The 71,833-nt window shown below is 36.9% G+C and overlaps 5 protein-coding genes, 2 long non-coding RNA genes and 1 pseudogene across 8 annotated transcripts; 4 read left to right on the forward strand and 4 right to left on the reverse strand.

Annotated features, from left to right (window-relative positions):
• Positions 1 to 8,993: 8,993 nt before the first annotated feature.
• Positions 8,994 to 10,382, forward strand: LOC121757061. Its single transcript, XR_006041156.1, has 2 exons — positions 8,994 to 10,041; positions 10,151 to 10,382. It is a non-coding gene; the product is annotated as an uncharacterized LOC121757061 (long non-coding RNA).
• A 20,024-nt stretch (positions 10,383 to 30,406) lies between these two features.
• Positions 30,407 to 31,509, reverse strand: LOC121758443. The gene is made up of 2 exons (XR_006041460.1): positions 31,188 to 31,509; positions 30,407 to 30,725 (listed from the first exon to the last, which is right to left on the reverse strand). It is a non-coding gene; the product is annotated as an uncharacterized LOC121758443 (long non-coding RNA).
• A 786-nt stretch (positions 31,510 to 32,295) lies between these two features.
• Positions 32,296 to 39,677, reverse strand: LOC121757087 (K(+) efflux antiporter 3, chloroplastic-like). Its single transcript, XM_042152572.1, has 19 exons — positions 39,458 to 39,677; positions 38,606 to 38,986; positions 38,043 to 38,144; positions 37,768 to 37,848; positions 37,151 to 37,252; positions 36,877 to 36,954; positions 36,303 to 36,371; positions 36,132 to 36,182; positions 35,551 to 35,664; positions 35,369 to 35,470; positions 35,165 to 35,299; positions 34,813 to 34,994; positions 34,599 to 34,734; positions 34,432 to 34,503; positions 34,235 to 34,333; positions 33,773 to 33,934; positions 33,374 to 33,463; positions 33,133 to 33,294; positions 32,296 to 32,698 (listed from the first exon to the last, which is right to left on the reverse strand). The coding sequence occupies exons 1-19, from the start codon at positions 39,503 to 39,505 to the stop codon at positions 32,459 to 32,461; spliced, it is 2,406 nt and encodes an 801-aa protein (XP_042008506.1). The 5' UTR covers positions 39,506 to 39,677; the 3' UTR covers positions 32,296 to 32,458.
• A 1,225-nt stretch (positions 39,678 to 40,902) lies between these two features.
• LOC121759459 (peptide methionine sulfoxide reductase B5-like) lies at positions 40,903 to 42,813 on the reverse strand. The gene is made up of 3 exons (XM_042155038.1): positions 42,445 to 42,813; positions 41,298 to 41,454; positions 40,903 to 41,221 (listed from the first exon to the last, which is right to left on the reverse strand). The coding sequence occupies exons 1-3, from the start codon at positions 42,738 to 42,740 to the stop codon at positions 41,054 to 41,056; spliced, it is 621 nt and encodes a 206-aa protein (XP_042010972.1). The 5' UTR covers positions 42,741 to 42,813; the 3' UTR covers positions 40,903 to 41,053.
• A 3,365-nt stretch (positions 42,814 to 46,178) lies between these two features.
• On the forward strand, positions 46,179 to 49,163 carry LOC121758981 (glutamyl-tRNA reductase 1, chloroplastic-like). The gene is made up of 3 exons (XM_042154461.1): positions 46,179 to 46,552; positions 47,091 to 47,332; positions 47,624 to 49,163. The coding sequence occupies exons 1-3, from the start codon at positions 46,267 to 46,269 to the stop codon at positions 48,764 to 48,766; spliced, it is 1,671 nt and encodes a 556-aa protein (XP_042010395.1). The 5' UTR covers positions 46,179 to 46,266; the 3' UTR covers positions 48,767 to 49,163.
• Positions 49,164 to 51,661: 2,498 nt separating this feature from the next.
• Positions 51,662 to 54,609, forward strand: LOC121757062 (protein RMD5 homolog). Its single transcript, XM_042152540.1, has 2 exons — positions 51,662 to 51,752; positions 52,989 to 54,609. Exon 2 carries the CDS (start codon positions 52,995 to 52,997, stop codon positions 54,147 to 54,149), a length of 1,155 nt encoding a protein of 384 aa, XP_042008474.1. The 5' UTR covers positions 51,662 to 51,752; positions 52,989 to 52,994; the 3' UTR covers positions 54,150 to 54,609.
• Positions 54,610 to 58,031: 3,422 nt separating this feature from the next.
• Positions 58,032 to 61,029, reverse strand: LOC121758759 (annotated as a pseudogene).
• Positions 61,030 to 62,441: 1,412 nt separating this feature from the next.
• Positions 62,442 to 66,217, forward strand: LOC121758760 (phosphoglycerate mutase-like protein 1). 2 transcript variants are annotated; one of them, XM_042154155.1, is made up of 10 exons: positions 62,442 to 62,655; positions 63,286 to 63,375; positions 63,444 to 63,551; positions 63,651 to 63,730; positions 64,181 to 64,343; positions 64,487 to 64,561; positions 64,690 to 64,778; positions 65,404 to 65,523; positions 65,685 to 65,729; positions 65,812 to 66,217. In XM_042154155.1, the coding sequence occupies exons 3-10, from the start codon at positions 63,501 to 63,503 to the stop codon at positions 65,918 to 65,920; spliced, it is 732 nt and encodes a 243-aa protein (XP_042010089.1). In that variant the 5' UTR covers positions 62,442 to 62,655; positions 63,286 to 63,375; positions 63,444 to 63,500; the 3' UTR covers positions 65,921 to 66,217. The 2 variants fall into 2 exon arrangements, with proteins under 2 accessions (XP_042010089.1, XP_042010088.1); XM_042154154.1 differs by having other exon boundaries at positions 63,286 to 63,347.
• Positions 66,218 to 71,833: the final 5,616 nt, after the last annotated feature.

Consider the following 71,833-nt stretch of genomic DNA (forward strand, 5'->3'; position numbering starts at 1 on the left):
TTGCTTCTAGTCTGCCTAAATTTACATAATGTTTAAGTTGATTTAGGAGGATATTAGGCTATATTTTCTTAGCTACTTTTATTCCCAAATTTTTGACCATTTCAAAAATTTTCCCTTTGGAGCCAATTTTGAGCCTTTTTAAACCTATTCTTTGGAAACCAAATAAATGGGGACAATTTCTTGGGTTAGTATAGTTTTTATTATCTTTTGTAAAGGAATTGGAGTGATAAGGAGGAAAGTTATAAAAAGTAGTGTGCCTAAATATAGAAAAGTGCAAGTTATGAAATAGAAAAATTCAAAATGTGTGCTTTATCTAGAAAGGTTGCTTATGAATAGAAAAAGAAAAGAAAAGTTGTGAAAGGTTGTGAAAAGAAAAGAAAAATCAAAGGATTGGAAAGTGAGTTGAAGGAGAAAAATAAAGTGTTAGAAGTGTTTTGAGTTTTTAGAAAAGTGGAGTTATTTTTACTCTACTTTTATTTTTACTCAGCGGCCGCCATACCTATAGCGGCCCGTTCCGGGAAAATTGTGCATAAACTGAAGACACGCCCAGCGACCGCTGGGCAATGCATGGCGACCGCCACCCAAGTGTCAGAAGCCTTGGATCAATGCATGGCGACCGCTGGCCAAGGTGGAGCGGTCCGCCACAAAAACGCGGCGAGCAGATTTGCCCTAATTTCTCTCCAGGATTTACCATATTTTGCAACCCTTTTCCTTATTTGAGAAGTGGCAATTTCTCCCCTATAAATAGCCCCTCAAGCTTCATCATTAGGATCCTCTTTTTGCAACATATTTTTCAGAGATTAAAAGTTAGAGTGCTTCATTGTGCAAGGAGTTGGAGAAGGATTCAAGAACATCAAACCTTCAAGGATTCAACCTTTGAGTTTTATTTGGTTTAGTTTTATGTTCCAATTGTTTTTCCTTCAATCTATGTTTTTAGATTATTCTATCATGTGTAACTAAATTCATAGGATTCCAGGGATGTGTTAGTAACAACTTTGGTTATACAATTCATTTTCTATTTAATATCTGTTTTGTTCTTACTTTGTTTCTTCCTTAAGTTGTTAGATAATGTTTCACGTTTGAGTGACACATTCTGTGATGAATTAATATAACTTGCTACATAATCGTGAGAGGAGGTTGGCGAGTTAGGTCCACTTAATAGACACTACAATTAGCTTCCTTTAAAACGACATGTTAATTGAGAGTGAGGACTTTTTAAGGGTCTTAGGAGCTTTTAGGAGTTACGTATTTAGGATTGACAACCCTAATGTTTGTAACCAACGTTTGCATCGCATGAGCATAAACTAGGTGACTCGTTCTACCAAAGTAAGAACTGTGCTAGGGTATTGTAGTTGGAATTTCTATAATCATAATTGTGAACGCACATCCCTGGAATTCCCTTATCTCTATACTTTTATCTCCATGATTTATTTGCAATTAATTGTTTATTGCTTTTAAACTTTTCTTTGTTGTCAAAAATCTTCAAATCTTTCTATTTTTCTAAATAGTAATTGAGTTTTAGTAGAGGGTAGTCAGTCTGTGATTGTTTTTCCCATGATCAAAATCCGATACTGACCTTTAGCTATACTATTCCTACTTTGTATACTTGCAGGTATTTATAGTGCTAATAAAAAGTGCATCAACTCTCAAACTCCATCACGCGTGCTCTTAATTCTGACTCTAGGGAACTCACACCCTATCACTTACGCTCCATTCCTAAGGTGTGTAAACTTCCGGCCCTATTCATCTAGCGGAGGTGGTGAAGGTGGTGGACCGGTGGTCGATGACCCCCAACTATATCTTGTTCTCTTTTGATATTGTTTTGTTCCTCAACATCCGCTAAAAAGTCAGCATTGGATCGGTCCAACACATCCTCGAGTGGAGTGTCAATGGAAGATGAAGTTTTGCATCTTGTATATCCTCCACGAGCCATTTTGTAACGGGCCCTCCGTCGGCAAGGCTGAAGGAGCGTGAGGTGTTGCAGGAAGAAGGACTCGACGCCGACACCAGCGTGCCGGCGGAAGAGCAGCGGGCAGAGCCGGCGCGGCGGGACAGATCGGAGCGGCGGCAGTCGAAGAGGCCGTCGCGTTATGGAGATTTTGTTTCACGTTAAGTGAAAGATATTATTTATTTTGAGTCATTTAATTATTTTAATTGCTTAAGAATATTATAGTTTTATTAATTTATTCGTTGAGCGCTCGTTAAGCTCCTTTCCGAGTTTTCTTCGTTGATTCTTTCCCGGATCGTAGGTCGAATCAACCCTAGGATCCTTAGATATAATTGCGTGTGTATTTTATTTCCCATCTCAAGAAATAAAATATTTTCACACAACTTTTCCTTTTCATAGTGCACAACCACGAACCCTAAATTTCGACGCCGGATTGATCGACGGGCAACAGATCCCGCGACGTTCGACGCGAGTTCTATCGAGAACTAGACATAATCAAAATATAAGGACATCGAGAATTATTAATTATGACTGAAAATATAGATTCAGTATTAAAATTAAGTTAGTTGTGAAATATTTGAGAGACAAGTTAATATCTGGTATTCTTTTAGGATATGTAAAAGTATGTGTTAAATTTAAATTAATTACTTATTTTGATTAAATCTCTATATGTATAATCCTGTATGTGTAAAATTATTAGGCTTAAGAAGAAAATAGTACTCTAGTTTCCATTTGCAAATTTCAGATCAGGCCCAACAAAAAAAGAAAGCCCAACCAAAAACACACATAAGCTTACAAAAATAGAGAGTTGGCCCATATTATACAATCTACATTAATTCATTATTCCATCACGAAAAAAAATCTATTTAGTCAAATGATGAATTCTAAATTTGTTTTCTAACTGGGCTACAATTTAGGTCTTATTTATTTACATCATTATTTCTTCCCCAAAATAAAATTCAACCAAAACTATTTTAAATTAATATTTTTTCTATTTTAAATTAGTTAGTTTATGTATAAAAAAAATTAATACGGACTCTTATTTTTCCAACAAAAACTAAGTTTTGGGGTAGTTCCCAACCAAAACTATTTAATTTCAGTATTTTTTTTTCTAGACGTTCTCCCCCTGGCATTTAATTAATTTTGTTATGCACGTTGAATTTGTAAGGCATATTTTCATTATGGAGTAGTATTACAATTACTTATATTTACTAATAATGAACGCACATGTATTGACATTTTTTACCTCATTTTTGTGTCTTAATAATAAAGAATTAATTTTAGGAGAAATCTTTGAGACAAGATTCGTAATAGCATCAGTAATAAGTACCAAAAGCGTTGTTAAATATAAGTAATTGTAATACTACTTCATAATTGTAATATGCCTTACACATTAGTACTTGGTAAATAAATTAAAATGCAGATACAAATAGTAGTATATATAATATTTATTCTCCATTATTTGTTACAAAATGAAGCATCAAAACAAAGTACAATAATATGCATGCATATAAGCATGGTTAGTGCTTGTTTAGATGTATATTTTAATTATTATGTCGTGCAATTTAGCACCCCTTAAGTAGTAACGGTGACGATGCTCAACACCTGGAAAACTAAAACAAAAATGGGACCGAGCAGACCGTTAAAGAGGGTGTTCACAAGCGTGGGAGCACCGGTAAGGATGCCGTCGACGGTGCTGAGGATGGGGCAGATTGTGGAATTGAGAGGAAGGTTTACGACAACGTTACATGTTAGGACACTGGTGATGGGAAGGCGTAGCGGTAAAATTGGGAAAATGATGTTAAAAACTCCTGCGCTGTTGGTGACTCCCTGGACGAGCGTCTCCGCCCCGGTCAACAGATTGGTGCAGTTCAGGTTGACCGTGACTCCCGGGAGCCTTGGCGACCCGCTGGCACAGTTTCCAGTGGGTGTGCAACATACTACGCCTCTGAAGAGGCCGGTGCCCACAATCGGCACTTGGCCGTAGGCAAGAGGAGGAGTCAAGAGGAGGAGAGCCGCCACAATCACAATCAAGGCCGGGGATTGCTTGTAACCCATTGCTAGCTGCTAGATGATTTCTTTTTTTTTTGTTCTATTTGATTTGCTGTGATTTAATCTATGGGAATGCACAACTATTTATAGTGTTATTTGCTTCCCTTTTTGAAACTCGTATTGAATAGTAGTAATACTATATTTGGAGTTGAATATAGTGTTATTTGAATATAGATTTTGAAACTCGTATTGAATAGTGTTAGTTGCTCCCCTTTTTCATGCATTATTAAGAGTTGAATTTGGAATTAACTCGCATTGAATAGTAGTACTACAATTATTCATATTTACAGATAATGAATGCATGCATGCTTTCATATATATATATATATATAGGGATGTATATACTAACTTCAGTACGTTTGTAAATAGTTCTAAGCTCCAATATTTCTTCGCTGCTCCAAATTCAATCCAATATTTTTCGCTGCTCCTTAGAATACAAATATATACAGTATTACATTTCGTAAATTTTAAAATATAGTAATATCATTAAAAACATTAAATATTATAGTACTATATAAGTAGTTATATATATAAATATAAAATATTTGTAAAATTTAGTGAATGATAAAATTTAGAGTAAAGGCCAAAATTGGTCCTGAACATATGTACATTTTATCATTTTGGTCATAAACATTATCTTTTGAATTTTTTGGGATTTTCAACGAAATTGATTCCCTACTAGGCTTGTCGAAAGAATGTTTCTGAGTAAGAAGTTGGAGATTGAGTTATAAGATGCATTAAAAATGACATATTCCATAGAAAAAGATATAACATTTAATTATTGATGAACTAATAATGTCAACGCAGTTTGGCGATAATATTTCGTGTCATCTACTTCATCAGTTGGCAAGAGGAGTTAAGACAATCACAATCACAATCAAGGCAGGGGATTGCTTGTAACCCATTGCTAGCCTACCACCAAAATATTTGATTTGCTCTACTACTATTTATAATGCTATTTGCTCCCCTTTTTTGCATTATTTAGAGTTGAATCTGTATCTAGTTCTAAGCTTTACAATTGTCCATTTAATATGTAGCTAGCTAGCATTTAAATTTTTTAGCATTTCAAATTGTATCAACTGCATTTTGTCAACAAAAAGAATTTATTGCCTACCGTAGTGCTATGTATTCACGCAATACGTATTTTTAGTAAATTACTAGAGTATGAACTATTTCCTTTTTCGTTCGTCCCTAAAGAGTATGAACTTTCTAATTTTGAAAAAATCAAACAACATACTACTCTCACACATCATTTTATTTACAACTTATACCAATGTTGACCTCACTCTCCACTAACATTATATCAACTACTCTTTCTCTCTCTCTTATTTTTCTCCTTATTTATTAAAGTATGTGCCGAACCCAAAGTTCATACTATTTGGGGACGGATGTAGTATAAAATAATACTATACTATAAAAACATTAAATCTTATACTAATTACTACATAGTATATAATTAGTTATATAAGGGAGTAATCAATTGCTAACTCACCATTTAATTGCTAACTACAACTAATTTAAGACCATAGAATTTTAGAAATCTTGTGGTCTAAAATTTGTCACGTGTAATTTTCTTTTTTATTAATTAAATCGAAAAAGATAAAAAAAACTACAAAATTAGGGTTTTCGATTAAAATGTCAATATAGTGTTTCGAAAATATCAACACAATGCTTTGAGAATGTCAACACAATGTTTTGAGTGAACACGGGGTTTTTATTTAAAAGGCCTGAGTCACTAAATTTCCTTTAATTTCATAAAATTGATTGCGCAATCACATAAACATAGATACCATATCTGAACGTATGTGAACCGGGAATGTGGCCACATTCCACGACGGTCACTGGACCGGCCAACTCGTAAGTTAGCTCACGATCCCCATATGTGTACACTAGTCCGAGTAGGGTTTGCGGCCGTACTGGGACCCGAATTCGATTTAACATGATTGGCATAGCCAAGTAGATAGGTATTCATAAAAGATCAAAACATGGCATGACAAACATGTATAGAAAATTTCACATATTCATGTTAAAGTCACATTTTGAAAAGAATGCCCACCTGATATGTTTATTCTTCAATTTAATTACTCGTGTTGGCATCGCTCTGCCCTTGGGCAAAATTCCCTTTGAAAATAAATAGCGTAGCACGCTAATTAATATTTGAACTATTTCTCCTTAGAAGGAATGCATGCACCCTATGGCATAGCACCTATATCTTTAGTCTCGTCTCTTAGGATCTCTAGTCCTTTCTCAAGCTTCACTAAGTTGTAGGATTTATTTATCCACTTTAACTAAATCCAGAGAAATTCTATTATCTTTAAAATAAATACTTGGGCACCTATTTAATAAAGTATGGATTCTTGGAAAATCTCTTTCTAAATCTTTTCTTTGAATTTTTCTTAAGGCCGCCCATGGCGTCGCGGGTCGACGCCGATCGACCCTTCACGTCTTACTTTAACATTTTTTCATCTTTTGAAACTTAGTAACTTATCCGGGGATTAAATCAATCAACTTTCGAGCTCCAAGCTCGCCCCCCTAATTAATTCCAGCCCAAACTAAATTAGTAGGCCCAAACTTATTCCACCAATTAAATCCATCAAAGCATAAACGATCTTGGCCCAACTAAATAGAGGGGGCAGCCCACTTGTTTATTATTTTACTATCATGGCTCAACAATTAAAATCTCATCTCATTTCTTTTATCAATTTGCATCGGCCCATTACTTTATTAACTCAATTTGGCCCCAAGGCTTAAACAACTAATGTGGCCCAACCAAATAATTAAAGTGGCCCTCCACAATTTCTCCACATATACTCCCTTCTCGGTCAACCGTCTTTCCCACACTCCACTTTTATTTCCAACTAGTATTAACACACGTACTATGCACGGGACATAAAAGTTTTAAATTATAAATACAAAATAAATGAATATATAAAACCATAAACCATGTATGGCTATATCTTTCACCCAACTATTACATTAGTACTCACAAAAAAATGGTCATTTTCATTTATGGAAAGTTATCCCAATTTATTACCCATATACACCAAGTTATTTATAACTTATACCACCATTAAAACATTACTTTAACTACTCTTCCCCTCCCTCATACTTTACAAATTTTATCTTAATTTCCATAGCATATTATATGCCTATATTTTTATTGAACGAAGAGAGTAATGTACATAAATATAATATATTAAGAAGCATAAAAGAGAAATAGGAATCAAAGTTATAAAGAACAAAATCTTATCTCATAAAAGAAATCAAAATCAAATAAATTGTACTTTTTCATACTACCTTTAGTGTCCACAATCTTATCTCATGACGCAAATTATTTTGTCACAATATCATCCTATGAATATCTTCACCCAAACACTATCATTTTACTTAATTAATATTTTAACATTTCTTGAATATATGTACTATGCAAGTTTAGAGAATTTGTTTTTCTTTCATCCAAAATAGAATTATAATAAAATTTTATATAGTTATACTATCTTAATAATAACTTATAAAAAAATTAAATGTCTCAATAAAAAAAATACTTAAATCGCAACAAATATTATAATAGTAAGTACCAAATTGATCTTTAACACTATAGGTTTTAATGACTTAGCATAACTTATGTATGGCCAAAGACTAAATACATAGTAATTATTTATAATAGATAAAATAAAATCAACTCAATTAGAATTATGTATACTAAATTTAACTGTAGAATTATGTATACTAAATTTTGTATTATCCGATAATCACATTTTAGTTGACTAATTAAAATATATGAACTGAAAACTTTAATTGAGTAATTATAGGATGAAAATTGTAAACATTACATATTTGTGTTGTCGTTTAGCTTGTGAATTAATTCAGAAAAAAATATTACAATAAAGGATTAAATTGCAATTTTAACCTAAATAAATGGAAGGCAAACTAAACTATATAGCACAATTCCAATTTTAATCCAAATATAAGGCTAATTAACATATACTACTACTTTTAATAACTAAATTGTAAAAAAAATGAAAAATATGTATGAAGTATATACTAAATCCAATAAATTAATAGTCCAAATTAAATCTAACTTTTAAGACACAATAATACCTAATTTAGGACTATATTCAATGAAAAAGAAAATCAATCAATGAAGTATAAAATTTTCCAAAAATCCAACTCAATAAAAACCTAAATAAACCCTACCAACCCTACGATAAAAGTTGCGCATCCCTATTCTCCATCTCTCTCCCAATCACGCCTCTCTCTTCCTCTCCTGCGCCTCCACACTATCTCTCAATCAGCCTCGCCACCTCCCTCTCTCTGCCAATCGACGCCGCCACGCACACTGTCGTGCTCGCCGGGTTTCCTTCCATCCTGCTTAACTGTCTGTTTGGTCGGCCATGGTGTCGCCGGATGGCTCTTGCAGAGTTGCAGTTCCTGCACCGCCGCCACTGCCTCCGTCTCTTCCGTCGGATGGTTCTCTTCCGGCCGCCGCTGCTACCTACGTCCCTTCCGCCGTCGCCGCTGCCTCCGTCCCTTCTGCCGCCGCTGCCTTCACTTTCCGGCCATGCATCTCCGGCGCTGGCCTTATCCCCGATGAAGTATCTTTTTCATGTTTCAGAATATAGAATTTAAAACCAGTATTAAGTTATTCAAAGTTTCAGAAATATATAAATTGAAAGATTCTACATAGATTTTTGCTAATTTGATATGTTTGTTCCTTTGCCAAAGCCATTGTCGGAGTTCTCGCCGGAGCCATCACCGGATTCTAAGCAGAACCACCCCCTATTTTGCAATCAGAAAATTAGAAAATTAATTCACGATACATAAATGTAGATTCAACTAATGTCAGGCTCTATTTAAAAGTGTTTCAAAACTTTCTCAAGAAGCTAGAATTTTATTAAACAATACTCAAAATAAAATAAAGAAATAAAAGTCGCTTCATCTCTCCATTTACCTCCAAAAAGAGTATCATTATCTTTTCACGAAACGGGGACTTTAGATTAGCATAGATGATAGATTTGCAGATCCCTAATCTGGAATCAAGAAGCGGCTGCGGTTCTCCCCCTTCACTCTCCTTCTTCGCCGCCGGCCAGGTTTTCCGGCGTCCTCGCTCCCTCCGTCGAATTTCCTCACATCCATGGGAAACTCTCTCTCAAATGTCATATCTGTAAATCCTAGATCGGGGAATCGAGAAGCAGCGACTCCGTCCTCGTCTCCGGCTGCCCGACGAACAGATCCACCGCCGCCTGTCGCCGTTCTCCGCTGCCTCCTTCGCGAGGCAGCCACGACACTCACCGGCGACTCTCGCCGGCTCCCTCCGTCCAGCGCCGGTTCGTCGACACGCGGCGCTTCCATCTCTCTCTCTTGCTTCGCACACCACTCTCTCTTCGACCGGTTCCGTCACTGTTTCACGGAGTCCGCACGGTGGCTCCATTCGTTGCCGGCAGCCTCTCGTTTAAGCTAAGTCTAATTTCTCATTTTTCCTTGGTTATTAGTGTTAAGCTTCTCATCTTGGGTTTTGAGTTTCCAAGATGAAGTCTTAGTATGCATAGCTCACTGGATTGAGCAACATCTTTGGTATTTTGTAAATTATGATGAGGTTATACCTGGTTGATTCTGATTGTTACTGCCGTTGTTGATGCTCATCCTATGTGCTACTTACTTAGGCCATTGCTGTGAGGATCCTAATGAGCTTCTATGTTCTTGGCTATCTACTTGGTCTATATGATGCGATGGTGTGGTGTTGTGGTGACAGTGAAGAAAAGGGGCTGCCTTTGTTGTTACTCTCTGATTTTGCTACTGTGATGGGAGAAACTTAAGTATATAAACAAAGAGTAGTGTCCTTAGAAGGGATTCATGGCTGCTACTACAGCTTGGCTTTACATTGCAGCAAATCTCCTATTTGATCCATTTTTGCAGCACTTAAATTCAAATTGCTTTGGTGTTCTTTGATGGTACTTGGCATTTAAACCTTTTGTTTGTTCTTGCATAGAGTACAAAGAGAGTGCAGTGGTTGCCTTGAGGGAAAGGTCTTGTTCCTTTGGGTAAGTTCCTGGTCTACCATACTAAAGAGGGGTTGTCTCATTTCCTCTAATAAGAGCTTTCTTTAATTCCCTTGTTCCTTGGCCATTAAAACTTGTTTTTATCTTGCAGGAGGGAAAAGCAACTTGGCTGCCACATTGCTGTTCGAGGCATGGGCTCGTTGCCCTGGCCCGACGGGCTAATCGGACACGAGCCGTGATTTGGGCTTGAGTAACAAAGGCCCAAAGTGCAAGCAATAAGGATTTTTAATTTCTTAAACTCCTTGGCCCATTCAAGAGTATTTGTAATAGTAATATCCCCTATTTCTTAAAACTTGTTTTAGTTGATTCGATTATTACTCTAACTCTAGTTTTGCGAACTAACAACGTTAAGTACCAACAAAGGGGCAACGAGTTCCATTTAATTCAACGAAACAAGAGAGCGATAAATCTTTAGTTCGACATTAAACCTAACGAAAGAAGGTAATAAAGGGACGGGTGTTACAAAATAGTTACATTTGTAGTTGGCATGAGTTTCAATAAGAAATTTGTAAGTAAGAAAGAGATAGAGAAAAAGTAGATAAAGGAAGAGAAATAGGATGAAAAAGTAGACAAAGTATTAGAGAGGAGAATAAGAGGGATAAACACGAGACCAAAACTTTTCATTTTTAAAAATGAGACTATTTTTTATGGACATCCTAAAATGACGATTATTTTTCGTCAACGAATGGAGTATAACATTTAAGACTTTAAGTATTGATGTACTAATAATGTCAATGTAGTTTAGCGAGAATATCATATGTCATCTGAATTATCCTTGGATTGTTGATATTATAGATAATACTCCATCCGTCCCACAAAAATATGCATTCATTGCTTTTTAATTTGTCCTATAAAAATATGCACTTTCTAATTTTGGAATTATTTCCTCTCTGTTGAGATGAGACTCATTCTCCACTAACCTTACTTTAATTACTTTTTCTTTCTACTTCTTTCATACTTTATCAATTGTGCATTAAAACTCGTACCCATTCAAAAGTGTATATTATTGTGGTACGGAAAGATCATGTAAATTCACCTACGGTCATATGCCATGAATAACATTAAGAAATAGACCTGTAAAATGAAGGTATTTCTTTTTATTAATAATATAATGTATATATAAATCTTTTATATGATTCACTCAAGGCATGTATGATGTTAATTCCTCAAACTAAGCATATTATTCCTGAACGGTGGAAATAATTAACTTATGAGATTGACAAGAATGGAACAAACTTTATATTTCTTCAGTTTTCCCTTTTTAATTAATTAACTTTTCCTTTTCAGAAAAAATCTACTGTATTACTAAAGTTTTAACTTCTAACTGGCTACAAGCTTTATTTATTTACTACTACATTATTTCTTCGCCTAAAAGAAATTCTAACCCAACACTAATTTGTTAGGACCAATATCTTCGGTCCATTAACTAAAGTTATCATATTCATTTAAATTAATATTATTTTAATTTTATTTGTAATTATTTTCTGATTATATGGTTTATTTTTAAATAAGTAAATAAATGTTTTTAGTATTCCAACAAAAACTAAATATTAGCACATTTTTTTTGCAAAATTACTTCCTCCAGTCGCAATTGTCTCATATTACCCTTAACTTCTTCTTATTATAAAACAATAGTATAACAGTATGATCCTTATTCTAACTCGAATCATTTTTTTACATTTTTTTTGAAAAAAATGAGAGTAGAGTCAAAGTAAGACAATTAAATAGTGACGAATGGAGTATTTAGTTTCCATATATTTTTCTAAGATGTTGTGATTATAAGAATCTTGATTTTCTTATGTTTGCTTTATGCAGGTGTTGTGGATAGATATGACCAAAAAGACATCGAGCACGCAGTTCCAGTTGTGGATAAGTCGAATTCTATCATGTTGCTAGCGATGAAGACGACGATATCAACTTATTGTCGTATGGCATACCTACTATACCCGATGAACACAATTAAACACGAGACACAAATACTTATTTCATATTACCTTTCCCAAGCAATCAATCGCAATTTACCTAAGGTTAGATACAATCATCATTCGTAATTTACCTAATGATATATACGATCCTTCGACTTAATGCTCACCATATATTACCATACCTTACATTCATCCCATATCACCTCAAAGAAAAAAGAATGTCTAAGAACATTTTCAATGCAACTAAAGACGCAAATTTGCGTTTCTAATTATATCACCAACGCTTCAAAAGGCATCATAATTCTTGATGTCCCAGCTGAAATTAAGGGACACAAATAGAAACGTCCTAGAAAAGCAAAATATTTAAGTTAATTTGTCCTAAACTTAGGGATGCTTCCTTTATGAACTTAAATTATGATTATTTTTCAAAATTTTCTAACGCAAGTGAATTGCGTCTCTATTTATGTGTCCTTGTTGCTTCTGCATATATCTATTTATTGCGGGTTTGGTAAATGGAGAAGAGTTTTTATTATGATTTGTAATATACAGGAACAAAACTTAAAATGAGACCGAGGAACGGGCTAAGGAGGATGCCCACGAAAGTGAGAGCGGCCTTAAGTGCGACGGTAGGGTTGTTGAAGGTGGGGCAAACTGTGGAATTTTGCGCACAAGGATTTCATAGGATCCATCAGAGCCGGTGACGGCCTCAGTGAGCATCAGCGCCGAGCCCAAGAGAGTGGTGCAGTTTAGGTTCACCGTGACTCCCGGGATCCCTACCGACCCATTGGCGCAGTTTCCAGCCTGTTGGGTTGCGATGCCGCTGATCTCACACACGTAATCGAGAAAATAAAGCACGCAAACGATATAACGTGGTTCGGTGATAAACCACCTACGTCCACGGAGAAGATGACCGGAATCTTATTGATGAACTCTTTACAATTACAATGAACTCACACTCACACTCTACCGCTCACAACCGCTCGCTATCTTGAGAATTAATCTCTCTGGGTGTGTGTGTATATGGTGTAATTCTGCTACTTCACTACTGAGCTCTATCGAGCTATTTATACAAGATGCAATCAAGAAATAAAATCCAACTAACTCTATTTCCCAAAGTTAGTTATAACCGCTTCTCGGCTCAAAACCGAACTCCCTTCTCGGCTCAAAACCGAACTCCCTTCTCGGCTCAAAACCGAACTCCCTTCTCGGCTCAAAAACCGAACTCCCTTTCTCGGCTAGCTCAAAGCCGAGCTTCATTTCTTGATCTCTTCTTTGAGCTGCAGAGGCTCCACCACTCGATCAAATCAGTAGTTTGCATGGACACACTTTCACAAATCTCCACCTTGTCCTTGCAAAACTCCATCAATATCTAGATTCCCTTCTCAATCCTGTTCCATACTTCAACATTCCACAATTTCCACCAACTTCAAGCAATGCTTGAACTTCAAAGTTGGCAGTGACTTGGTTAACATGTCTGAGGCATTTTCTTCAGTGGGAACCTTCACCACATTGATCTTCCCACTTTGAATTTCGTCTCTGATGAAGTGCCTCCTTACATCGATATGTTTAGATCTCTCATGGAACATTTGGTGCTTGGCTAAGCATAGGGCTGAATTGCTGTCACAATTAATCATTACTGCTCCCAGCTCTATCCCCAGATCTTGTAAGATTCCTTGTAGCCATTTTCCCTCCTTTGTGGCCTCTGTTAGTGCAATATATTCTGCCTCAGTTGTGGACAATGCGACCACCGGTTGTAGATTCGACTTCCAACTAATGGCTGTACCAAACAAAGTGAATATGTAGCCGCTTTGGGACTTCCTATTATCCAAGTTGGCCGCATAATCAGAATCACAGTAGCCTACAAGAACCTCATCTTTCTTAGACCATGCTTTTCCACCAAATCTCAAACCAATCATAACAGATCCTCCCAAATATTTCAAGATCCATTTCAGAGCCATCCAGTGTTCTCTACCCGGATCAGCCATGTACCTGCTAGCCACGCTTATAGCATGAGCCACATCCGGCCTTGTACATATCATCAAGTACATTATGTTTCCCACTATATTCGCATATGGTATCGCACTCATTTCCCTTCTGATTTCATCGGTTTTAGGCGCCTGTTCTTTGCTCAACTTAAAATGGCCTGCTAATGGAGTAGAGACTGCCTTTGCATTTGTCACCTGATATTTCCTTATCACTTTCTTGATGTACTCAGCTTGCACAAGCCTCAGTTCCTTCTTCTTCCTATTTCTGACAATGTCCATGCCTAGGATTCGTTTTGCCTCCCCAAGATCCTTCATCTCAAACTTTTGTAGCTCATCTTTTACAATCTGCAATTCACTCAAGCTTGATCCAGCTAGTAGAATATCATCTACATACAGTAACAGGTAGGCTATTATCAAATCTCCACTTCTCTTGACATATACACAGCTATCAAAGCTGGATCTCTCAAACTCCATCAGCTCCATTTGCTCATGGAACTTCTTGTTCCACTGCCTACTGCTCTGCTTGAGCCCGTATAGGCTTTTCTTAAGTAAGCAAACCTTCTTTTCTTCTCCAGGCCTTTCAAAACCCTTAGGCTGCATCATATAGATCGTCTCCTCTAGATCCCCATGTAAAAAAGCTATTTTTACATCGAGTTGATGCAGCTCCCAATCAAAATGAGCTGTCAAGGCCAATAAGATCCGAATGGAGGTGTGTTTTACCACTGGAGAGAACACCTCAGTGTAGTCAATACCTTCTACTTGTGTGAATCCTCTAGCTACCAACCTTGCCTTAAAACGTATGCTTTCAACTTCCCCAACTTCAACCTTCTTCTTAAATAGCCACTTGCAACTTATGAGTTTCTGAGTCCCTGGGTCATTCACCAAAATCCAAGTCCCATTTCTCAACAAGGACTCTATTTCTTCTTCCATGGCTCTGATCCACTTCTGACTTTCCTTGCAATTTATGGCTTCTTCATAGGTTGAAGGCTCTGAGAACATGAGCACCTCTGCTACACAAAGAGCAAAGAAGCTCATATCATAATCTGAAAACCTGCTGGGCAAGCCTGCATTCCTCCTTGGATTTCTTCTGTTTCCTTGATTTGATGGATCTCCACCTCTTGTGTTTTCATCTGACTGAGAACTGGAAGCTCCACCTTCTTCTTGGTGTTCAGAGATTTCAACATCCTCATCAGCATCAGACCAAGCAGATTTCTCATCAAACTCAAACTCTTGTATGCTAGAGCTACTGTCACCACCAGGGGGTGCTCTACTTTTCTTGAATGGCATTTCTCCTTCATCGAACACTACATCTCTACTCACAATGATATTCTGACCCCCTTCATCCATATTCCATAACCTATACCCCTTCACTCCATCTTGGTATCCCAACATCACACATTTTCTTGCTCTTGGTTCCAACTTATTCTGCTTGATATGTGCATAAGCCGCACACCCAAAAATCTTCAAGCCTGAGTAGTCTCCCAAAGTTCCATACCATCTCTGATCAGGAGTCTCATTAGAAATTGATGAAGAGGGGCATTTGTTAATCAGATCAGCTGCAGTAGAAACAGCCTCTGCCCAAAATTTCTTTGGCATTCCAGAGTAGAACAACATGCATCTCACTCTTTCTAGCAACGTCCTGTTCATCCTCTCTGCCAGCCCGTTCTGTTGAGGGTTCCTTGGCACGGTCCTATGCCTTCTTATCCCTTTCATTTTACAGAAGCTATCAAACTCAGTAGATAAGAACTCCATCCCATTATCAGTTCTTAAGTACTTCAGCACTGACCCTCTCTCATTTTCATATCTAGTATGCCATTCTCTAAACCTCTCAAATGCTTGAGACTTCTCTTTGAGGATGTAAACCCATACCTTTCTTGAATAGTCATCTATAATAGATATGAAATACTTACCTCCACCTATGGATTCTGCTGGAGAAGGCCCCCATAAGTCACTGTGAGCATATACAAAGGGAGCTGTTGTAGTGTGCTTTCCACCAGAGAATGGTAGCCTTTTTGCCTTTCCAAGAATACAAGACTCACATTTGTTGAGCCTCTCTGATGTCCCCAGCCTCATTACACCCAGCTTAGCAAGCTCCTTGATGCTTTTTTCCCCCACATGCCCAAGTCTAGCATGCCACAGATCCAGGCTCTCTGACTGAGTAACATTTGCTGCATTGATCACGGTTTCACCCACCAAGTAATACAGGCTATTCTTTCTTTTGGCCTCCATGACTATTCTGGGACCCTTTGTCACCCTGAGCACTCCGTTACTGGACTCAAACCTGTAGCCCTTGGACTCCAGCAGCCCTAAAGAAATCAAGTTTCTCTTGATCTGAGGTATGAACCTCACTTCTGTGAGAGTTTTTACACTACCATCACTCACCTTCAGCTTGATTTCTCCAATCCCTCTAACATCACATGTCTGATCATTCCCCAACATTACTGATCCTGTGTGTGCTGTCAACTTTTGAAACCAGGATCTGTGGGAGCATATATGAAAGGAGCAACCCGAGTCCATGATCCAACATTCTTCAATTCTTGCCCCTGAGAGTATATTCAAGGCCTCATTGGCCTCCACTTCCTGAGCAAGATCTGCAGTATTTGAGCCTGCATTGATCGCTTGTTCTTGCTTCCTTTTCCAAGCAAAACATGCCTTCTTCAAGTGACCCGGCTTTCTGCAATAATAGCAGCTTCTAGTCTCCCTCTCTCCCTCAGCCTTATCTTTGTTTTGTTTCTTCTTGTTGAAAACTTTCTTGTTCTGACCCTTCTTCAAGAAAAGACTCTCAGCCACTGGATCATTTTGTCTAGTAGAAGTGGAATAATCATTCTTCTGCGATTCCTTCATTTTCAGAGCAGAATGAATTTCTTCATATGTAACCTTGGACTCTCTTCCAAGTAACACCGCATCCTTGAAGTGTTCAAAACTCTTAGGAAGCGAATTCAGCAGCATCAAGGCTTTATCTTCATCCTTGATCATTTCATCGATATTTTCCAAATCATCTACACACTTACCAAATTCTTCAAGTTGCTCTGTAATTCCTCTCGCATCTGAGAATCTGAATGCAAGGAGCTTCTGCTTTAGGTGTAAACGATTTGTAATGGACTTGGTCATGTACAATGACTCAAGTTTTGTCCATACTCCCGCAGCTGTCTCCTCTTTGGAGACTTCCCTCAGAACCCTATCTGACAAATTCAAGATTAGGGTGCTGTAGGCTCTATACTGCATATCCTGAAGCTTTCCTTTCTCTTTTTCATCGACCTCCGCTTCTTTCTCGGCATCGACTTCATTCTTCAAGATATTCCATAGGCCCTGCTGCATCAAGATGGCCTTTATCTTCAACCTCCACAGCCCAAAGTCATTTTTCCCGGTGAACTTCTCCACCTCAAACTTAGCTGTAGACATTTCTCAAACAGACGGTGGGCAATCGCCAAGATCAGCTCAAGTACCGGAATTCTTGGACCCTAACTATCCCAGAAAGCAATCAAGAACTCCTTTGGGAAATTCCCACAGACGGCGCCACCTGTTGGGTTGCGATGCCGCTGATCTCACACACGTAATCGAGAAAATAAAGCACGCAAACGATATAACGTGGTTCGGTGATAAACCACCTACGTCCACGGAGAAGATGACCGGAATCTTATTGATGAACTCTTTACAATTACAATGAACTCACACTCACACTCTACCGCTCACAACCGCTCGCTATCTTAAGAATTAATCTCTCTGGGTGTGTGTGTATATGGTGTAATTCTGCTACTTCACTACTGAGCTCTATCGAGCTATTTATACAAGATGCAATCAAGAAATAAAATCCAACTAACTCTATTTCCCAAAGTTAGTTATAACCGCTTCTCGGCTCAAAACCGAACTCCCTTCTCGGCTCAAAACCGAACTCCCTTCTCGGCTCAAAACCGAACTCCCTTCTCGGCTCAAAAACCGAACTCCCTTTCTCGGCTAGCTCAAAGCCGAGCTTCATTTCTTGATCTCTTCTTTGAGCTGCAGAGGCTCCACCACTCGATCAAATCAGTAGTTTGCATGGACACACTTTCACAGGTGTGCAGCAGATTTTTCCGGTGATGTTGGCCGCATCGATGATGGGCACAAGGCTGTAGGCAAGAGGAGGAGAGCCACCACAATCACAATCAATCTATTTTGATACGATGTGTTTCAATCTATATGAGTACACTACTATTTATAGTGTAATTTGCTCCTTTTTTACATGTATGCGTTGAATTTGAAAGTCATTATTGAATACTACTACTCCCTCCGTCCATAATTAAATATTTCATTTTTACCGGCATTAGTTTTAAAAAATTGCTTGACTTTATAGAGTAAAGTGGATAAAAAAAAGTTAGTGGAATGTGAGATCAACTTTTATATATTCCCTCCGTCCCATGTTACTCGCACTTTTCATTTTATGCTGTAAATTTGGGGTTGATTTTTTAGTGTAATTAAATTAGAATTTTAAATGTAATGAGACATCACTTAATAAAGGAGCTCTTAACTTAAACTAATATCTTAATTAAATACATTAATCATAACTTAAACTATAAATAGTGTAAGTAGTTTGTGACGAGCCGAAATGGAACAGTGCAAGTAACATGGGACTGGGGGAGTATTAGTTTTATATTAATAAAATGTAAGTTGAATGAGTTAGTGGACTACTGTAGGGTCCACTTACCAAATATAGTAAAAGTGAAACAAGACATTTACTGGTGGACGGACGAAAAATGGAAAATAAGACATTTAATGGAGGACGGATGGATAGAGTATAATTATTCATATTTAAAGTACTATATGCATGCTTAGATATTCTTACCTGAGTTTGTACTTTTAGCATTTCAAAGTTCATTTTGTCAAACGTAATACCTGAAGAAGTTATTGCCAATAGTAATGCTAAAAACCTACGGAGTAGTACTATATTTACGCAGAATTTAATCCAATAATTCTTTCATAAGTCTTGCTGCTAATAACAATATTAAACCTTATACTACGTAATTAGTAATATCTACATAAATATAAAAATATTAGTAAAATTTAGTGAATATTAAAATTTAATTAATATCATGAACATAATAGGTGTGGTTTGGAATTCCAACTATTGACAATTTCGACGACATTGATTCCTACACAGCTTGTCGAAAGCATGTTTCTGGGTATAAGTTGGAGATTGAATTGCAACAAGTTGGAGATTGAATTGCAACATGGCATATTAAAAATGACATACTCATAGAAAAATATACTCCTCATGTTCCTTAAAAATAGAATTTGTTTCCTTTTTGGTATGTTTCCTTAATATAGAGATTCTCCGTTTTTAAAAATGAAACCCAAAATCTACTAATACTAATTCCACTACTTTTTCTTATTATCTTTCTCACTTTCCCCATTTTTTCTCTTCATCTCTCTTACTTTACCAATTTTATATTAAAACACGTGTCGTTTCCAAAGTTTATAATTTTAGGAAACGGATGGAGTAGTATTTAATTATTGATGAACTAATAATGTCAACAGTGTTTGGAGAAAATATTATGTGTCATCTACATTATCCTTGGAATGCTGATGGGTAAATTTACTGACGATCATTAATTCATATGCCATCAATTATATTAATAAAGAAATTTGTTTTATTCATAAAAAAAGAAATAAATTTGTTGTGTGTGTGAGTTGACTATGTGGTAGATTGGTAATGCCTGAAGCCAAATGTCTTGGGTTTGAGTCCTACATGACGTGGATTTGAGGAAATTGAGAACTATTATTACAAAGAATATAATCAAGTATTGTAATTAAGTTAGTTGAGCAATATTCGAGAGATTAGTTAATATCGTATTTTTAGTTAAGAATTGTAGAAGTGTGGGTTCCTCAAAAACATCCATCAAAATTTGAAGGCAAATTCAAAACCCATATACGATATTCACCAATTGAGACAGGAATCATATTATTTCTCATCTATTTTACTTTCTAAAATATATATTGATAGTGAAATAGAAAGAGTTCATGTTAAAATAAAACTCTAAAAACAATAAAATGATGTTTGACACCTTAAACGATGAGAAGGCCAAATTCCTTCGTATATAATGGGTTTGACTCGTCAGCCCATTTTGCAAACCTAATACGAATTTCAAGTATTCAGTTATTTAGTTTAGGGTTTAGTTATATGGGTTTCTATTTTCAATACAATTATGGAGTATGGCATTTTGCATAGTCTAAATGTTATTGTGCCCATCAAATTAACACTTGAACCTTTTCATTTTATGCAAGATGTGACTTCGGAAATAAATGATGGTTTATTTCAGACTCAATAATAGAGTATTTATTAGCAACTTTTTACATTTTCCTCCTGTCAGTGATCATGATTTGATTTCCTAGGTCAATTTTATCTCTTGAGAATTACTACAAATTTGTCATATTTCACTTTGTGGACTTCACATTCCACTAACTTGTTCTCCCTCACATTTTATTATAAAATTAATATTTAAAAGGGACGGAGGGAGTACGTCGAGGAGAAATATCCGACATGAGCTTTGTAATATCATTATCATCAATCAAGATATATAGTACTCCATAAGACAATTATTTGCGGTTAGAGAAATAGGTTTTGGAAATCACCCCAATATTTAGTTTTTGTTGGAATAATAAAAGTTAACTGTTTTGTTAGCAAAAACGTTGCTAAATATACTTACACACAGTAACACTTATTTGTAATCTTTTATATGAAGTGGGGTATGGTTAATGAATGTTGCATGCAGTACGAAAATCAGAATGCATATAGAAATAGTAGTAATATTAATTCTCCATGATTTATTACACGAGGACTTAATTTATGTATACAAAATGAAGCATCAAAACAAAGTACAGTATAATGATATGCATGCATATAAGCATGGTTAGAGCTTGTTTAAATGTTACATTTTATTAGCTTGAGCGTAAATGGAAAAGAGTTTTAATTTAATTATTACTAATATAATATGTAGCATCGATCACCACTTAAAATATGGTGCTCGAGTTGCTAAAGAGTACCACAGTTGTGTTGATAACGGAGTTCGCCAGATATAGGTCGGTGCTGACAGGTTGAGGCACGCCGATAAGGGTGCCGGTGGCCGTGTTGAGGGTGGGGCAGTTTGTGGAATTGAGAGGAAGGTTAACTGAGGCGACACATGGTATTGGTTGTGTCAAGGATAAAGGTGCATGCAAATTAATTATAATATTCGAAAGGACGCTAAATTGTCCGGCTTCGTCGGTGGTGTCCTGGTTGGAAATCACCTGCCCGTTCGGGGAAGTTATGCAGTTCAGGTTCACAGGTACTCCCTGAACCCCTGCCGACCCAGAGGGGCAGTTTCCGTTGGATGTGCAGCAGATTCTGCCAGTGACGTTGACCGTTTGGCCGTAGGCAAGGGGAATCGCCACGGCCAAGAGGAGGAGAGCCGCCACAATCACAATCAAGGCCGGGGATATCGATTGCTTATAAGCCATTGCTACCTCTTTCTTAATTTGCTATGTTTCTATTTTGATTTGGTGTGTTTCAATATATGGGAATGCACTGCTATTTATAGCCCCATTTCCTCCCTTTTTGCACTATTCACATCTAAGTGTTGCATTCCAAAGTCGTATTTTCATTATTGAATACTTCACTATTTACAAACGTAAACCTAACGTTGTTAAATTTTCTGTTCTAGCATTTAACTTTAGCATTTAAATGCATTTTGTCAACAAAAACAAGTTATTGCCAACAGTGCTAAAAACCTAATATATTTTCATGCAATAGACTTTGCCAAATAATCTTTCATAAGTCTTGCTGCTCCTTAGAATACAAATATATATTTCTCATATGTATGTTTTATTTTTACATACCAAGAATACATTTAATTAGCACTAGACGGCCAGCATACATGGAGTATATTTTATGCAGGTGTTGTGGATACATATGATAAACAAGAGACGCAAATACATATTTCATATATTTACCTAATGTTATATAATACTCAACCTATATTAGCAGAATTTACATATACTCGTATATCCTCTTTAAACAAATAATTGATCCGGACTCTACATAACTGTGTATGACCAATCAAATTCGAACTCGTCATATTTATATTTAGGATAATTGGTGGGTAATATTACTAAATGTCATGAACATTAGTGTCATTTGGGATTTCGCAAGATTGATGATTTCAACGAAATCGATTCCAACTTTGCTCGTCGAAAGTATGTGGAGATTCAATTGCGACGTGACATATTTTTTTGCCAACAATATAATAAAGTATACCTATGGAAAAATATGCTCCTATATATACTACTAGTAACATTTAATTATTTATGGACTAATAATGTCAACGGAGTTTGGCAAGAATATTACGTGCCATCTACATTATTCATGGATTGTTGATGGGAAAATTTACCGACTATCATATGCCATGCATCAAATATAAAGAATTAGACTTGTAATTTCATCATCATTGCCAAAAAAAACTCTGTTTATTAATAATATTCATAAGAATGCTAAGGATTGTTTGATTCATAAGTTGAAGAGCAATATTGAGAAACTGGAAATCCTTTTGTCTGAACACCAAATCAATGAAGCCAATTGCAGAAAGTGTTCAATCCTCAACCACTATTGCTATTGTATGAGTCTCGAAGTATATATTGATTCATTTTAGAAAAATATGGACCTTCATTTTAAGAAAATATTCTAGGGTTTCTATCATAGTGTTTTAAAATGTTTTCAAATATATCTTGCTTTTTATAAAATATTGATATTATACCAAATTATACTCTATAACAACCTTTTATAAAATCTATTACCAAATTTCATTTCCGACATCACAATAATGACATGGTAACTAATTATCCTAATATATTATACCAAATTATAGTCTCTATAACAACCTTTTAGTTATTGGATCTAAGATTATTGTTATGACATGTAACATATCATCGATCACCAGTTAACCACCGATTGTCACACTATCATACATCAATTCCACAGTTAGATTTGCAATGGGGCCGAAGTCCGAATCAACGGTTGTTAATCCCACAAAAGTGGGGGTGCCGCGAAGGGTGCCAACGGCCCTGTCGAGGATGGGGCAGACTGTGGAGTTGAGAGGAAGGTCAACGACGACAACACATGGTAGGAATTCATCGTTGAATATGCCTACCAAGCCAAGTATATTTCTCAAAATAAAGGTAAAAACTCCACTGGAGCCGGTGACGCCCTGGACGAGCATCGCCACCCTGCCCACGAGAGTGGTGCAGTTCAGGCTCACCCTCACTCCCGGGATCCCTACCGACCCAGTGGGGCAGTTTCCATTGGATGTGCAGCAGATTTTGCCGTTGATGTTGGCCGTATTCGGCACTAGGCCGTAGTAAAGAGGAGTCAAGACGAGGAGAACAACCACAACCAGGGCCTGGGATTGCTTATAACCCATTGTTGTTTTTTCTATTTTGATTTGTTGTGTTGTAATCTACGGCAATACAATACTATTTATAATGCTTTTTGCGCACCTTTGCATTTTATCTAGTTTGTATTATTTGAATATATGCGTTGAATTTGAATACTACAAGTATTCATTTACTTACAAAATAGTAGTTCTAAGCTTAAGGTTGAAATTTCTATTCAATAGTACTATCATTTATTTTTAGCATTAATATTTCATCTTGCATCAAGTGCAATTTGGCAAATGGTAATAACATGGGATACACAACTACAACAACAAAAAAGGCAGAGGACACTTTTTAATGTTATTAAGAACGCTAATTTGTATGTCTAATTAATTATACCATCAACGCTTCCTAAAGTATGGTGTCGCAACTGAAATTAGGAGACACAAATAGAAGCATCCTAAAAAACAAAAGATTAAAATAATTTGTCCCCAACTTAGGGACGCTTTCTTTTGCGTCATAAATTATTACTCCCTCCGTTCCTTGTTAATAGAGGCGTTTCTTTTCGGCACGGAGTTTAAGAATAGTGTGTTAAGTGGTTGGTGAATAAAGTAAGAGAGAATAAAGTAAGAGAGATGTAGAGAGAATAAAGTAAGAGAGGAGGTTACTTTTTACCAAATATAGAAATGACTCAATTAACTTGGAACTTCCAAAAATGGTAAAATGACTCTATTAACATGGAACGGAGGGAGTATTATTTTTAAAGAAATTCAAACGCTAGTAATTACGTCTCAATTCTTGTGTCGGAGGTTTTTTTGTAGTGGCACAATCTACTTCTCATTATTTTAGGAAATTATTTCACTCTTTTGATTAGGTATTTGTCAGACTACTTTATTGCAATGTAAAAAAAACATTTGAACATTTTACAATTCTTGTGATTCCGATTATATATGGTTGGTAAACGACAGCACCGGTAGAACCGCAACGAGAACCTTTAGCACACCATCAAGGACGAACCGCGCAAGAGTGATAGCGCCGAAAAGGGCGCCAGTGGCCGCGTCGAGTATGGGGCAGACTGTGGAATCCAGAGGAAGGTCAACGACAACGACACATGGCGGGTAGTGCCCCACGAAGAAAGGGCTTACCACGCCAAGTGTGCCATCCAAAGGGATGATAAAATCTCCAGTGGAGTTGGTGACGCTCTGAGCGAGCGTCTCCACTCCATCCAAGAGAATCGTGCAGTTCAGCTTAACCCTCACTCCCCCTATCCCTACCGAACTAGGGGGGCAGTTTCCGGTGGATGTGCAGCAGATTCTGCTGCTGACGATGCTGATCATGTTATTCGGCAATAGTTGGCCGTACGCAAGAGGAGTCAAGAGGAGGAGAGCCACCACAATCACAATCAAGCCCGGGGATTGCTTATAACCCATTGTTAATTTTCTATGTTTCTATTTTGATTTGCTGTGTTTTAAACCATGGGAATGCACTACTCCCTCCGCCCCGACTAAAATGACACATTTCTTGGCCGGCACGGGATTTTAGGAGTTATTAGTTGAAATGTTTAATTGGAGAGAGAAAAATGTGGATGAAAGTATTTAAATAGAGAGAGGAAGAAAGATGAACATTTTAATATGAATGAGAAAAAGTTGTTGGGTGTTTTAATTGGAGAGAAAAAGTTACAAAAAAGGAAATGTGTCATCTTAGCAAGGACAAACTAAAAAGAAAAACGTGCCATCTTAAGCGGGACGGATGGAGTACTCTTTGTAGGGCGATTTGCTCCTCTTTTTGTATTATTTACATCAAGTGTTGAATTTGAAATTAAGTCCTATACATGTTCATTATTAAATACTACAACTATTCAAGTAAGCCTAACCATGTAAAATTCTCTATCTAAGTACGATAGCATTTAATTTTAACATTTTAACTTGTATCCGGTTCATTTTGCCAACAGTAGTGCTAAAAACCTAATAGTACTACTATATTTTATGCATGTGTTGAATTGCATCATGTTGCTAGCGACGAGCTTACCTATTATACCTGATGAAAACACTTAAAACACTCCCAAACAATCAATTGCAATTTACCTAACCTAAGGTTATATACGATCATCAATCCTACTATAATTTACCTAATAATGTTATTTACGATCCTTCGACATGATACTCAACATATATATATTACCAGACTTTACATACAGATAACTGATATAGACTCAACATAACCATATTTAGACAAATCAAATCTGAGCTCATAGTATTTAATTTACTTTAGGCATTTGGTCAATAATTTCACGTCGAATTCTAGATTTTTTTTTACGAATTTTAATTTATTTTCATTTGCCAAAAAGAAACTTGTAATTTCACCATCATTTCGAAGAATTTCTTTTTTCATGGAAATATTAAGAGAAAAAGTGCTGCGTATTTAAAGATGCAAAATTTAAGCATAGATATCTAGAAAATAAAATATCAGAAAGCAATAATCAAAAAATTATTTGGGGTAATTGTTTTTTTTTTTAATAATTAATAGATGTTTTATAATTCCAACAAAAGCTAAATACTGGGGCAGTTTCCAAAATTTTGCAAAACTACTTCCAATTACGAATAATTGTCTCATATTTCCATTAATTTTTTCTACTCACATTTTATTATAAAATTGCTGTGTAAAAGTAAGATCTACAATCCACTAAATTTTTCCGCTCATTCTTTTTAAAATTTAAGTTGAGTCAAAATACGACAATTAATCATTGATGGATGGAGTATTTAACTTCATTAATTTTTTTCTAGATGTTCTCTAATTATAAGAATCTTGATTTTCTTATGTTTGCTTTATTCGAGTCTTTAAGGCGTTACATGACAAACAAAACATAAACATTTTTAACAAGGTAGTGATAAATTAACAAAAATTGTATATACAATGTTGGGCATTTTAGGTATTTTATGTTTAATTGAGTATATAAATGCTAATTAAATTAATGTATTACATAGTTACCCTTGTATGATCATTTAGGAAAGAATAAGTTTTCTATAATCAATGTATAAACACTTAGGAAATGATTTGTTATATCTTTGAAATCAATTATGTATATTAACGTTACATCCATGTGTATGTTTGCATAATTTCTTCCACCAAGAATAATGATATTTCGTTTGTCTATGGCATCCTAAATCTTCAAGCCCGAGGTCTTTCGGTCAGAACTCGTCTCTGGTTATCAAGTGAGAATTAGACTTGTAATTTCACCATCATTGCAAAAAAAACTCTGTTTATTAATAATATTCATGAGATTAATGCTAATTAAAAGAGAAAATTTAATTAAAATTGAGGAACTCTAAACGCTTTGGATAAGCAAGGAAGTGAGTAGGGAAAGAGAGAGCAAAAACTGGCTTACACTAGAAAATTTTATGGCTAAGGATTTGGAAATTCAAATGGTGAAGAGCAAATTTGATGAAGTTTTGAGGGTTAAGGATTGTTAATTTGATTCATAAGTTGAAGAGCAATATTGAGAAACTGGAAATCCTTTTGTTTGAAGACCAAATCAATGAAGCCAATTGAAGAAAGTGTTCAATCCCCAACCACTATTGCTATTGTATGAGTCTCGAAGTAAATATTGCTTCATTTTAGAAAAAATATGGACCTTCATTTTAAGAAAATATTCTAGGGTTTCTATTATAGTGTTTTAAAATGTTTTCAAATATATCTTGATTTTTATAAAATATTGATATAATGATATTATTCCAAATTATAGTCTCTATAACAACCTTTTATAAAATCTATTAATAAAGATACAAATTACTTTTGTTATTAGTTGTATATTACTCCCTATAGCAATAAAAAAAACGATATCGAAAATTTATGCCAAATTTTCCCATGATCTCGAAGCTGATTCGAAACAATTATACAACATTCATTACATAAATTAAATTTTTCTCAAAGCTGTTGATATTTAATTTAAATTTTTATATTTTCCTAAATTGTTATAGAATGATTAATAGAGTAGTACAGTATATTTGATTTTAAATTAATTAATATTTATAAATCAGTTTTCAACATAAAAATATCTAAATAATTCAAGATAGTAGGAATAAAAACTAGGTGGCTGAGGCCATACATAAATACCAAAAGCATTGCTTATGTATATGACCTTAAACTTTATACTCCTGTTGTCCCATTAAAAATGAAACTTTTTATGTTTCATTAAAAATGAAACGTTTCCTAAAATGGAAACAACATCATCTCTATTTTTCCATCTCTCTTCACTATCATACAAAATAACACTACATAAAATCTCATGTCAAAAGCAAATGTTTCGTATTTATTAGGACGGAGGGAGTATATAGTAATTAGTTATATACATAGACATCAAACAAATATAAGCAGGGTTAGTGCTTGTTCATATCTACTATTCCCATTTTATGAGTTTTAATTATGATATGTAGTAATAGTATACCACCCCTTAAGGCTTAAGCAACGTTCAGGTCATACATAAACACAACAATATTACTAATAACGCCGCCAACTCCCCCTCCCCTCTCGCATTTAGATTGCGTAAACGGACGTCAAAACGTCCAATTTCGTCGGTGAGGTCCTGGCCGATCCTCACCTCGTTGCCCGTGGAAGTCGTGCAGTTTAGGTTCACCCTCACTCTCTCCATCCCTGTCGACCCGGTGGGGCAGTTTCCGCTGGGTGTGCAGCAGATTCTGCCGCTGAAGATGGCCGGTTGGCCGGAGTCAAGAGGAGGAGAGCCGCCACAATCACAATCAAGGCCGGGGATTGCTTGTAACCCATTGCTACAAAAAATTCTCTATGCTTCCTTTTTTTTTACCTATTTGATTTCAATCTATCTAAGACTAATAAATACTAAGATAGTATATGATTCCTAAAAGGAAACAACTGAGGTAAATAAGGAAAATACAGAATATATCTGAATGAGAGCATACTATGTACAATTCACAAGACTAGTTTCATAATTGTTTCTCTACATCGATCGTGATGAAGATCGCCAAATTTATGGAAGGAAATACTGACTTCTTGATAAACCTACCGGAAGAGATGGCTATGGAGATCATGGAAAGACTCCCGATTCGAAGCATTAGGAGGTGCAAGTGAGTTTGCAAATCGTGGCGCGATCTGATAGAAAGGGGTGAATTTGGCGCGAAGCAAGAAGAGATGAGGGCTAAGAGTGTGGAGATTCGAACATTGAACAACAAAATCGAGGAACTCGAAACGCTTTGGATAAGCAAGGATGCGAGTACTAGAGCAAGCTGCGAAAGGCTTGTACTGAAGAATTTCTTCAAGATGTGACGGCTAAGGATTTGGAGATTAATCAAAGTTTGAAGAGCAAATATGATGAATATTTGATGGTTAAGGATGGTTTGATTCAAACAATGGAGAGCAATACTGAGAAACTGGAAATCCGTTTGTTTGAAGACCAATTGAAGATAGTTGTATAGGGTTTATACATTTAGTTTATAAGTTTTTCGCAGTAGCTGCTTATATTTCTGATTGAATTGAAGTGAACATGTGTGTTTAAGAGATTCGAAGAGACAAATTGATGTAGTATGGTGAGAAATTGAGAATTCTTAGAACGAATGCGTGGAAACAGCATTGGAGTAGTAAATTCTAGCAAAGTTGTGGAAATGATTTTGCAGTTTATTTGGAATTTATGATGCTGGTTGTGTACTAGCTAACAATCTGTGGTTATTTGACACAGATCTCCCCCTGGCATGATATTCCACTGCACTTGGGTGATGGTGTATTCAATTTCATAGTGGAGATTCCAAAGGAATCGAGTGCGAAGATGGAAGTTGCTACTGATGAAGTCTATACTCCCATTAAGCAAGATACGAAGAAGGGAAAACTTCGATACTACCCGTAAGATTGATCTGATTGCACTTTCATACTCCTTCATGGCACTGGAATACGGCCAAGATTGATGCGGCCTCAAGTTTAGCCCGACTCACAAGTGCCCTCCCAAGACTCTTAATGTCCTCATCTGCGAGGAAGACGAGGGACCGATGGATGACCCTGAACTCGAGGAGACAACGGAGCTGGACGATATGATCAAGCCAGAGCTCTCCATTTTATCCTTAAATGGGCTGGATACGGCAAATACCATGAAGTTGTTTGGACATGTAGGCCCGCAACAGGTCAAGATAATGGTGGACAGCGGTGCGAACTATTGCTTCATCTCCGAGCAGTGCGCCCAGCAGCTGCAACTGCCGATTACCCCCACATCACCCTATTCAGTCGTGCTAGGTGACGGTTCCACGCGACGGGCGGCTGGAATCTGCAAGGGTGTCACTGTTACAATGGCAAACGAAGACTTCACGATATCTTGCTATGTGTTTCCCCTCCGGAACATCAACATAATTTTGGGGGTCTCATGGCTTGCCTCACTAGGTTATGTAATGGTTAATCGGCAACATTCATCCATGGATTTCTCCATCGACGGCAGACCGGTAGCACTCAAGGGGAACCCGACCCTCATGCGACGGGCCTGCTCTATCAAGGACCTCTGTCGCCTTGAGGAGGGCACGTTTCTTCGGGCCGTTTCGGATAGAGGCTCGCATTGGCGCAACGGCTTATCGCCTGCAGCTTCCCGCATCCACCCTGTGTTCCACGTGTCGCTTCTCAAACTGGCCATAGGCGAGGCCACGTCGGAGGCCACTCTTCCTGAAGAGCTCGGAGGAGCTGGCCCTTCCTTCCTACCTGAAAAGGTATTGGCAACTCGAACTGATCAGCGCGAGGGTGAGGCAGTCGACCGAGTCCTCATCAAGTGGCTCGGGATGGACAATGATGAAGCCACGTGGATGCACGTGGCGGATGTTCAGGGCCAATTCCCTTTCTTCAGCCTTGTGGACAAGGCTGTTTCGACGGGCGGGGCAGTTGATACGGACAGATCTTGGAAGGTCTATCGCCGAGGAAATAGGGGAGTAGTTTGGCCGGTGGAGAAGAATAAGGAGGCAGGCGAAACTAAAGCAGAAGCCGGTGGAGAAGAATAAGGAGGCAGGACAGACTGAGCTCGGCAAGGCAGTTCCTATTCTTATGCAATTCCTATTTTTATGCATTTTAGTTATTTACTTTAGAGTATAAATAAATGTAAGCTAGGGAGTTCAATTCATCTTAGAGAGATCATTTGTATTGGATGACTTGGTCATATGCCTCTGCGGAGGATTGTTATTTCTTTACATTCTATTCAATCAAGTGATCGTTCCTCTATTCTCTGCATTTACACATTGTTGCTTTGATTAAGGAGCATAACTCGTGCTCTCTGTTCCCCTCACGCCTTTCACTCTTAACACTCCCATCGACACCGTTACTCGCTATAGCTCCGCGATCAACGTAGTTTATCAAGTTGATCACACAAAAAATAGCAAGTAGCCTGCCAACAACAAACAGTTACAACATATGTGAAAAATCATGAGTGAACAATGCCAAGAACAGAGACTGCTTATAAATCATAGTACTAAATCATTCTACAGTAAATCATCAAACTATGAAAATAAGAACCCCTATTCTTGAAAACCAGAAGAAAAAAGATTCAAACTTTTTCATACCCTCCACCATATACTCCCCAATTCACCAACAATTTCAATCATATCATCATAACTGTATTGAACTATAACCATGAAACACAAATCATTCTACAGTCAATCGTCAAACTATGACAATACTCAATAAGAACCCCCATTCTTGAAAACCAAAAGCAAAAAGATTCAAACTTTTTCAACCCCTCCACCATATACTCTCCAATTCACCAAGAATTTCAATAATGTTATAACTATATTGAACTATAACCATGAAAAATCAACATAAACATTTTAGGCAGAAAAAAAAAGTGGACCTTTTAGGAGTAAACCAAGAAGGGTTAGAGGTGGAAGCTCCGGCCATATCTTTCTCCATCTCCAAAGTCAGAGCTGCAGATTGAGGCCGTGGGGCCTGACTCGGATCCGGGTTCGGATTAGGCCCCGGATTTGAATTTGGGTCCTCTGCATTTTCTTTCTCCTCCGTGAAAAAAGAAAAATTTGGAGTATAAATATATTTATTAGTTCGACTGCCTTATTCCCTATACCAAAAAAAAGTTATTTACACTTTTTCAATCTGTATGCTTTTGATTTAAGTCTTTGTTTTGAGGAAATCATTTGAACTACGAGGAAGGAGACGATTGTTGGAATGTTTGTTGCGATGTTTTGCTCTACAAAATGGGATCTTTTGAGTATTTTTCGTTGGATTTGTTTTTGGGATTGGATGTGTTACATCAGTTAAAAGTAATTCAGTCATGCATTATGTCCAAATTTGATTCAGTCACAGTTAGTTTGAAATAACGAAATTGCTTATAATTATTTCATTACTCCTATTTGACTTCCATGGAATTGGATTATTGAATTGAATTGGATTGGATTATTGAATCGAATTGGATTGGATTAATTCCGTATATCCACACATACTATTTGATAGATTGAAATATTTTGGATTGTGAATTAGTACATTTTTTTTGCTAAAATCCACAATTATGAGTGCTCTTAGCCATGAGTGAGTATTTTTTTTCGTTATAATTCACAATCTTCAAACGCTCTCAATTGTGATTAGATAAGTTATACTCCTTTCGTCTGCGAATAGGAGTTGCATTTCTTTATAGCACGGGTTTAAAAATTGTTAAGAAAAATGGGAGAAAGAAAGCTAGTAAAATAGGGATCTCACATGGATATATTAATTTCAAATGATATGTGGGCGAAATGAGTTAGTGAAATATGATGCATCCTGACCATTTAGAGTAATTATGAACCGGGACTCATTTTCGTGGACATGCCAAAATAAAAAAAAAACGAAACTCCTATTCGTAGACAGAGAGTAGTATTTTAAAATCCACAAGTAAAAAGTACTTTAAGCGTATTTAGTGAAACCACCAAGAATAAACGCTGATGAACTATAAGAGCAATAGATACAAATCATGACTAAGACTCTTGAGCAATATATAAGCATATCTGAATTTTAATAAGTATTCATGAATCGACGTATGTACACATTGTGGTTAATACTAAAGATCACATTTAGTATACAAAAATTGAGCTTCCAAAGGCATGAAACAAGGATATACAAATTCAGGATGTTGAATCATGTATAACGCCCGTCATTGCCAACACCTACTCGATTCTTCACATCACCTTCGTCTGCAACGTTGCTTTCTGTACCTATATCGCAGTACAACACTCCTTTAGCTTCATCCTCCTCTAAAACTACCTCGTCATCATCATCTATACCACCTGCCTCCATGGCCCCGCTATCACTCGCCCGTGATTCATACCTTGCACTTCTAGAAGGTTGATATGCCCCTACTAAGTCTGCAGCCCTCAGCTTAAAGAAACAAACCATTCACTTGTAAGATATACATGTCACAAGCATCATATGATATAAGTGGACAAAACAGTAGGGAATGTGTAATTTTGAGAAGTGATGATGATATGATGATGATGCCTTCCTATTATTGTGTATGACTTTATGCTCTTCTCTTTCTTCTAGCATAAACCTTGGATGTTGGGTTCCGATCATGGCGTGATAAACATGTGCATTGCATCCAATTCAGTCTTTCACGAGAGAATCAAGCATATTGAGATTGATTGCGACTTTTTTCATGAAAAAAAAACAATAAGGATTGATTTCTACACGACATACTAAGATATGAAGCTCTCAATGGGGTCGGGTTGGTTATCTTTGGAACAAGGTAGGCACAGGCATAGGCATAGGCATGATGGAACATAAATGTGTAATCTAGTGTGGGAATAGAATACCTGCAATGGCTTCATAACAGTCATCTCTTGATCATCACTTCTTGCTATAGTTTCTTGAGCTTGTACTTCCATCGATTCTCTTACAAGCTGCCTTAGAAAGTTTACATCATCAGACATAACACCAAATCCTGTTAAAAGCTTCGACCCGAGCTGCAAACTTGTCTGGGGAATTAAAAGGAAAAACTGTCAGGACGCTATATCACTTCAAGATATTTGATGACGAGAATGCAGACCGCGATACCTCTGCATTTTCAAGAATGGCATCAGTTGCACCCGCTTTCTTCAATTCAAGCAAATGCATCATGTCCTGTGCACGCACATATATAGGAACCTACCAAAGTAAAAGTTAGCTTTATCGGCTGAACCTGTGTATGAAAAAGTGTGCTAGTGTGTGTGCAAACAGTTAACTACAGCTTTGTGACGACATCTCTAGGATCGTAACTGGAGGGGATCAATTGAGCCCTTCTTAATTCTGATGGTGGATTTGGGAAAAATACTCAAGGAGGGGGCAATGGAAAGGCAAAAGAACACAGGAATAGTTGTCTGACCCTTATCCTGGTTATATATATATATATATATATATATATATATATATATATATATATATGAAGAGAGAGAGAGATAAGAGAAAGAGAGCAACCGCAGGAAAGACAAGACGAATGCGCTCAACAGCCTCAAGTGTCTTCTTCTTCCCTGTATACATAATCAAAATAGCTTTGGGGGAATTGATGCCAGCAGACTGCAAAACAGCTGGACGGGAACCATCGCCATAGAGAACAGGGAAACCAAGTTTCCTAGATGTCTGTCATCAGTTAAAAATAAAAAATAAAAATGAAATTGAGTCCTAGGCTCAGCATAAGATGCAGAAAATCCAACCCGGCCAAAAAGAAAATATATATCCTACCAGAACTGCTGGAAATTTTGATTTCATTACATAGATTAATTATAATAGTGTAGAAAACGTAAACTATTATTGGCTTCCGAATCTGTTTATGACCATCTAAACTGGAAATCAATATTTAATCTAAAGACACGATTATAGGTGTCTATGCAGATTAGGGGCGTTTTCATTAGAAATCTCGAGGATCTCAGAAGCAATAACCTTCACAACAGAAGGATCCAGATCAAAAGCGACATATGGCCACCCAGCATCACCATCGATCCCAGAAGCTAATGGAGTTGCTAAGAAATTGGCAAGGACCTTGTTCACAAAAGAGCTTATAAATATTAGCTCAAAATCAAACATATTTTCTGCGAGCTAATAAGTTGGATGCTTTAGAAATGATAAACGAACTATACCTGTGCCTTTTTACCAAATCCAACTATCACAACAGGTTCAGTGGCATCAAAGTTTACAGAGTCATCAGCTTTCTGTGTCAATTAAAGGACAAGCTTATTTTACCATCTAACTAAATAAATCACATCAAATACCTGAATAAGTAACTATCGTTATTTCAGAAACTTACATTCTCATCCTCAAATTTCTCACCAACATAATCAGCCAACTTTCTTCCCACGTCATTCAGAAATGGTGTGAGAGACATTGACAGGACAACAACAATAATGAGAAGCTTGTTCAGTTCAAGTGGTAGCACCCCAAGCCTATAACAAGTCTGGAGTTAGCATGCTGCAATTCTATGACAAAAGAATGATCGATCAAGAAAAATAATTCATTATTACCTGTTTGCCAGTGAAAATACTACAAATGCAAATTCACCACCTTGAGAAAGAAGCAAACCTATCCGTATGCTCTCTTGAAGAGTCAGTCCAACTCGGGGACCTAATGCCGTTATTATCAAAGTCTTGATAACTATCAAACCTGCCAAGAGTGAGATTACGTTTGGCCACTCTCGCAAAAGCAGCTGCACAAAACAGGTGAACGTGTTAAAGGGAGTTGAAAAAGATCCAAAATGTAGGTGCTTGAGGAAACTAAATGCATCAAAACAGTGATGTGCATGAAACATGAACCATAGAAAACACCAGTAAAGTTGACAAAAGATTTTCCCACACAATGTCAGAATATATCCAGTACCTGTGTGTCAATCGAAGTACCAGTTGTCACAAAAAACAACCCAAGAAGTAAGCCTCTGAAAGGCCGTATGTCGGCTTCAATCTGTGTGCGGTAGTTAGTTTCTGCTAAAAGAGCCCCAGCTAAAAATGCCCCTAGCTGCAAATAAATAAATTTAGAAACAAGTACACCCATTATAGTATATATTCAGAGTATACAGCATCAAACCGTGTCACTGAAGCCCAACTTTTGGGTAATTAGTGAAGTTCCTGCAACAGTAAGCAAGCAAAGAGCGACAAAAGCTTCTGAACTCCTTGCTTCTGCAACAACCTGGAATCAACAGTCGAATTTCATCGCAGGCAAAATAAAATTTTGGATGTAGATTCTCTTTATGATAAAGTTGTTCACACCTCAAAAACCCGCCTCAGAAGATACTTTCCACCAAGAGACAGCAGACCTAATCCAAGTAAAGCTTTTAGACTTTCTTTAAGAAGAGTTGGCCAAAGACTTTCTTCAACCAAATTCTGCAGATAAAACCTTTGGAAGCTTTAGTAGTAGTTTGGTAGAAACGATGCAGCTTCAGAAAATAACAATATGATAGGCAGCAACCTTGCACCCAAAATCAGTTTTGTAGAAAAAACTCTATATGTTCACCATTTAATACGTTAAAGTACTTAAGCAACCAGCTAGTCTAATTGGATGTGATGTGCTATCTCAGCATCAGTTTTTTGAAAGACCATTTCTTGTTTAGGTTACAAAAATCACGGTCCCAAGATGATGACTATAATCAAAACTAGATAAGTGACTAAAGAAAAATAAGTGATACCTAATTCTAGAAGTGATCATTGTAACTCGTTTTAGGAGCTCTCAGGCTCATCTACTGAAAACTTAAGCAAACAAACACTAAATAACTTACAAGATGATTTTAGGAACACACAAGTGTACCTAAATAGGATCTTATTGTTTATGCCATCTGAATATTTCAATATACCTGGCTCTCCAGCACCGGCAGTATCACAAGAAGTGGGACAACTGCAATGTCCTGCAAATACCAAGCAGTAGGGATCCAAAGGTTACTAGTTCCGAACACTGTCATATGACCACTCCCAGCCGATTCAGTTTTATTTCCTTAAAAGTTGGGGATATGGAAAACATATAACACCTGCAATAGAAGTATCCCTAGAGTTGCTGACCCAAATCTGGTAGGGAGCTCCCCCTTTTCTGCAAGAAGCTATAATAGCGTGTAAGAAAATAATAAGTACGACCAATGCTTTTGGTACTTATGAATGGCCTCAGCCACCTAGTTTTTCATTCTTACTATCATGATAATGATATACAAATCTCATCTTAAAGATTCTTTAGTACATAATAGAGAAAAACTGAGCTAAGCAATCAAAGCCTGATGAATGAAATGGAGGAAACATGAAAAGCCGCTAATAAATAAACTTCCAGATTATTAAGAAATTACAGTGAAGAGCTATTGAATCTGAAATAGATCATCATTTAATTCTGAAGCCACATCTTGCATAAAATGGTTAAAGTTCAAGTGTTAATTAGATGGTAAGGGGGGCATAGTCACATAGAGAACTCAAGGCACAAATTGGACAATAGGAGAAGGAAGAAGACAATTGTTCGATATAGACTAAAAGTCGCAGTATTATAACTTCTGCACAGTGGACTTAAACAAGCCACGGATAAAGGAGCACCCACTATTCAGGAAATTTGAGCTTAAGTACCTGTAGAACAAATGCCGAAGAAGATAAGGAAAGAGCAGCACCAATAACCACAGCCTCATCAATGCTTCGAATGTTGACCTACAATTTTTCATAGAGCATCATCAAAACACAACAAAATGACGGTAACAGTAAATAAACTGCACAGACACACAGAGAGACATATAATTTATCCTTCTGCTTTTTAATGTCTTGATAAAAGGATATATGGAGCATACATTAAATTTTGCAAACATAGATTTTCCTTGGAATCAAATCAGTCATATAATTATATTACCAAGTCAGGTCTTGAGTGGAAAAGAAACTCCAATATTTTCGTTCCAATAGCACCGTTTGGTGGCAGCTCAAATGCTGTGAAAGCGAGAGTTGATAGTATAACCTATAAGGTGACAACACAAAATCAGCATTAAAAGACAGCTTACTGCATGAATAATCAAATGGAAAATTTTGACATAATATTACAACCTAGACTACACTGAATGCATTATAACTTAAGTAACAACTAACAAGAAACACGGGAAAAAGAAAATCAAAAAGATGGGCTAAGACCCATCGGATTAAAGATCTTCATGCATATGAATCTGCTTGGACTAATTCAGGTTCCTCCTTATTCAAGCTAGCATAACTGAGATTAGCTAAAAGTAGCTAGTGTCTAGAAAATGAAAGTTGCATAGCTCTATATCCAGGAACATCAAAGCTCTACAAAACACAAACCTGCCATCACTCAGAAGCTAGATCTAGCTTTATTTAGCATATTCATTGCTTTTTACCATTCGATCTTTTACAGGTAAAGAACTGACATGAAACGGGATGATGAAGACCTTGTGGCAAAGGGACCCAAGAGAATCAAATGGTTACAAATTACAATGAACCAAACTATGTGTCTGTATATACCTGAGTTAGCCCTAGGCCAAATGCAAATTTAGCAAGAGCAGTCAAACGGGCAAGCGAGAGCTCCAAACCCATCTCAAACAGCTGCAAGAACTTATCTGTTAGTTAGCTGATAACCATTCAAAAGAAATGGATAACTTTATATAATAACCAGAAAGGAATAAAGATGGCCACACAGAAGCCAATGAGAAAGTAAAATAATTGTTTGGGCTTAGTCCATGTTGTCATGGAAGGTTTTCAATCCAGTAATAAATAAATAAGTAATAAATTGAATTTACCAAGAAGAGAATTCCCCATTCAGATAGAACTTTAACATCTGTGAGATTTCTAATCAAGCCAAATTGGTTGAGAATAACCCCTGCGGAGAAGAAACCTAGAATCTGAAACAGGCAAAGAAATTAGCACTTGTAGGCATAAATATAATATGCTACAAAATCAAAAAAGAGATAAAAATTTACCACTGTAGTGTTTCATAGTTGAAACATAAAATGAGTTAAGTTCATTCTAAGTTACACATGAAAAAGTACACAGTTAGTGCAGCCAACACAGCAATCAAACTTGTCAAGTTATTATACACAATGCAATGTTGTCAGATATTTGGCTAATTGATTCCTCTCCAGAAAAGAGGCACTCTAGTTTTATATATATTACGAGCATTTCTGAGTCATTCAAAGATGTGAAGAAATTCTGACAGATCAAGAACCCATGATTCTACATAATCATCCAGAACTCATTTAACATATATCCGAAAACGAAGCATTTTACACACGAACAGTTGCTACAAAACAAATTTGTAAAACTAATGAAATTTCAAGAATCCTACTTGGTAAGGTCAACTTACTGGACTAGCTTTAATCGTTTTGAAGACAGGAACCACAAGTACTGTTACACATAAGAATGTCAGCGTGTCCAACCCCAAGTCATTGATAACATCCACAGCAGTCGCAACATCAAGTGAAGCATGTATCCTAACTCTGAAATTTTTGACATGTCTACGGCTGAGAAGGTGGCCCTTTCCGCGACCAGTTACTGAGTAAGATGATAATGGTCTCCCTTTGAAACCATTGTACACAAGATGGCCATTGATTCGGCGACTCATGGATAGGGATGGGGAACCCGCCAACTGACCGCAACTGGATGTAACAGTAAGATGGCACTGAGACGGGTGGGAAGCCAAGGCCATTGATCTAATGGGATTAGTCTGGAAACTGATGTCAGAGCCCTACATTAAGTGCATGCTGATTAGCAATTCAATTGCCACACGCGTGCAAAAACATATCATACAGATTCACACGTATAATTAAACAGTCAAGCTAGAACATATCAAATCACAACAGAAAAAATGTGTAAACATTCTATGTCGACATGAAAAATATCTCAAAATATCGCCAGCTGCAGCAAATTAACCCTCTTAATAGCAATCAGTGAAAGGAAAATCAAATGAAACGTGAAAGACATCTCAAAATATCTCAATTTCATTGCTAACAACATAAACATAAATTATCCCCTCCTTCAACGCAAACACATTCAGCAAAAGTGAAAACGACAATCCTCTCATTCTCCAACTAAATTGCAAAGGAAATTGATCAAAATAAAAAAGCAAAAAAGTACCAAAGCGTTCAATGAATTAAACATGTAATTAAGAATTCTACGATAATCATATAGAATTAAACGAAAATGAAGCGAAACTGACTTTGAATTTGCGGGCATGAGCAACTGCATCAAACATACTGACATTCATGAAACCAGAACAAGCGACCTAATCAAACAATTGCAGCTAACATTTGACGAAGGCACACTGAGAAAGAGTCTCCGGAGTTGAGATAATGGAGTTTGCAGTAGGGAAGGAGGAGGAAGAGGAGGAGCCACACGTTCACGCCATTGGAGTTTTTGGAGCTTTTTGAATGAGAGAAATAAATTTGTCATTTTAGCGGTCATAAATCACAACATCAAAATATGGATGATTGTTGTGTGATTACGTGGCATTTCCGTGGAATCTTAATTTGGATCAAATATTTTTAAATTACAAACAATTTCTAAATAATACATTTATGATTAAGTTACCGAATGCTCAACAAAAAAACTACAATTTCATTATATTGGAGAAGTGGGAAAATATAAGATAGATTTACTAAAATTATAGACTCTATATATTATACGATCCTCTAGCACATCAATAAAAATATATTAGTAATAAACACTAGATAAATCAACTAGTGCAGTTTAGAAGTATTTCAAATAAATTCATTCGTTGATCTCCATATATAGATGACAGTGCACCAATTTCAACCCATATGTGTTAATTCTAAACACTAGATAAATCAACTAGGGCCAACAATTTTGATTATATAGAAAAAAACCATGCATTTACCTTGCCATGGTATACCTTATTTTCAGTCTGAAGAATTTCTATACCGATATTGTACCTCATTTTCGGTGTATTACACTGAAATTCGGTATACGTACCTTTGTGATATACCGAACTTTCAACATCAATGAAAATAAAGTATTTGAATTTTTAGTAATAGTAGGAAATTTGACTACTTGTTTCGATTCTGAGTTTCCTAATCAATTGTATTTGGTATATTAGCAAACCAATCGATAACATAAGTTACATATCCAACTGAAGCAAGTTTGTAGAGGCACATTTGATTATCTTACTAAAACATTCAGCCATGTATATGTTGTGACCAAGTAAATCAAGTAATTAGGGGAATGTATATGCATAAATTAGCAAATCAATCGACAACATACCCAATTAAGGCAAATTCGTACGTGCACAACTCATTGTTTATATCCCGGATTTGAGGCTGAGACTAACATGACTCTTTTTTTTAGGCTTAGAAATTTCATTCTATTTCCTGTGATTTGGCTATAAAACTGTCATTTTAATTTTAAGTTGAACGTGAATTCATAAACAAAAATCAGATGTCATTTAAATTATAAGTTGAACGTGAATTCATAAGAAAAAAATCATATGCCACCTAATTAAACTATACTAAATCTGTTCTTTGAAGAAATGAATCCATTTTCATTCAAGCTTTGCTCAAAGTTTTTTTTGTTACGAATAGCAAATTTTTAGGGTAAAAGCTTGTTTGTTTTATGCAGTACTATACTGCATAAAATCAACAAGCAGGAAGCTCGGCAATGCATATATGCATATCAAAATCTGCGATATACAGCTTATTGTATACGGCATTGATAGTGATGGTAAAGAAGTTCTATTATCAGGCAATACACACAACAATACTATCACATTCCAATTGAAGCCCAAAGCTCGTACTCAACATCACTGCGAAGACGGCTCGGAATTTCCTGGAGTGAACTTGAGCGATACGCTGTTAACACAATGGCGTTCGTCCGTGGGTGTACGGAACCCTTCTCCTTTGAAGACGTGGCCAAGGTGTCCACCGCAGGCTGCACACGTGATCTCTATCCTCTGTCCATCAGGATCAGGCTGCACACGGTGCCCATATGTGAGATATGCCGGCTACCACTCCAAGATTGCACAGGAGAGGAGAAAGAGAACTTACAGTTCGGTTTATGGCCCCAGGGAGTCCCTCGTAGAAGGCAGGCCAACCGCAGTGGGAGTTGAATTTGGTTGTCGACTTGTAGAGGGGAGTTCCACATCCTGCACATTCGTATACGCCCTCCGCAAAGAACTTGTCATATTTACCAGTACCAGGAAACCTGGTCGTACAGAGCGATTAAGCATATCTCATAGAACAGTAACAAATGACAATGTATAATAGACACATGCCTTATGCTCAGTAATGTACTGTATAACACTAGACAAAGTCAAGATATCGTGATTTCTAGGAGATGGGGAATCATTGCAAATTTGTAACTATGGATCCGAGAAGCGGACCGAGAATTATTGGTGGGAATGAAGATCTTAGTTAATTAGTAGTAATATGTATATCGAAAACATATGAAAGCAGCAGCAACAGCAACAATGAATGGACAAAGAGTCCCAACACCTTGCAAGCGTAGCTTATATTCAGCAATAATCTCACAATGACCTGAGAGTAATCCAATGAAGTGACAACTAAAGCTCTATGTCATCAATATGAACAACGATAGAAGTATCAACTATCGAGCGAATGTGAATTCTGATAAAGTAAAAAATGGCACAATAACCTGAAAAGGTAATGAAGTGGAAACTAATCTACACGATATCAATGCGAACAACAACAGAAGACGTATAAAGCCAAGGTAGATTCTGATAAAGGCAAAAATGGCTCTAAGCACAACCAGATTTCCTTCCCATTCGTCTGATTCGATCAGTCACCACAATAATACAAATAAATCTATACCTATTAAGTAAGCATTTAGCATTAATTTATCCCATTAAGATGGGCAATTGTTAGCAATTGCATCAGATTGGCAATCAAACATTTCAGTTAGACCATCTGATTCATTTCCAGCAAGAAACATTCCTCCATTTCGATCAATTATCTCACAATTTGTTTTTTAATGGAAATGTAAACCCTAGTAACTACAACCACTGAAATTCTCACAGCAAAAATTGCTTGAAATATGGTAGAAAGAAGTGATTAACTCATCAATATCTAGAAAAATCAGAACTGATTAATCTCCCCTTGAATTTCATAATAAGTCCAATGAGAGAAATAAATAAAAAAAACAAATTGCAAAAATTAGGGATGAAATGAAACATACTCAGTGCCCTTGAGCCGTAGAATACGAAACTGCTCCGGCGAGAGGATCGCGCGCCACTCCTCCTCCGATTTCTGCTCTGAATCAGTAGCAGCCATGGCCACAACTCCGCTTCGGAAACCCTTCTTCCCCCGATTAAGATTCAACCAAGGAAGGCCACCGGACAAATAGGTGCTATATCGGATGATTTGACGAATTGGAGATTTGGGGATACGATTGATTGGGTTGGGATTGACATTGACTGGGGAGCTGACAATGAACGTTCTAGAAGCCGCGAAAGGTGAGATTTTCAATATCATTTTGATAGTATTTAATTACATTAATCGACTCGTTTTTAAACCCTTTTTTCCTGTATATGGGTTCGATTGCGAATGCTCAATCCATGGCCATAGCCATAGCCATATTAATCTGTGGCTGAGGAGCAACCAACGAAATGTAAGTGGGGAATTGGCCACGTTGTATTGGCTCTAGTCTAGGGTGTTCAAAATCTTCGTTGGATAATGGATAATTGGATGTAAAATTTTGGAAGGTTAGAAGTGAAATGCTTATTTGGAGTCTTGCAATTGTACACGATGAAGAATGTAATAATCGATATATGATAAAAGGGTGTGTTGCTAGATATTGGTAATAAACTAAGGATGAAAATGAATCTCAGATCAAAGAATTAGGGCGAAACTATCACACTGTCAAACCGACGAATGTCGTGAGCTAGCGATGGAGTCGCCCAACCTCCCGCCCCAATATGAATATTATATGACATTGCATAAATGTAAGTGTGCTCGAAGAAATGCTATGTTTCTTTCGTATAATGAAGGCATTGTAAAATATGATATTATATTGATATAGTATTCCATTCATTCCTTATTAATAGAGATATTTCTTCTCAGTACGGAATTTAAGAATAATGTGTTAAATGGATGGTGAATAAAGTAAGAGAGAATAAAGCAAAATGTATGAAATGGATGATGAAAGAAGTAAAAGAGATGAAAAAAAGTATGTACTAAAAGGGAGAATTATTTTTTGCCAAAAATAAAAATGACTTAATTAATTTGAAATTTTTAAAATAAAAAAATAACTCTATTAATATGGAATAGAACATAAGAGTATATCGTTTCAGTATTTTTGTCAATATTGAAACTGAGGCCAATCAACTTAATTCATCATGAAGCTACATTTTGGAGTGAAAATAGTAATCAGGGGGCAATCATGTGACTGATTACAATATGAAGACTTGTTGGTTTGTAGTTTGTACTTAAAAGTTAAAAATATGTATGAGCCTATTTTATTAAATATTACTAATGTTTATTAGTTTAAGGCAACATTAAGGAAATATTTGATCATTTTCCCTTTTATATAACTTTTACTTTATTTTTTAGAATAAATAAATAAAAACGTTAATGTTTTCTTCACGACTAAAAATTACTTCTATTTATGTTACTTAATTTATGTATTATAGTAGTATAAAATTAACATTTAATATCTTTAAATTTTTTATAATTTCAAACAAATTAAATTTTAATTTTTGTGTAATGCATAATGTTAATAATACCAATGACACTTCTCAAAGATATTGTAAGGGCATCCGCAGTGGTGTGGATGTCCCGGCGCCCTTCCCCGCGGAATTCTCACTGCCACGTCATAAAGACTTCTCACTGCTCTGTCACGTCATAAGGACTTTCCACTGCACAGCGGCGGAATTCCCCTGTAGAATTCCCGATGGAATTTGAGGCATCATCCCCGGCATCTGAGGCATCATCCCCCGGCATCTGAGGCATCATCCCATACCACCGTGGGTACATGTTGTAGTACCCCGGCATCATGCCCGATGGCATTTGAGATTGGGGCAGTATCCCCGGAATTTGGGACATCGACTGGGAAAAGTGCGTACTCCTGTCGATGGGAAAATGCGGCGCCGGTGAATCGCCCGAGGCGGGAGAAGAATCGCTATCGTGGTGCTCATTGATGATTCAAAAGAAATGTATTTAGAGAGATATATACTCGTTAAAACAAGTGGTGCGAATGAAATGAAGTTCAACGAGATGTATTTATAGAAAATAAAAAAAATTAAATGCAAAAATCAGAATTTCTTGCGGAATTCCGTGACAGTCCACGCAATGGCGGACGTCAGGACGGAATTCCGCCAAATCCGTGGTAATTCCGCGTCGACGTCCACCATTGCGGATGCTCTAATCAAACAATGTATACAACAAAATAAATGAAAATTAAATAAGAACAATACTCATAAATAATAGAGGGAACATCTTTTTAGGTTCACGAGCTTTGCTAAAGTATCATTTTAGGTCCGTGAACTTTGAAAATATCATTTTAGATCCATCAACTATAAGTTAATATTATTTGAGTTATTTTAAACCTTTTTCGGATGAAAATGCCCTTAAGGCCTTTAAAGGGCAACTTGGATAATTCTTTCTCCACTCATCTTGACGGTAAATTTTTATATTTAAATTCAATTTAGATGGTAATTGATCTCCATTCTGAAATTCATATAAATAATACTTCAAATGACAATCCAAATTAATATAGATATCTTATCCAAAATAAATAAACTAAATAAAATTCACAAATCACCTATAGTAAGTTCTTAAAATGCAGTTTAGATTGTAAAATAGAATAAAGTATCAAGTCTCAATTCACTATCCATAAATAATTGGTTATCTAATAATTGAAAAATTAACACATATTTTTTAAGGCAAATTTTAATTATATTTAAATTCAATTTGGATGGTAATTGAATCAAATAGTAGTAAAAAAAATTGTTGGACTCTAGGTATTTGACGCAAGATGAGTGGCGAAAGAATTGTCCAAATTTCCATTTGAAGACCTTAAGGGTATTTTCATCCGGAAAAAGTTCAAAATATCTCAAATGATATTAACTTGTAGTTGACAGACCTAAAATGATATTTTCAAAGTTTACGAACCTAAAATGAAACATTGGCAAAGTTCATGGACCTAAAAGATATTCCCTCTAAATAATATTGTGACATAACTTATCTCATTATTTACCTCAACAACAACAGTCGACTCGATCTCTCATCTCTACATCCATGTACTCCATAAAACTCACGCTATGTCGCCGTCAGCTCCGTCCATATTTGACTTGGAATTTTTACTCATTATTAGTCATAAAGAAGAACGTGCGACGTAGTCAAAAACAAACGCCACGAAATGAAGAAAAACGAACTCCGGTCGGAGCGCCGTTATCGTTAGGCGTGTGCCGCCCAAACGTCCGTTTACTTTTACTAAACCCTCCCCCTATCTACCTAATCTCATTATATTTATATTATTACAAATAAAAACTGAAATATGTTCCCATTTAAATTGTGACCAGTTTTCATTTGACGTAGTATTAACTTATTAAAACAAAAAAAAATCGAGAAATCAAAATTATATTTTAATGTATATATAATGTATTTAAATATTTATAGTTTAATATAAGAATAATATTTACTCTGTATAAATAACACAGTTGATAAATAAATGTGTACATGTATATCAAGAGAAAGAGGAAATTTAATTGAAGAAATATCTAATGAATGGATGTATTTATAATGATTTTATTTTTCTAAAAACGAAAATATGATAACGAAAATTGAATCTTTACTAGGTCGCGTCAATTTTTTGATTTTATTTGGATTTTTTAGAAATTTTCGTTATTGAATTGATTTTGATTATTCTTTATACTAATTAGTTAGTGCTAAATAAATATAGATAGGTTCATTAAATAGGAGCTGATATCAGTTGAAAATTTAGTTCAACCTTTACACCAAACCTCTCTCCCTGCAACAAGTCCTCCGTTCACCGGCACCAATGGCGGCGGCGGGCGGCTTCGCGATTTCCATCTCATCTTCCAGCTGTAGCGTTAATTCGTATACCAGATTAAAAATTGATCATTGCAGCAATCTGTCGAGTTCTTCAATGGTTTGTTTTCCTCCACGCTCGCGAGGCCTTTTCAATGATTTGAGGTATAAGATTTCCGAGCCTGAAACGCGGTCGTTTAGATTATGTCCCCGATGCGAGCTTGCTTCCGGCTCGGAGATCCCCTCCAAATCGAGCCTCTCGGCTTTGGAGCTTCTGAAGACTTCCGCTGCTGATCGTAGGTTTCCTTGTTATTTATCTGATTGTTTTAGATTTTGATTTGGATTTTTAGTGAAAAATGTTCCTTTTTTCTTCTGGTTCTGGCTCCTTTTACTGTGGTGATTTTTTTTTTTGAATAAACTCAATGAGTTCTGAATCTTCGGATACTGTGATTGGAGGAATAGCGTGATAAAATTTCTTCCTTGTTTTGATTAATTGCTATTGATGTTGGAGATTTGTCAACAGGATTTTTGGTGCTTGTAAATGATTAATAGCTGATTAGGTAATTTAGGGCTGTGCAAGGCACACGATGGTTGATTTTTCTCCTGTTTGACCTCGATTGTTGACTTTTGTGGATTTTTCGAAATTATGCACTGAGATATTGGAGAGTTTTATGTTCTCAATCAAATCCTCTTTTTTGCATCACAATAAATTAAGGAAGTTAATTAATAGTGTATGATTGATTGATTTCTGTGGAGATCTTTTAAGTTTGTTAGATGCTTCTTGAGTTGGACCATGAAGGGATAAAGCTCTAACAAAGACTTGTAATCATTCAGGCTATACGAAAGAAACGAGCAGTGTTTTGGTTGTTGGTTTTAACTACCATACAGCACCCATTGGGATACGCGAGAAACTCTCTGTCCCGGAAGCGCAATGGCCTCAAGCGATTGGTGAACTGTGTGCTCTGAATCATATAGAAGAAGCTGCTGTTCTTAGCACGTGCAACAGGCTGGAGATATACGTGGTTGCTCTTTCCCAGCATCGTGGAATAAAAGAAGTGACTGAATGGATGTCTAAGGTAATCACAGTTTGCAGGTTTCTCATTTGATATGGTTATTCATGTGGATCTGGAATAGTTGAATTGGCTATCGTATGTTTTCGTTTCTATGTCCTTTTGATGACTGATGACCTGATTTTCCTTGAGAGAATGAAATATTAGATCATTCATAGCACTGGCAACGTGCTTTCATGTTAAATAGTGTGATGTAATCCTTTTCTGAATAGGATTTTTCTTGAATCAACCAGGGAAGTTTCTATGTGTGTAAATTTTAACTGAGTAATGTCTGACATTGTCTATCTCGTTCTGCAGATAAGTTCAGTGCCAGTTTCGGAGCTGTGTCAGCACAGAGTTTTGCTATACAACAAAGATGCCACACGACATCTTTTTGAAGTATCTTCAGGGCTCGATTCCCTTGTTTTAGGTGAAGGTCAAATTCTTTCACAGGTGAAACAGGTTGTTAAAACAGGACAAGGGGTCCCTGGATTTGAACGTAAAATCAGTGGGCTATTCAAGCACGCAATTACTGTGGGAAAACGTGTTAGAACAGAAACCAGCATCTCTACTGGCTCTGTATCAGTAAGTTCGGCTGCTGTGGAGCTTGCTATGATGAAACTTTCAGAGTCTGCTCATGATTCCGCAAAAATGTTGGTTGTCGGAGCTGGAAAGATGGGGAAGCTTGTGATAAGGCACCTAGCTGCAAAGGGATGCAGAAGGATAGTAGTTGTTAACAGAACAGAGGACAAGCTAAATTCGATTAGAGATGAGCTCAAGAATGTTGATATTGAATATAGGCCTTTCTCGCAATTATTGCCATCTGCTGGTGAAGCAGATGTCATTTTCACGTGTACAGCTTCGGAAACACTTCTGTTTTCGAAAGAGCAAGTTCAGGCACTTTCCCCCATGGGTCCAGAAGCTGGAGGCAAGAGGTTATTTGTCGACATTTCTGTTCCCAGAAACGTAGGATCATGCGTATCAGATGTTGAGAGCGTTCAAGTTTACAACGTGGATGACTTGGAGGAAGTAGTGGCTGCAAACAAGGAAGACAGGTTGGTGAAAGCCATGGAAGCTCAGGCGATCATTGAGGAAGAAGTGAAACAATTCGAAGCATGGAAGGACTCTCTCGAGACTGTCCCAACCATCAAGAAGCTCAGGGCGTACGCAGAAAGAATCAGGGCCGCTGAGCTAGATAAGTGTCTGTCGAAGATGCGTGATGATCTACCAAAGAGTGAAAAGAAAGCTATATATGACCTGAGTGTCGGAATTGTGAACAAGCTCCTTCACGGTCCCATGCAGCACCTGCGATGTGATGGCACAGATAACCGCGGGCTGGATGAAATCCTGGAAAACATGCAGGCGCTTAACAGAATCTTCAGTCTGGACACGGAGATATCCGTCCTGGAGCAGAAAGTACGGGCGAAAGTGAAACAGCAGAACAAGCAAGCAGCTTCTTGAGATCTCTGTATGCGATTCATTTGATTTTGGGGAGAGTACCTTCTCTCCATCGGCATTGAGTTATCATTTTTGGAGGCGTCGTAACTATGTATAGGCGGGGACGAGCAACGAGGATACAAGAGCAAGCCGTTGAAATCGGGCTTAGCATTAAGAATAAGCATGAGAGAGGTTAGCCTTTTCTTATTGTGTTGACTGTATACACATGATGACTGCATATTTTTGTCACTAATTTGTGTTGATGCAATTCTTGTAAGCATATTTGTTATGGGAATTTGATTTTTCTCAAAGCATCTTCTTGTAAGCTATAGATATAGAGAGAGGCATCACAATTTGTTGTATCTGTTTGTTGCTTATGCAACATTTAAACATTATACTTATGTGGGATCTTTATTCAGTAGTAGTGAGTTGGTTTCAGGTTGATTTTTTTTATCAGGAATTAATATCCCTAATTATGTCGTTAGGTATGATGAGAGTGAGAGAAAAGCTACTTTTATTTATTTATTTACTACTCATTCCGTCCATAAATTAATCGTTTTGTCATTTTAAGCATTCACAATTTAAAATTATTCATTTACATTTTTCTATTTTCTAATTTTCCATTTGAATAGGTTGCACCTAAAAAATGCTATTTTCATGGTTAATTGAATATCTCTCAATGATTAGTAAATTTCAGTTTTCCCATAATCTAGAAACTTAACGTATAAATATCAAATACATGAACTTATTTGTATTCCGGAATTTCTAAAGTTTTTATGGTATCGGAAATTGATAATGTGATATCAGAATAAATAACAGAGAGAGAAGTGACGTGAAAAAATAAAACATTTTTGTTGCAATAATAAAAAAAATGTGTCGGATCATTGAATTTACTACGTCATCTAATCTCTAATATATCCGATCCCACGTCAATTTTGGTTTGGGTAAATTAATATTGTGGGACAAATTAAAAAGGCTAAAAAGATTATTTTTTTAAAGAAGGAGAAGTAGGAAAACAAATTTAAATATAGTCTATATACTAGTATATATGTACAACTAATTAGCCCTTTTTTAAACATGGTGTCGAACTAGCATCAATTCTAGAGTTAGTCGAACTCAATATAAGACACGAGTTGATTAAAACTTTATCCAAAGCTAAAATAAACATGGTTGCATTATGTTACATTAAAACTTTATCCAAAGCTAAAATAAACATGGTTGCATTATATTACTCATTTCCTAAGGAAGATGACCCTTTTCTTGGTGGCATGAGAATTTATGCTAAATTAATTTTGTGTGAAATAGAAAGAGTAAAATAAAAAAGAATAAAAAAAGAAAAAGATATTTTCACTTTAAGTAATGAGTCATATTAGTTGGAAAAAATTAAAAAGGAAAATCATCTGAAAGAGTAATAACTAGTTATAATTTTTAATATAGAGTACATAATTATTTAATTTTATATATTAAAATTATTAATATAAAGACATAATTTTATTAATGGTCTTTTGTGTTGATATACTTATGTCGTCTCATGATATTTAAACATATAAGTTCAGTTAATAATTTAAATTTAAATTCAAATATAAAAAACTAAGAGCATCCACAACCGTGCTCTTGCCAGCGAGCACGGTTGTGGGCCCGGCCCCACTTTTTCTGCCGGCTCTCTGGCAAGAGCACAACACCCACAGTTGTGCTCTTCCGCAAGGACGAGCACAATTCAATTTAAAATTCAAATAAACAAAAACATTTCCATAATATTAAAATTCATTAAAAAAACCGAAATAACATTACAAATTACAAATAAATTTAAAAAGACATAATTAAAATCCTTAAAATTAAAAATTACATAATTAAAATCCTAAAATTAAAAAAACCACTACTCGTTGCCGAATTTCGCCCACATGTGTTTGATTAGGTCTTTCTGTAGCTCAATGTGGGTTCGGGTATCGCGTATTGTGTGCCTTGTCTCGATCCTCTGGCCCATCGTTGTATGCACACCTCGGCATGGGGGAGACCTTGCGGTTGAACTTCCGGCTTCATCCTCGTCGAAGAAGCTAACCGCCCTCGGTCCTTCGTCGGCTATAATCATGTTGTGTAAGATAATACACGCGAACATGATGTCGGCGATATTATTCACGTACCACAGCCGAGTCGGGGCCTTCACAATGTTGAATCGGGCTTGAAGGACCTCGAAGGCTCTTTCGACGTCTTTCCGCGTGGACTCTTGACGCTGCACAAAAAGAACTCGTCTCGGGTCGTGCGGGTTGCTGAGCGTCTTCACGAAAGTCGACCACCTTGGGTAGATACCATCGGCGAGATAGTAACCCATGTGGTATGTATTTCCGTTGATGGTGAAGTCGATCGCCGGTGCTACACCATTCATCACATCATTGAAGAGTGGTGAAGAATATAGCACGTTCAAGTCGTTGTTGGATCCGGCAACGCCGAAATATGCATGCCAAATCCATAGGCGGTAGTCGGCGACCGCCTCAAGGATAAGTGTTGGGCCGCCGCCTTTGTGACCGCTTACGTGTTGCCCCCTCCAAGCAGTCGGACAATTCTTCCACCTCCAATGCATGCAGTCAATGCTGCCAAGCATTCCGGGAAAGCCATGGACTGATTCGTGAAGACGAAACAACCTTTGGCAATCATCGGTGGTGGGTACGATGTTGTTTGTAGTATTCGTGAGCGGGGGTATTCGCAGCGACATATGCTTCGTAAGCGGCACGATATTGTTCGTAGTATTCTTGTTCGTCGCGCTCCGCTTCTGCCATAAGATGGATGAAATCCATTTGAGGTTTTGAGTGAGAGATGAAGGTGTAGATAGTTTGTAAGAGAATTATGAATGAGAGATGGTTTGAAGTGATAAATGGATGATGAATGTAACTAATCTGAAAAAATAGAAATAGAAAACTCATTATTTTTCACAGGTTACATAACCGCTGCTGCTTCCACTGCATAATTTCGCAATCAGCAAACAAGAAAAACTCCAATCTATCTATCGATTTAGGTACACAATTTGTTGAAATCCTTTTTATTTTCTTTAATATCACTATTAAATTCTCGATTTTCTTTGTCGCTCTGTATGTGGCAATGAATTCCTCGATAAGATCAAACTGTTTTCATGCTGTTGTTAATTGTACCCTACGCTGTTGAATATTTTCTTTTACGTTGGTTATTTGGTATTGCTGCTGATTAAATTGTTTCTGTTGGCATTTTGAATTGAGAACATTGTAAAATCCATTGATGATGTGTGAAAAACCTAGTTTTGGGAGTTGTGGCTTATTCTATTTGCATAGATATACACCTATTGATGTGTATCACGATTTTTTAATATGAAATTGGTGAAGTACGAGAGCGGAAAAAAAGCAATTGAAGAAGCATTTTATTAATTGTGTAATGTGTGGTGAAAATGTTTCATGTTGTTGCTGTGAAAATGGATTTTAGATGAGTTCTCTTGATATGATTTTTGCTAGAGGTTCCTCATGCTATCTACTACATGTGAAACTCTTGATTGGATGAATCCGTGTTCTTTCGCGCATTCGTTGTTGGATCGGAGCTCTTTCGTGAATTGGTGCATCTGATCTTCCAATTTTGTTGCTTTGCTATACACTCGCGTTTGAAGATTGACTGCAACTTAACGAATTGATAACTTTCGGAATGCGTTATGCAATTAGAAAGTGTATTGCTTCATATCAAGTAGGTTGTTTTTTATTCTCAGTTACACATCATGCTTGCTGTGTTGCTCTCTATTTGTTTGGATAAGAACTATGTTTTATGCCTCTTTTTGCCATTTGCCATGGGAGCACTTATCAGAAGAACGAAGAAATTAGATGGGGAAGTAACAAAGTTGGTATGTTTAAGATGGAAAAAAATGAATTTCCTTTTGTATAGAGAAAACATTACATTTGGTGTTCATGGTTTTTAGCAGAGAACTCCAAAGTTGGTATGTTTAAGATGGAAAAAAATGAATTTCCTTTTGTATAGAGAAAACATTACATTTGGTGTTCATGGTTTTTAGCAGAGAACTCCAGTTTAGGTAGGTTTAAATAGTGATCCGAGGAGAGGGCTACTGTGCCTTCTTTTGAGAAGATGCTGATTAGCTAGATCTTGTGTTTTCGTTATGATTCCCAGTTACGGTTAGGGCGACTGAACTGACAGCTTTCGGAAATTGTTCATGGTTTCAGCTCTTTTTGCATTTGATGTATTGAAATATTTGTCTGTGTTGGGTTGTTTTCTAAACTAGTGAAACATGGAGCTGATTGCTGTACAAGATTCGTTCGAGAGGGTTGCAAAGAGACGAAAGCTGTCGTCTTCGAAATCCCAAGAAATAATCATCCAAGTTGTCTATGAAATCGAACAGGCACTGTCAAGAATACAATCAAGTAGCGATTCCATCGTTGCAGACGTTGATCAAAAGACAGTTCTTGCTGAACTGAAAGCCAAGCTTCACGTTGTCTGTTCACACGCTCATTTAGAGGGACCGCTGCAAGATACGGAGCTCACCAGGTATCAGAAGGTGCTTGAGAAAGTGCTGCATCCGGACATATCCATGGCGTGCGTAGATGCTGATTTCGACCGCCATATTATAAACCAGATAATTATTCGTCACTTCTACTCCGAAGCCCTATTTGACATCGTCGACTGCTTGGTTAAAGAAGCAGGGGAAGATGAAGCTATTTCACTCAGATTACAATATCAAGAGCTTCATGAAATACTGGAGGCTCTGAAGTCAAGAGATCTCGGGCCGGCTTCAAAGTGGATCTCTGCGAACCAAGAGAGACTGCGTGAGTCCGGTTTGGATTTGGAGCTAAAACTCCACAAGCTGCAGTTTGTGGACCTTTTGCAAGGCAAGGGAAGATCTGCCGCGCTTAAATACGCCAGAACTTATCTCGCTCCTCTGGCTTCTTGTCACATGGACGCGATACAAAGGCTCCTTTGCAGCGTGCTGTGGGCAGAGAGGCTCGACAGGTCCCCCTACGCTGACCTGGCGGATCCAAGCAACTGGGGGAGTTTCGCGGAGGATGTGACATGGGCCTTTTGCAGCTTCACAGGGCGGTCGATGAGGGACCCTCTGACCGTCGCGCTAGCTGCTGGGATGGAAGGGCTGCCGACTCTGCTGAAGCTGGCGAACGCGATGGCAGCGAATAAGCAGGAGTGGGAAGCGATGAAACAGCTCCCGGTGCCTCTAGAGCTGGGGAGGGAGTTCCATTTTCATCCAATCTTAGTCTGTCCCGTGAGCCGGGACCAATGCAGCGAAGAGAATCCGCCTATGCTGCTGCCGTGTGGCCACGTCCTGTGCCAGCAGTCGATCGATAAACTGTCGAAGGCCGGCACCCGGAACTTCAAGTGCCCTAACTGCCCTCACGGTGCTTCTTTATCACAGTGCAAGCAACTATGCTTTTAGCATAGGAGTAGTTTATAGTGTGAATTTGCTGTTTTGATCACATTTTTTTGCAGTAGCAGTGGATTAAATCTTCCTCCTATGAATTGGGTTAGCTTGTTTTATTCACTAATTTTTTTATCTAGTTTTGAACATTTCAATAATTTAATTGTTTTATATTCTTCATTTTAGTTGGAGCTGCAATTAGCATAAATAATAAAATGTGAGAAAGAAAGAGAAAATCAGAAAAATGAAGAAGATAAAAATAAAAAATGAACAGAAAAATTCAAAAATAAAAATAATAGACATACCAAAATCAAAAAGTGAAACTAGTTTTTTAAACAAGAAATAGTACTATTTGTTATCTTCAAAGAGTTTTATGGTATAGATGTCTATTTTACATACCTCATTTAGTTTACATTTTATGTTTCTTTATTTTATATAATTTAATTTCATTTTCATACCAGTAGTTGTTTATAAATTTTTATTGATATTTTTAATTTTATAAAATCAAAGTTTTATCAATTATTTATTTGTAGTTATATGAAAAATAAATAAATTAAGATATGATCAATCACAGATTCTACAAGTTAATAAAAAAATATGCAAATCGAAAGTAACCAAAATTTGGCATAATTTAATTTGAATTAAATGTTTATCCAACAAATTGAAACAAAAAAAAAGGTTCGTCCCTAGCTATGAATATCATCACTACCAAATCCAAACAATTTCCCCAAACAAGAGAACAAATTACCAGAATCCGAAAAATCACTCATTCCAGCAACGTACTCCTCCACCAATTCCTTGGCAGACCTCGCCGATAACGGATGAAAATGTGCGCTCCACTCCGCCACAAAACCCCTAACCAAAACCAATTTCTCATCGTCGTCCATCCTACGCCACCTGCTGCTGAAATCCTCCGGTTTCAATCCGGCGAAATCGGAGATCTCTGCGAAGAGGAGCTCCTTGCTTTTTCTGAAGGCGTCTTCTCGCTGAGCGATCTCGGAATTTAATCGCTTGATCTCCAGGCTGAATTCAGCGGCCAGCAATTGCTCGCTGGGGGTTTCGGTCTCTTTGGTGCAGGAGATTCGGAGGGCTCTGCGCGGCCGGGGCCGGATGGTGCGGAGTATGGGCGGGAGATTTGGGGATAGGGTTTTTAATTGGATGGTCGGAGTGGGAGTCGGAGTCGGAGTCGGAGCGATTTGTGTGGTTGCGTTGATTATATTCATTGCCTCGAATTCACAAGTTACACAAAAAAGGGCAAAGTTAATACAAGCTCGTATGAAGGCCTGTTTGATGCCTTAGAAAAGGCCCAAAAAAGGCCTTTTATGGGCTAATTATATTACTACTACTTTCATAACTACAATGTTACATATTGACTATGTTAGGCCCATGGGTCGAATCAATGATACCAAAATAAATACCTACTACGACAATTAGCATTACAATTGCGGTCATATATTTTAGAATTGACAAAGACCATTTAATATTAATAAAAAGGCAACTAAGATTGCTAAACTATTTTAGGTAGGTTCAGCTTTTACCAATTAAATTATCATAGTATAATGTTGGGGCTCCTTGATATTGCTGGCGTGTTGGTCATGTTATACATGTCGGACTACAAGGGTAGACTATAATTAAAATAATCTTATAAATAAAAAAAAGTATATTAATATTCCACAGATATATCACTCATGTAACAAACATGGATCTCTACGTGGTATATTAAAATCAAGTCACGCCCTTGTCCTGTATATGCATATAAACCAGGGTTAAGTCAATATAACAATTTGGTCTTTTGCTATATTATAAACCAAATACACACACAATGTTTGTTTAAAATAAAAATATATTTTAAGTCAACTTATAATGATAGGATTAGAGCTAACGTGAAACATTCATAATTCTCAATTTTTAACTACTAATTAATAAATAATTCATCTATCTAATCAATGTCATTTAAGTACATCTAAAATATTTTAAAATTTTCCTATTTTATTCATATTTATAGTTACTAAATTAAGTCGGTTAATACACAAATGATAGAAATGCATGAGATTACATCCCAAAACCAATCCGTTATAGATTTATAGAAAGGGACTTTATATAGTGATTTCAGTTATCATTTAACATTGATGTGGGATAGACGGATAGTCATATGTTACTTATTTTTTTAGTTTCAATTGCCAACACTTAATACCGATTTAATTATTCAAATAAGTCCGCGGAGGTTTTCTACTAAATCTTTCAAACTTCAAATGCCCTAAAGTTTTCTACCTCAACAAGCCATCGTGCTATATGATACCCTAAACTTCACCCTTTGCCGCGATTGTTATGCCACGGGGAAAGTCTGGCACGGACACCCTTTGACATCCGCGGCCGAGGATTTGTTGCGGCACTAAGCACTCACTTCTGACAAGGTTTAGAGACCTCATCTCTGCTCATCCATCACCACTGGCGTATCCAGTGTAGAACAAGGGGGTAGTATCTTTCATCTCCTATATTTTTGTTATGGCTATTTTTTTGTTATGGAGTTGAAAGGTGGTAGTCTGGTTATTAATTTTTTTTGCGTATATAGAAAATTTTTAATATTACAAGTTTACAACGATGCATCTTTATGGTAATTATAGATTATAGGGATAATATATGTAGCTTTAATTACGAATTTTGTTCGAATTCTTGCCGGTCCATAATATTTGAAATTAAATAGAATATTAGAGTAAATCACAAAGTACGGTCAGTCTTATGATGTTTGAAATTTTTTTGCAATTATCCCATTCGTGGACAGTTCGACATCTTTCGGTGATGTTTCACTACTACGTTGTTTCATTTAAATAAGTATTTTTTTTCTTTCATTTTATTCATTTCTTATTTTTATAAAACGTCGTTAAATAGTAGGGATGGGACAACTGGGAAAAATATAATATTGTACTTCGTGATTCAACCTTATGTTTTTGAACGTCATGGTACTTACCAGAATTTGATTGACTATAATCCCAAGATTATACTTCCTCCATCCCGAAAAATAGTTACTCCTCATTTTGGCCTGTTCATCAAAATTAGTCTACTACTTTCTCCTTCCCACTATAGGCGAGATATATTCATTTTTTTCCTCCCACTATAATTGAGTTATTTCTTTATTTTTGACGAAAAAGTAGCCTGTAAAATTTCCCTTACTTTATTATCTCTCTACTTAACTAGCTAAACACTATTTTCTTAAATCGAAATATACAATGACCAAAAAAAATTGTCCCAACTAAAATCAATGAGTTCATGCATGGATTACGAATTTTTACACTTAAAACTTCAGAATATCTCTCTGTCTCTCTATATATATATATGACTCTATGTATGTGAAGATTAATAGTGGAGTAGTATATTTTTGGCATGTAGAAAGGACTTGAAAATTTTGTGGAAGGCTGCGAAGTCCCAAATTGGACCAGCCTCCCCAAGCAATGGAGTTGATGGCAGAAAACTACTTCGAATCCTCGATACTGCAAAATTCTCATCCACTCTCAACAATCAGCATTAGCAATTCCTCACTCCCACACCAGATTCTGACCGTACAACTAATTACATGAAGAATATGGTAATATAAATTTATTTCTCTAACAATTTGGTATTTGTAATAACTTACCTGCTCTAAAATGTAATGGCAGTTGGCAATGAAATTGAGACAACCTAATGGTCTCCCAACAACATCAACTGCATATGACTCTCATCATCATATTGCTTCGGTCTTCGTTTTCATCTTCATCTTCTGTGTTTCTTAATCTGTTTTTACTCGTTACAACATCAAAGATCTTTATATTTAGTTGCTCAGCCATCGGTATCAATAAAAACTGGATGAGTTGTGTCAAAATTGATCAAACCCTGTTAAAAACTCAACAAAGCAGACACAACTCATAAAAAATGGTAGTTGCATTGGAACATAAAAAGGTTTTTACAACAATGAATTTAATAGGAGAAAAAAGATCAAAATCCTGAAATCAAAGTGGAGTGAAGTTGTATGTGATGAGTTGTGCTAATATGTCAACCCAAGTATCAGGAACACCAGGAAGGCACCAATGCATGCAGTCCTGTCCCCACACAACCACTGCGCCCTTCTTCCCCAGCCACACCGCCAGGTGAGCGTCGGCTCTCCACTCGCTCAAACGGCCCAAGTCCAGCGGTATGATGCTCGTCCCTTTCAACGCCTCCCCGATCACTTCATTCACTCTTCTACCTTCTTTGTTGGTTCCGTTGTTGGCTGGATCAAACCATAAATCTAGCTCGGATTCTTCAAGAGGGTTGTCGAACAAGCAGCTCCCGTTCTGATTCCAGTCGCCTCCGTGAAAATGTCGCGGTGACTGCAGGCGCCACAACTTGAGCGCCTTCTTGGGGAAAGCTTTCTCGATATGAGATACCATGTTCTTGACAACAACTTTCAGCCCACCCGTTAAGTCCAGAGGAGGATGTATCGGCTGCCCATCTTTGAAGAATACGAGAGGAGTCTCTTCTGGGAATTTATCGGGAACCCACCTAAGCACAAGACGGCACTTTATCGCATCAACACACTAAACGGAACAACAAATTGCAACTACATACAACACCAAAATTAAAACCTTGGCATTAGCCATTAGCACTAGTTTTTTTTCAGAAAGCATCGTATCGAAAAACATCATTATATTCTGAAGAATTTGCCAATCTGGGATTAATTGACAAGAAATAAAACATTTGGATTAGAACCAATAATCAACTATTGAGAATTCAGGTTAGAGATAAAAAAAGTACAAATGATCCTGAGGACATCAATGACATTCTTACAACGGGTACGAAATTCTGTTGATAGCATGCAAAATTCAAGTTTCATGTGCCAGAATCATCCATACCAATGGCTGATGTGTGTATATTGTTAATTGATGATGAAAATTATAAAACAAAAGATGAGAGAATCACCAGTGACCAGTGTTGAAAACCAGAACATCGTAGAAATCAGAAATGTTAGCCCAATCATCAGCTGGAATATCAACATCTACTCGATAGATTCCTTTGACTCCATCTTGACCAGAAGATCCAGGCTGTTTAGTCTGCCACCTTGTTTAATCAGTAATTAGCTAGTGAGAAAGCAAATCCAAGCTATCCAATAAAAAGATACACATGCTACATAAATCGGGCATTCAAAGTAAAAAATGTAAGAGGGTCTAATTTCATCAGTTAACGTCCAACACAGGCCACACACAGTGCTCAGACAGGAAGAGGTGAATATATGAAAGAGCTGCAATACCAGCAAAAAAAATATAGCCAATATATGCTTTTGGGTGGGTGTATGAAAGTTGCAGCAAATGTGCAACCTGAAAAATCCTAGTGGAATGCTCGGCCAATACCAAGGTGAAACATTAACCACAGAGGCATCAGCCTACCGAGTCCAAGATAGATGAGGGGTTTCTAATTCTACATTTAGTTCCACTCAAAAGTTACAGATTCTATTGATTTACATTCAAATAATCACGATTGCCTGTAATAATACCCCATCAATTAGAAATTCTGTAAAGTTGCGGCTCTTCATAAAATTTGTCTGGGGGTGGTGGAAATATCCAAGGAAAAGAAAGGATTAGGTACTAGAAAATAGAAATGCTCCTAAAGATATTCCTATCAAAAGTATATTGATGTGAAAATCAATCCGCTGAAGAAAAACAATAGCTACTCGTACTCAGTTTCTTTCTCTCTTAGTTTCATACAGTCTAGTGTTTGCGTGTGTTGGGGACTCCAAGATAGCTTCTCAAACTTGCAAAGATTTTTTTATTTATGCACCAATCATCGCTCCAATGCAACAATGAACACTAACACCTTAGAAATACAAAATTTTGTAGCATTCATTTGTACACAAATGAACTTTATACAAAAATCCTCTTAATATAATGATCTGCTTTTTATGCACTAAATAGCCGGGTGAAACACTAAAGAGAGATATATCCGTTATCACGATTTCCTACTCTCTAATCATTATGTTCCAAGAGAAGATTTTACTGATTTGCTTTAGATGAGATACAACCTTTCATTTCTCTACTTGCACATATAAAACTTATTAACAACTCTACTAAGCTGTGAACATAAATCTCATGAAAAACAGTAAGCGACCCGATCAGCTGCATCGAGCTCCAAACGAATAACCATCAAACATAAACTCAGTTTCCATATCCCAGCTACCTCAATTATGCATTGAAATCTATCATTACCAAATCCAACAATGCATAACATCACAATCCCCAAATCACAAACCCTAATCACACAAAATCACTACACCAATTAAGCATAAAAACACATCCAAACACCTCAAAGGAAGAATGCATACTCATATCTAGCCAGCAAAACCGCACGATGATACGCCACAGTCACATTGAATTTGGGGAAATAAGCCCCTCTCCACGCCCCTATCCTCTTCCACTTCCTCGCGCCAGCATCCCCCAATCTCAACACACACAACAGAAACGCCACCAAAAAGTTCCCATTCAAAGAGTCCCAATAAGCCCAATACTCCTGTCCCTCATCAAATTGAGGAACCTAACCGGGTCGACCCGGTCCAGATCGCTGGCGTGGGGCGGCCATTTCCATGAATTGAAATTGGCGCGCTGGTTTTTGAGGCAATTCCACGCGTTTCGGTGGAAAGGGCAGGCTGAATCGTAGGTGGGTTTGCGTGTGGGGTCGAGAATCCAGCGGCCGTCGGAGAGATTGCATGATGTGAGGGGGGAGATGGGGGTTTTGGATTGGGGGAGTAAGAGGGGGAAGGAGGAGTGGAAGAGGATGAGGAAGCAGAAAGGGAGGATTAAGCAGATGATGAGTTTGGGGGAGAGTTTTGATGCCATTGGCATTTTTGGGCTTCTCTCATTCCATTGAAAGAAGACTACTTGAAATTGAGTGAGAATTTGAGATTACAGTGAAGAAGATAATTAGCTGAGTAGTTATCACTAATTTTGTTTTACAGGGCATAATATTATTGACATTACTTTAAAATTTTCAAAATTCAGTTAATTAAATTAGAGAAGTAGAAAGTGAAAATGGTTGCATTCAGATTCCGTCAATGTTTTAAAAATCGGACCGTCGACATTACTGGTTCACGGTTCAACCGGTCGAACCACCGGTCGAACCGTTTTACTATTGCTAATATATATAAAAATATATTAAATTTAGTAAATGATTTACAATTAATAATATATCACAAAATATTAAACCTTATAGATAATTAGTGATGTATAAATATAAATAATATTAAAATTTAGTAAATATATTCGATATATATATTTAATAGTATTAGTTAGTCTAGATAAAAAATTTAATATTTCATGCATTAAAATAGATAATGTTTATATTAATTTAAGAAAATTTATTTCATAAAATAATATATAATTAAATACGAATTAAGTACTTATTAATTAGTTTAGATAAGATTATTCATTAATGTCAATAGCTAGGGTATATAAATTAAGTATGTAATATAAAAAATTTATTTATAGTAAATAATGAATCTTATATGGTACTAATAATAATATAGGTGGTAAGTAGAGCATCATTAAAATATAAAGGATGATAATTATATATATTATAATTAACAATTATATTAAAGAATAATAAAATTAAAATGAATTATTAGTTTTTGTAGATAAAATTAATGGTTAATGTATAAAAATATTTAATGTTCAAATTGTTCAATGAGCCCATGTGGTGGAGTGGTAGAGATCTTCTTAACTAGAAGAGAGGTCATGAGTTCAATCTCTATCAACAACAAATTTTAAAAATTTTGAAAAAAAAAATTAGAAAATCGGTTTCCGGTTCACAGTCCAACTGGTCCGACCGGCCGATTCACAACGGTTCAATGCAGTGGTGGTTTAAAGGAGTGAACCGGACCAGACTACCTACCGATTCGCGGTCCGACCGGTCAAACCGGCCGGTCCGGTCCGGTTTTTAAAACATTGGATTCAGTACTACATCTTATAGATTTTTCAAATATTATGGCTGTTTTTATTTATAATATTTTAAGATTAAAGTAAATCAATTTTAATTAAAATAATATTGCGTTGAAAATAGAATTTGGAAAAGAAAGAAATTGGAATACAAATATACAGGTAGAAATAAAATTCTAGAGAATAAAAATGAGTAAGATAAACAAAAACCATTGTCAGCAAACCATTTGAAACAATAAAAAAAAGTTTAAATTAAGGAGTATCAATTTTCAATTCCTTTATTCAAAAACAGTAAACTGGGATTAGTTAGTATAATAGAAAGAGATATGTTGATTGTGGAGTGGAGCTGAGCTGTGCTCTCTATTATTCCTCAATTAATTAATAATTTCTTGCTTGAAGAATCAAGACAAAACAAAATGCCTAATCCCATTTCCATCGTTCATTAATCTTGCATCGATCACATGTTCGCCACCACTACTTTAAATCCCACATCTCTTTCTTCTTCTCTCATTCCGGATTCCCATTTTCTCCGTCTTCACCAATCCAAGGGGGAGCTTCACAACACTTGCGCTGCTCCTCTTCACTACTCAGTGAGTTTACCAACTCTTGATTAACAATTTCTATAATGGGACGCCAAAATCAAGTGAAAGTTTGAGTCTTGATGAAGTATCTTTGTGTAGCTGGCTGTTTACTCTCGTGGGGTTTTCGATTTCAGTCAAATATTAGCTGCTTTATGTCTTTTTTTTTCCTTTCTTCATTCTTTTGTGCTTCGTTGTCAAAGTATAATCTTGATTGTTCTTGCTGGATTCGTGTGTGGATTTTAAAGCATTTTCAGTAGATTGTTTTTCACATTTGGATAGTATAAAACCTGCTTGTAGTCTTTGGTATATCCGAATAGTTTTAGATTGCTTGATTTCTGTCCATTTTCAACCGTATATTGTCAAATTATTAGACTCGAATATGATGATCAAATAGGGATGGTTTCCTGATAAATCAACTGATAAAGATGGTATATTGGTATCATTCTTGCTATATCAGTGTTATTGAATGTAGGCCTTTTGAGAAATGTGTGTAGCCTTTGTGTTATATTCGAATTCCCGGAGCATATTCTGTGGATAGCATCTGAAATAATGTACACCTTAATGCATCTCCATATGCTATTTACATGGATTTCTGCTTATGTAGTATTAGTAAGTTGTTTCCTTGTTTGTTCTTTTCAGATATGGATAATGGCGTTTGCCCGAGTTTGTTCCCACTGCACCGCAGCAAAACCATCCACCTGGTTGGTATCTCTATTTTGATACTTCAAGGTTGTCTTCTATCTTAGATTTTGGCAAATTTTCAAAGGCCTTGTGGTCTCATTAATCCATATGTTTAGGTGAGGCATGCTCAGGGAATCCACAATGTAGATGGAGACAAGAACTACAAAGCTTTCATGTCTCCGGAATATTTTGATGCGCACCTAACTCAATTGGGCTGGCAGCAGGTAGGAAAGCCGCCATCGGCTTAATCACTTACATTTTTCCTAGTCTTTGCTTCTAAAACTCGTGAAGGTGTAGTGGCTGACCTCGACCTCTGCTATCAGGTTGACAACCTGCGTAAACATGTGCATTCGAGTGGCCTCATAAAGAGCATTGATTTGGTCATTACGTCTCCATTGCTAAGGTAGTATTTAAGGTGCAAACAATTCCCAAGCATCTTAAATGATTATCTGCATAATTGTACGATAGATACTTCGGTATGAGTCATCAAACATTGTGTCATGTGATGTTGAATGTATTTCCTGGAGAAGAGTAACAAACACCATGTCCTCCGTTGTCAGTCTATACACAATATGTGTATCATTGTCGAGAATTCCTTCTTGCACCTAGATTTTCTTTAGGCTGTATCTTGTTAACTTGCCTTGAAAAATGGACTTTTTTTCAACACTGCCTGGCCTCAAGCATCGCGATGCTTACATTAGTAAATTTTGGAGAATGGAGCAATTGAACTCGGAAAAAACCTTATATTCTATATACCACTACTATATCCGCATATGAACAATGTGGAATCAATAATCCTTTGTATCCACATATCTTTCATAGATTTGACCTTACATGATGATTCGAATTATAGGACCATGCAAACTGCTGTCGGGGTATTTGGTGGCGAGGCATATTCTGACAAGATGGATATTGTACCACTAATGGTGGAAAATGCTGGAAATAGTGACCATCCTGCAATTTCGAGCCTTGATTGCCCACCGATTGTTGCAGTTGAACTCTGTCGAGAACATCTGGTACGTTCACTGATACAACATGTTTGCTTCAAGCTGGTTCTATATATGATGATCTTGGCAAGGGACCTAGAGAATAACGATGAAATTGCTGTAATGCTCAACTATCGTAATTTCAAATGATCATAAGACAATTTTGGTTGCAGGGAGTTCATCCTTGTGATAAGAGGAGAAGCATTAGCGAATATCGATGCCTTTTCCCAGCTGTTGATTTTTCACTGGTAAGTCGTTTAACTAAAAAGATATACTACTCTTTTGGTGCAAAAGAACATACCTGAGGTGGTTACCCTTACTTCAAATGATTTAGGCGTGCGAAAACATCCTAATAAATATCTCGATTTTCATTCAGATAGAGAGTGATGATGATGTATTATGGAAGGCTGATGTCAGAGAGACCAAGGATGAGGTTGCAGCTAGGGGAATGAACTTCATGAACTGGTAACTATTTCTACATTAAAATCATATCATCGAACCTTTATCAAGGGTAAATAATATCGTTATCAAGTTTCAGTCTTTTCTTTCCATTTAATCGACACCGTGAAACATTTACTCTTACAGGTAAAAGATCATTATCTTTTAGCATCGTTAAAAATGACTTGATCCTCGATTATTGGTAATCTAATCCAAACTGCTCAGCAAGTACGATATTAAATAAAAAGGAATAAGTGACTCTTGCAGATAGTGCCAATGTTGCTTTATATTTTAGAGCAAGTGTCATTAAGTTTTCGAAGTACTTTTGCATGCCTTGTTTTATCCAACTGTTTATAAACAAATATGTCATCTTGCAAGAGTAGTGAGCTACCCTAGACCTTCTGCACCCGAGACTCGCTTTGATATAGCTACGTTTACTAGAGTCAATGCTGACATCCACCCATACTTATCACACATCAACGTGTTTGCTGGTGCCTTTATTCTCTGCTTTCTAATCTTCACTCTCCAAATATGTCGTGTTTCACTTGGTTTCCCCCACTTGAGTTGTCTGGCGACGTTTTAAGTGGTGGGAATTGCTTCTCATCTCTGTCTTTGTTTATCGTATTCTTCTTGCACATATTTATTTACGCAGGTTGTTCACACGGAAAGAGAAGGAGATAGCAATAGTTACACACAGCGGGTTCTTGTTCCACACACTAGCTGCCTTTGGCAATGACTGCCACCCTCTTGTAAAGAAAGAAATTTCTAGTCAGTAAGTGACATCCGCATCTTTTGAATCCCTATTGAAATTTACTTGACTTCACCTACGTATTTTGCAATGCATCGAACCCAATGATTTCTGCCTTCCAAGTAGTATAACTTAGTATGCAATCGGATTTATGCTGAATCTTTGAATGTCCCTATCGTATGTAGTTTTGCCAACTGCGAGCTTCGTTCCATGGTCATCCTTGACAGAGGGTAAAGTCCCTCTGATTATGAATGTTATCCGCATTCGTTCCATGTAGTTATGAATAACTGAAATAATTGGTACATTTGGTAGCATGGTTGGGTCAGACTGTTCATCAACTAACTATCCCGGAAAGATCCCCTCGGGGCTGGATTCTCCGAGTGATGCTGCTGCTGATGCGAAGAAGGAAGGGAAAGAGTGACCAAACTCGTTGCATCAATAAAGAAAGTCTAAGCGATGGATGAGGCGAGAGCAATTTAAGCACGCGTTGCTTCCAGTAAGTGGCGATCCCGAGAATCGACACATCTCTTCAGAAATATGGTGCCTCTCTACCTAATTATCTTCTTTGTGCAGACATTACTGAGTTTCTTCATCATCCCATCTATTAGTCTTTCCCACCATGTGTGGTGAATTTGTGGTTGAATCAATGTTTGATTATAAGCATTGTGTTTTAGATTTATGCTTACTGGAAAATGATCAATACAAAAATGCTTAAATACATCTCCATACAAAATCCAGACCTTGAGATTTGTCGATCTAATGGTTAATAATGCACCAAAAACACGAAGGGTCATTATTAAGCAGTTTTAGGTCATATTATAAAATTCGGGTTGAAGGTCATGTTAAGATCATTTTAGGTCATCTTTACTATAATAACCTAAAAATATACTCCGCTAACAATGATCTAAAAATGACCTACGTATGCTTGGTTCTTGGTTCTGCGTTTTTGTATTAAGAGTGAGTTTTGCATAGATTCAAACCTTATGCTTACTTCCTTAAGAGCATCTCCAGTGGGCGGATGTCCCACTCGGACATCCACTAGGACATCCCAAAAACACCTCCTGCCACGTCACTAGGACTTCCCATCCCACTGCCACGTTACTAGGACATCCCTTGCACAATCCGCCCTTCCCATCGCCCTTCCCACTAGAGTTTAAAAAAAAAAATTAATTACCGAACGTCCGGCCCACTCCACAATGGTTGACGTCCGCCCGTCCGTCGCCCGCACGTCCGAGGACACCCGACGTCCTCACGGGACGTCCGTATCCGACCTTCGACGCCACAATGGCGGACGTCCCGGTCGCCCGTCGCGGACGTCCGACCGGACGTCCGCCATTGGAGATGCTCTAACCGGTCGGACGTCCGCCATTGGAGATGCTCTAACCATAGAAACAAAGAATAGAAGTATGTCGATGGCTTAGTGGTAAAGTGGCAAAGAATTGAATTTTTAGACTGGGATTTTCGGATATAGCCATTATTAATCTTTTGCTTTGTGACAAATTTGAGTTGCGGCTAGTAATGATCTTGTAGAGAAAGACAAAGTTTAATGATGATAAATTGATAATTGATCATTATAATAATAGTAGCATCTTTGCAGCTAATGGCTATTCATTCACATACAAAAAGCAAACAACATATTATACCAAAAACTGGGTGGAGAGAGATATGACATTATGTCAAAAGATCTCTGCAAAATGAACTACTAGTATTTTATGTCTTTTCAAGAAATCAACTTCAAATTAGTTATAATTTACAATAATTATTTCATGAAAATTTAAAGTAATTATGGTAACATGGATGAAGTCTCAAGGCATCTTCATCTTTTTTACTCTATTTAACAATAGGATCTCTACTCCATGTTAAATAAATAGTCTTCAGTTTCAGATACTACAGAATGGACATTCCTATTTATTTGTTTAATCTCTAAAATATCTTTACTAATTTCATTTTAGCGAATTTAATCTTTAGATGAGATATTTCTTTTCAAGTAGCATTTTGATTCTTCATTTCACTTTGGACCACTCATGCTATAGGGAAGTCAAGTCAATGCATTAATGAAAAAATTTCAGATGGGAATAACTCTACATTTGCACTCAATATTTATTTCTACAAACATGGGTTTGTGCTATGACATGAGCTGCTTAACTTGCATCACATATAATTGCATAACTTCATTTCGTGTTAAAACTATTAAATCTTGTTCCACATCGACTTGGTGCTAGCTCATCTATAAATATGGATAATCTTCTCCCTTATAAGGCCTTTTAAGGGATGAGTGACTCATTTTTAATAGAGCAGTCGCCGCCTACTGACTCTCGTTTTATTTTCCTAGTCTCTCTTCCTCTCTTTTGAATGTATTATAAAAGTGTGGATAAATGAGCTATGAATCGTTGAAGTGTGAATAAAAGACGTTGTAGAGTATGTTATGTAGAGTATATTGGATAATATAATGTTAAGTGTGAACAAATTAAATAGATTATGAATTAGAAATATTGGATAATGGGTCATAGGTAATTAATGAGGGTTTTTTTTTATTTAAAACTAGGGATGCAAAATTTGATAGTATAAAATAAATAATTCGTAATTGTATACATAAATACGTTGTTGTCTCACTACAAAATCGCATGAATCTTAAACTGGTAACTGTAATTATATTGTATACAAAACTAATATTCAATGAGTTTGTATATTTAACTTCAGTTCAACTTTATAATAACAAGATAAATTATTAGATAAAAACGATGCTACATACTTTAATTGCTGCAAAAGTGAATTTTCATACTTTTATTTAATTAGTGGGTTGTTGTTAATTATGCCAACTAACACACAGGTTGAATGCACATGGTTTTCTTACAAATATATTTTGAAAACCTATAAAATAATATCGAAAAGAATACCATAACTTGAAATACAAAAAATGACAAATATTATAATCAATACAATGATTCGTAACATTGATATATCACCTATCTATCCCAATTCTACATTTGATGACTTGATTTCTTTCATGTATGATAAATGAAACTCAAATTTTGAACATAAAATCACACCGTTTTGCATGCCTTGATTAAAGCAGTCAAACGTTTGTTAATTGAGTCTTGACATTCATGACATTAGAAATAATTATTTTAGAGTTGGGAATATTTCAAAGCAAGGAATCCGGCTGTCTTATGATAATTACAGTTAATTAACAGTTTTAATACTAAACCATTTCCTTCGTATTAACGAAGATTCCTTACAGTTTCCCATAATCTGCAATTAATATATTAATTAATTAATTAATTACTCCTACTTAATTAGGAGTAATTAATATGAGCGCCCACCGTTTTGAATACAATTATGCCAACTAATCTTGCTAGATTTATGCACTTCACTCGTGCTTGGATATCATAATTAATGGTCATAATAGGATATAATGGTCAATATACATAAGAAATAAATAATAAATTAATAACTCTATTTAATGTCTTGTGTGCTTTTACAAAATAACCCTTTTCTCAATAAAATTAATATACTATTAAATTATCTAACTGATTATGGGAAATGGCGTCTGGGAAGTGGAGTTGGAGGCATAAAAATTAATTTTAACTTAATCTTTAGTTTAGCCTAAGAGCATCTCCAGTGGGCGGACATCCCACTAGGACATCCACTAGGACATCCCAAAAACACCTCCTGCCACGTCACTAGGACTTCCCATCCCACTGCCACGTCACTAGGACATCCCCTCCTATGTCCGCCCTTCCCACTAGGACATCCCGCAATAAAAAAAATCATATATTCACAAATAAAACAATTTACATTTACGGAAATAAAATTTGACCGAGAATACGAACGGGAAAAATTAACAACTTCATCGGAAAAAACATACATGATTCGAAAAAAAAAATTACATACTAATAAAAAAAACTTCATACATTATCACGTCAACCCCTCCGAGTCCAAACCTCTTCGATGATATCCTGCTGAAGTCGAACATGGGCATCTGTTTGCCGCATGTCGGCAAATGCACGCAGCCGCGCGACCTCTCCATGAGGTACCCCCATATTCACATTCGCGGTGGCCACGCCGTGACTTGGACCTGCACCCGTATCATCTTCATTGGTCCACTGAGTCAGTTCCGCAGCTTCATTTTCGACAATCATGTTGTGCATTACGATACATGCGTACATGATATCGCCGATGTTGGGAATATACCACTGCCGTGCAGGACCCTTCACAACCGCCCACCGACTCTGGAGCACACCAAATGCCCGCTCCACATCCTTGCGCGCTGCTTCCTGACGGCTCGCAAAGTATGTCTTCTTTTGTCCGAGCGGATGCTTGATTGACTTCACAAAGACGGGCCAGTTTGGGTATATTCCATCCGCCAAATAGTACCCCATATTATGCTGGTTGCCGTTGGCGACGAAACTGATGGCGGGACCAACGCCATTGCACTGAGCGTTGAACAGGGGCGACGACTGGAGAACGTTGATGTCGTTGTTGGACCCGGCGACTCCAAAATAAGCATGCCATATCCACAGCCGGTAGTCAGCTACAGCTTCAAGGATCATCGTGGGATGCTTGGCTTTGAAGCCGGTAGTGTACATCCCCTTCCAGGCGGCGGGGCAGTTCTTCCACTCCCAATGCATACAATCTACGCTGCCCAACATCCCAGGGAACCCGTGCACCGACCCATGCATATCTATCAGCATCTGGCAGTCTTCGGGGCTCGGACTCCGAAGATACCGCTCCCCGAATATCGCTCTCACGCCCGCGCAAAAATTCTGCAGACACTCGACGGCTGTCGTCTCGCCAATGTGGAGGTACTCGTCGAACATGTCGGCCGCGCCTCCATAGGCTAGTTGTCTGATTGCGACAGTGCACTTCTGCAAGGGCGTGAGTCCGGGTTTGCCAGCTGCATCCTCTCTGATCCTAAAATACAGGTATCTTCTCTCTAAAGCACCCACGATGTGCAGAAACAGCGGACGATGCATCCTAAAGCGTCGCCGGAATAAGGCTTCCCCAAAACGCGGTTGCGGAGCGAAGTAGTCCGCATACAACCGAATATGTGCAGCAATGTGGTCACGGGGTACTTGAGTTCGACGATGGATCGGCCGAGGTACCGCCGCCTGCTGCCGCCGCTGCAACCTCTGTTGTAGCAGCCTCTCTATCGCACCTTCAACAGCGACCTCCAACTCATTCTCGCTATCACTTTCACTAGACATTCTAGATATACTTGAAATTAGAGATGTAGAGAGAGAAACTTGTTAACACAAGTGGTGCGAATGAAATAAAATTCAACGAGCCGTATATATAGAGTTTTAAAAAAAAAATTTAAAAAACGGGACGTCCGACCGGACGTCCGACTGGACGCCACAATGGCGGACGTCCGCCCGCCCGTCGCCGGGACGTCCGAGGACACCCGACGTCCTCACGGGACGTCCGTATCCGACCCTAAACGCCACAATAGCGGACGTCCCGGTCGCCCGTCGCGACGTCCGACCGGATGTCCGACCGGACGTCCGCCATTGGAGATGCTCTAATTGATGTATATTTAGACACTTTCATCCTACCGTTTAAAAACAAAGAACTTATAAATTAAGTTATAATATTATATTTCAGTATTATCAATTATTTTAAATATGTATATTATAATATCTGCATTGAGTAAGATACTATATTAATTATATTTTTTATACAGGTGTTACGTGTGTATAACTAATCAATATAAAAACTATAGTACAATGGAGTGAATAGTACTTAAATTGAGAAGTTGTTTATAGTAATACTAAGACTTCCTTTCAATTTTGTAGTAGAAGTTTATTGTATCACACCTAATAATATTTATAAATAAAATGTCTCACACTTATGAAATTATTAATCATATTATTTATATTCAAAATATTTTAAAATTTGTTCATATATCAATTTAGATACTTATGGTTTTTGAGCTTATAAAATTATAACTTATGTTTATCATGGTTTTTTACCCTAGACCATCTCCAATCATACACCAAATCTCATTTTTTATGTAAATACTCCATATTCTACTACATAAGTGTTTAATATTTGAGGATAGATTAGTCTTTAAAAAATTGTTACTCTCTAGGTGCATAAATTTCAACTATTAAGCATTAATTGCACAAAAGTTTAATAATATTTTAAGATTATGACTGGCCATAATATGACCATTTAGCATCACTCATTCATTTATCTTTATGTCTCTCCTCACTTGGGTGAAAAACACAATAGTGAAATCTTTATAAATTTGAGCTCGTCACATCTAATTTTCCAACTATAATTTATTTATTTTATAGTATATGCTAATTTGCAACCTAGCTATTTACACAGA

Source organism: Salvia splendens, chromosome 12 (assembly GCF_004379255.2).
Source record: "Salvia splendens isolate huo1 chromosome 12, SspV2, whole genome shotgun sequence".
In the NCBI taxonomy this organism is placed as follows: domain Eukaryota; kingdom Viridiplantae; phylum Streptophyta; class Magnoliopsida; order Lamiales; family Lamiaceae; genus Salvia; species Salvia splendens.

Bases quoted from the DNA above. Each gene is read 5' to 3' on its own strand.
- LOC121757087 (XM_042152572.1), bottom strand. From the start codon at position 39,505: ATGAATGTCAGTATGTTTGATGCAGTTGCTCATGCCCGCAAATTCAAA. The intron at 36,183-36,302 runs GTGTTATATGTT...TGGTATTTGCAG, and splicing joins TAGGGATACTTCTATTGCAG to GACATTGCAGTTGTCCCACT. The intron at 34,504-34,598 runs GTAAGTTTCTGA...TAATTGACACAG, and splicing joins AGAAATTTGAGGATGAGAAT to AAAGCTGATGACTCTGTAAA.
- LOC121759459 (XM_042155038.1), bottom strand. From the start codon at position 42,740: ATGATATTGAAAATCTCACCTTTCGCGGCTTCTAGAACGTTCATTGTC. The intron at 41,455-42,444 runs GTATGTTTCATT...CTGTACGACCAG, and splicing joins CTACGGCTCAAGGGCACTGA to GTTTCCTGGTACTGGTAAAT. The intron at 41,222-41,297 runs GTAAGTTCTCTT...CACCGTGTGCAG, and splicing joins CTGGGGCCATAAACCGAACT to CCTGATCCTGATGGACAGAG.
- LOC121758981 (XM_042154461.1), top strand. From the start codon at position 46,267: ATGGCGGCGGCGGGCGGCTTCGCGATTTCCATCTCATCTTCCAGCTGT. The intron at 46,553-47,090 runs GTAGGTTTCCTT...GTAATCATTCAG, and splicing joins GAAGACTTCCGCTGCTGATC to GCTATACGAAAGAAACGAGC. The intron at 47,333-47,623 runs GTAATCACAGTT...CTCGTTCTGCAG, and splicing joins TGACTGAATGGATGTCTAAG to ATAAGTTCAGTGCCAGTTTC.
- LOC121757062 (XM_042152540.1), top strand. From the start codon at position 52,995: ATGGAGCTGATTGCTGTACAAGATTCGTTCGAGAGGGTTGCAAAGAGA.
- LOC121758760 (XM_042154154.1), top strand. From the start codon at position 63,288: ATGGATAATGGCGTTTGCCCGAGTTTGTTCCCACTGCACCGCAGCAAA. The intron at 63,731-64,180 runs GTAGTATTTAAG...TTCGAATTATAG, and splicing joins ATTACGTCTCCATTGCTAAG to GACCATGCAAACTGCTGTCG. The intron at 64,344-64,486 runs GTACGTTCACTG...TTTTGGTTGCAG, and splicing joins AACTCTGTCGAGAACATCTG to GGAGTTCATCCTTGTGATAA.